The sequence below is a fragment of the Procambarus clarkii genome, chromosome 1 (genome assembly GCF_040958095.1).
Source record: "Procambarus clarkii isolate CNS0578487 chromosome 1, FALCON_Pclarkii_2.0, whole genome shotgun sequence".
Lineage (NCBI taxonomy): Eukaryota > Metazoa > Arthropoda > Malacostraca > Decapoda > Cambaridae > Procambarus > Procambarus clarkii.
Window position 1 is genome coordinate 8,688,273 of NC_091150.1, and position 72,089 is coordinate 8,760,361.

Here is a 72,089-nt window from a genome sequence, read left to right on the forward strand (position 1 = left end):
GAGAGGAGAGAGAGAGAGAGAAGCAGAGGGAGAGAGAAGAAGAATAGAGAGAAGAGAAGAGATAGATGGAAGAGAGAGGAGAGAGAGAGAGAGAAGAAGAGGGAGAGAGAAGAAGAATAGAACATAAGAACATAAGAACAAAGGTAACTGCAGAAGGCCTATTGGCCCATACGAGGCAGCTCCTATTCTATAACCACCCAATCCCACTCATATACTTGTCCAACCCGTGCTTGAAACAATCGAGGGACCCCACCTCCACAATGTTACGCGGCAATTGGTTCCACAAATCAACAACCCTGTTACTGAACCAGTATTTACCCAAGTCTTTCCTAAATCTAAACTTATCCAATTTATATCCATTGTTTCGTGTTCTGTCTTGTGTTGATACTTTTAATACCCTATTAATATCCCCTTTGTTATGTCCATTCACCCACTTGTAAACCTCTATCATGTCACCCCTAACTCTTCGCCTTTCCAGTGAATGCAACTTAAGCTTTGTTAATCTTTCTTCATTTGAAAGATTTCTAATATGGGGAATTAACTTAGTCATCCTACGCTGGACACGTTCAAGTGAATTTATATCCATTCCATAATATGGCGACCAAAACTGAACTGCATAATCTAAATGGGGCCTAACTAGAGCAAGATATTGCTTGAGAACCACACCAGGTGTCTTGTTACTAACGCTGCGATTAATAAATCCAAGTGTCCGATTTGCCTTATTACAAACATTTATGCATTGATCCTTTTGTTTTAAATTCTTACTAATCATAACTCCCAGATCCCTTTCGCAATTCGACTTCGCAATCTCAACACCATCTAGCTCGTATCTTGTAACCCTATCATCATTACCTAACCTCAGAACTTTACATTTATCAGCATTAAACTGCATCTGCCAATCCTTTGACCATTTCAAAACCCTATCTAGATCAACTTGAAGTGATAGTGAGTCCTCCTCCGAATTAATTTCCCTACCGATTTTCGTATCATCGGCAAATTTGCAAATGTTGCTACTCAAACCTGAATCTAAATCATTTATATATATTATAAACAACAGAGGTCCCAGGACAGAGCCTTGAGGCACTCCACTTACAACATTTTCCCACTCTGACTTGATTCCATTTATACTAACTCTCTGTTTCCTTTGGTATAGCCATGCCCTAATCCAGCTTAATATAGCACCCCCAATACCATGAGACTCTATTTTTTTAATCAGTCTTTCATGTGGCACTGTATCAAAAGCTTTGCTAAAGTCAAGGTATACAACATCGCAATCCTTACCACTATCAACTGCCTCAACAATGCTAGAATAAAAAGATAACAAATTTGTTAAACATGAACGGCCATTTATAAAACCATGTTGTGACTCAATTATTAATTTATGTTTTTCAAGATGAAGACGAATTTTATTTGCTATTATAGATTCGAGTAACTTTCCCACAATAGACGTTAGGCTAATTGGTCGATAGTTAGACGCAAGTGATCTATCTCCTTTCTTAAAAACTGGTATCACATTAGCAACTTTCCAAAACTCTGGCACTCTGCCTGACTCTATTGATTTATTAAATATGGTTGACAGTGGGTCACAAAGCTCCTCTTTGCATTCTTTAAGCACCCTAGCAAACACTTCATCCGGCCCTGGGGATTTGTTTGGTTTGAGTTTTACTATTTGTTTAAGAACATCCTCCCTGGTAACTGCTAAACTCGTCAACCTGTCCTCGTCCCCACCCACATAGACTTGTTCGGCTGAAGGCATATTGTTAAGTTCCTCTTTAGTAAATACAGATACAAAATATTTATTAAAAATACTACTCATCTCTTCATCACTATCTGTTATTTGACCTGTCTCAGTTTTTAATGGACCTATCCTTTCCCTAGTCTTAGTACGATATAACTGAAAAAACCCTTTAGGATTTGTCTTTGCTTGCCCTGCTATGCGAACTTCATAGTTTCTTTTTGCTTTCCTTATCTCTTTTTTAACATTTCTAACCAGTTGTACGAATTCCTGTTCTAAAGTGACCTCCCCATTTTTAATCCTTTTGTACCAAGCTCTCTTTTTACCTATAAGGTTCTTCAAATTCTTTGTTATCCACTTTGGGTCATTAGTATACGATCTATTCAATTTGTATGGTATACTACGTTCCTGTGCTTTGTTTAGAATATTCTTAAATAAGTTATATATTGAATCCACATCGAAATCCCCATTTAAGTCACCTATCGCTGGGTTCATGTCTCGCTCCAAGACCGGCCCACACCCCATACCCAAGCCTTTCCAATCAATTTGACCCAAAAAATTTCTTAGGCTATTAAAATCAGCTTTTCGAAAATCTGGCACTTTAACAGAATTTTCTCCTACTGGTCTATTCCATTCTATGCTAAATCTGATTTCTTTGTGATCACTGCTCCCTAGCTCACTCCCTATTTCGATGTCATTAATTTAAGAACATAAGAACATAAGAACAAAGGTAACTGCAGAAGGCCTATTGGCCCATACGAGGCAGCTGCTATTCTATAACCACCCAATCCCACTCATATACTTGTCCAACCCGCGCTTGAAACAATCGAGGGACCCCACCTCCACCACGTTACGCGGCAATTGGTTCCACAAATCTACAACCCTGTTACTGAACCAGTATTTACCCAAGTCTTTCCTAAATCTAAACTTATCCAATTTATACCCATTGTTTCGTGTTCTGTCCTGTGTTGATACTTTTAATACCCTATTAATATCCCCCTTGTTATGTCCATTCACCCACTTGTAAACCTCTATCATGTCGCCCCTAACTCTTCGCCTTTCCAGTGAATGCAACTTAAGCTTTGTTAATCTTTCTTCATATGAAAGATTTCTAATTTGGGGAATTAACTTAGTCATCCTACGCTGGACACGTTCAAGTGAATTTATATCCATTCTATAATATGGCGACCAAAACTGAACTGCATAATCTAAATGGGGCCTAACTAGAGCAAGATATAGCTTGAGAACCACACCAGGTGTCTTGTTACTAACGCTGCGATTAATAAATCCAAGTGTCCGATTTGCCTTATTACGAACATTTATGCATTGATCCTTTTGTTTTAAATTCTTACTAATCATAACTCCCAGATCCCTTTCGCAATCCGACTTCGCAATCACAACACCATCTAGCTCGTATCTTGTAACTCTATCATCATTACCTAACCTCAGAACTTTACATTTATCAGCATTAAACTGCATCTGCCAATCCTTTGACCATTTCAAAACCCTATCTAGATCAACTTGAAGTGATAGTGAGTCCTCCTCCGAATTAATTTCCCTACCGATTTTCGTATCATCGGCAAATTTGCAAATGTTGCTACTCAAACCTGAATCTAAATCATTTATATATATTATAAACAACAGAGGTCCCAGGACAGAGCCTTGAGGCACTCCACTTACAACATTTTCCCACTCTGACTTGATTCCATTTATACTAACTCTCTGTTTCCTTTGGTATAGCCATGCCCTAATCCAGCTTAATATAGCACCCCCAATACCATGAGACTCTATTTTTTTAATCAGTCTTTCATGTGGCACTGTATCAAAAGCTTTGCTAAAGTCAAGGTATACAACATCGCAATCCTTACCACTATCAACTGCCTCAACAATGCTAGAATAAAAAGATAACAAATTTGTTAAACATGAACGGCCATTTATAAAACCATGTTGCGACTCAATTATTAATTTATGTTTTTCAAGATGAAGACGAATTTTATTTGCTATTATAGATTCGAGTAACTTTCCCACAATAGACGTTAGGCTAATTGGTCGATAGTTAGACGCAAGTGATCTATCTCCTTTCTTAAAAACTGGTATCACATTAGCAACTTTCCAAAACTCTGGCACTCTGCCTGACTCTATTGATTTATTAAATATGGTTGACAGTGGGTCACAAAGCTCCTCTTTGCATTCTTTAAGCACCCTAGCAAACACTTCATCCGGCCCTGGGGTTTGTTTGGTTTGAGTTTTACTATTTGTTTAAGAACATCCTCCCTGGTAACTGCTAAACTCGTCAACCTGTCCTCGTCCCCACCCACATAGACTTGTTCGGCTGAAGGCATATTGTTAAGTTCCTCTTTAGTAAATACAGATACAAAATATTTATTAAAAATACTACTCATCTCTTCATCACTATCTGTTATTTGACCTGTCTCAGTTTTTAATGGACCTATCCTTTCCCTAGTCTTAGTACGATATAACTGAAAAAACCCTTTAGGATTTGTCTTTGCTTGCCCTGCTATGCGAACTTCATAGTTTCTTTTTGCTTTCCTTATCTCTTTTTTAACATTTCTAACCAGTTGTACGAATTCCTGTTCTAAAGTGACCTCCCCATTTTTAATCCTTTTGTACCAAGCTCTCTTTTTACCTATAAGGTTCTTCAAATTCTTTGTTATCCACTTTGGGTCATTAGTATACGATCTATTCAATTTGTATGGTATACTACGTTCCTGTGCTTTGTTTAGAATATTATTAAATAAGTTATATATTGAATCCACATCGAAATCCCCATTTAAGTCACCCATCGCCGGGCCCACGTCCCGCTCCAAGACCGGCCCACACCCCACACCCAAGCCCTTCCAATCAATTTGACCCAAAAAATTTCTTAGGCTATTAAAATCAGCTTTTCGAAAATCTGGCACTTTAACAGAATTTTCTCCTACTGGTCTATTCCATTCTATGCTAAATCTGATTTCTTTGTGATCACTGCTCCCTAGCTCACTCCCTATTTCGATGTCATTAATTTGCGTTTCCCTGTTAGTTAACACTAAATCTAAAATATTATTTTCCCGTGTTGGTTCCTTAATGTGTTGCGTAAGAAAGCAATCGTCAATTAATTCTAGAAAATCTTCTGCTTCACTATTCCCTGTTTTGTTCAACCAGTTTATTCCGCTAAAATTAAAGTCACCCATGACATAAATACTGTTAGATCTAGATGCTCTAGATATTTCATCCCATAGATGCTTTGCTTCCATTCTGTCTAAATTTGGTGGCCTATATATTACTCCTATTATAATATTATTAGCTTTTTCGTTTAATTCAATCCAAATAGTTTCTGTGTGTGGCTCTGTTTTGATTCCCTCTTTGAGACTACATTTCAAATTGTCCCTAACATATATGGCTACTCCACCTCCTCGTCTAATATATCTATCTGTGTGAAATAGTTTAAATCCATATATTTGATATTCAGCTAATAGTTCTCTATTTTCTACATTCATCCACGTTTCGGTAAGTGCAATAATATCTATTTTTTCTGTGCAGACAAGAGCATTTAATTCGTTAATTTTATTTCTTAGACTTCTACTGTTAGTGTAATATACCCTAAGTGAATTGTTATTTTGCGGACCTTCTCTTTCCCTGATCGTTTTGCCAATTCCTTTCTCCCACAAACACATACTTTTATTACCTCCTTCCTCCAAATCAATTCCCATACCTCTATCTACTAACAGTTTAAACCCAAACAAACACCTCTAACCACTTCTTCTAGCGAGTTCGCAACAGCAACAACCCCAGCTCTCGATAGATGCACCCCATCACGAGCATACATTTAATTTCTTCCATAGAAGTGTTCCCAGTTGTCTATGAAAGATATTGCATTTGATTTGCAATATCTTTCCAGCCGGCAATTGACACCAAGTGCCCTCGATATCCATTCATTTCCCACTCCCTTTCTTGGAAGAATGCCACATATGATCGGGATTCCTCCCTTGCTCCTAACTAACTCTATGGCTGTTTTATACCTCTGAATCAGTTCCTCACTCCTGACTCGACCAACATCATTTCCTCCCACGCTAATGCAAATAATGGGATTGTTCCCATTACCAGCCATAATATCATTCATGTTGTTTATAATATCACCAATGCCAGCTCCGGGATAGCAAACCCTTAACCTGTTCCCCCTATCTCTAGCACAAAACGTTCTATCCAAATACCTTATCTGGGAATCTCCCACAACTAATGTTTGCTTAGGTACTTCCTTTACTTTCTGAGGGGCCTGCGCTTCCTTTCTCTTCGTTGCTTTCCCTTTTGCGCGATCCACAGTCTCTCCACAGCACTCGTCCTCCAAAACGTCAAATGAATTTGAAGTTGCCATGGCGTTTGAAGGCGGCTTTATCAAAGTCTTCTTAAGGCCCCTGTCTTTCGCAACTCTCCAAGACGAGGTCCCTTTACTGCTGGTCTCCTCCTTCGTTACTTCTCGTTGTTTTTTAAGCTGACGCACCTCCTCCCGCAGAGAGTCCAACTCTGTCCTCAGGGCTCCCACTAGAGTCACCAGGTCCTTCACTTCAACTTCCATATTGCTATGATAATATAACAACACTCAGGAGCTCCGGTTAACACAACCTCTCACTGAGACTTCACCTGACCGACTGTTGATTTGCGTTTCCCTGTTAGTTAACACTAAATCTAAAATATTATTTTCCCGTGTTGGTTCCTTAATGTGTTGCGTAAGAAAGCAATCGTCAATTAATTCTAGAAAATCTTCTGCTTCACTATTCCCTGTTTTGTTCAACCAGTTTATTCCGCTAAAATTAAAGTCACCCATGACATAAATACTGTTAGATCTAGATGCTCTAGATATTTCATCCCATAGATGCTTTGCTTCCATTCTGTCTAAATTTGGTGGCCTATATATTACTCCTATTATAATATTATTAGCTTTTTCGTTTAATTCAATCCAAATAGTTTCTGTGTGTGGCTCTGTTTTGATTCCCTCTTTGAGACTACATTTCAAATTGTCCCTAACATATATGGCTACTCCACCTCCTCGTCTAATATATCTATCTGTGTGAAATAGTTTAAATCCATATATTTGATATTCAGCTAATAGTTCTCTATTTTCTACATTCATCCACGTTTCGGTAAGTGCAATAATATCTATTTTTTCTGTGCAGACAAGAGCATTTAATTCGTTAATTTTATTTCTTAGACTTCTACTGTTAGTGTAATATACCCTAAGTGAATTGTTATTTTGCGGACCTTCTCTTTCCCTGATCGTTTTGCCAATTCCTTTCTCCCACAAACACATACTTTTATTACCTCCTTCCTCCAAATCAATTCCCATACCTCTATCTACTAACAGTTTAAACCCAAACAAACACCTCTAACCACTTCTTCTAGCGAGTTCGCAACAGCAACAACCCCAGCTCTCGATAGATGCACCCCATCACGAGCATACATTTCATTTCTTCCATAGAAGTGTTCCCAGTTGTCTATGAAAGATATTGCATTTGATTTGCAATATCTTTCCAGCCGGCAATTGACACCAAGTGCCCTCGATATCCATTCATTTCCCACTCCCTTTCTTGGAAGAATGCCACATATGATCGGGATTCCTCCCTTGCTCCTAACTAACTCTATGGCTGTTTTATACCTCTGAATCAGTTCCTCACTCCTGACTCGACCAACATCATTTCCTCCCACGCTAATGCAAATAATGGGATTGTTCCCATTACCAGCCATAATATCATTCATGTTGTTTATAATATCACCAATGCCAGCTCCGGGATAGCAAACCCTTAACCTGTTCCCCCTATCTCTAGCACAAAACGTTCTATCCAAATACCTTATCTGGGAATCTCCCACAACTAATGTTTGCTTAGGTACTTCCTTTACTCTCTGAGGGGCCTGCGCTTCCTTTCTCTTCGTTGCTTTCCCTTTTGCGCGATCCACAGTCTCTCCACAGCACTCGTCCTCCAAAACGTCAAATGAATTTGAAGTTGCTATGGCGTTTGAAGGCGGCTTTATCAAAGTCTTCTTAAGGCCCCTGTCTTTCGCAACTCTCCAAGACGAGGTCCCTTTACTGCTGGTCTCCTCCTTCGTTACTTCTCGTTGTTTTTTAAGCTGACGCACCTCCTCCCGCAGAGAGTCCAACTCTGTCCTCAGGGCTCCCACTAGAGTCACCAGGTCCTTCACTACAACTTCCATATTGCTATGATGAAGAAGAAGAGAGATAGAAGAGAGAGGGAAGAAAAAGTGAATGGCCAATGACTTAGTGTTGGGTTTCGACAGTAACCATCCCATGGTTGTGAACGATCCGGTTGAAGAGGTGGTAAGACCTGTAGTAGCAGTGCAAACCTTTATCCTAGACACAGTTGAGATTCAATGACTTATCTGACCCTATACCTACCCCACGGGTTGCTGAGAGCACTCCAGAGAACTCTCTGGACTCTACTCCCGAACCGAAACACTGGACTAACGCGACATGGATAACTGAGGAAGAGAATGAACCTCAAGAGCAAGCACCCACAGATACCCTAGAGTCTGGCACGATGGCAGGTAACCTGTACTTGCGGAATGATAAGCTGCGGTGCTCATGGAACCGACCAAGAACTCCCCAGACTTCAGAGACATGTGCACAGGTTGTAGTGTCCTCAATGTTCCGAGCCACGCTTATGAAAACACCCCATTATGGACATTGCAGGCTTGTAAATGTTATTCCTCGTTTAGCACAATGGTTCTTAGGTGTATTTTATATATTCCTCATGTTTGTAATGAGAGAGGTGACCAAGAACCAGTGGACAGACAAGCAGTTGATAGCACCCATAAGCATGGTGGAGCGGTATCAAGGACAGGACAATCGCCCAACGATTATCGTGGAAGAAGGAAAGGACCATGAAGTAATTGAGGATGTTGGTAGTGAAATAAATGGTGTATCGAGTGGCAGGTCTAGACAGGTTGATGTTACGTGTATTACTAGTGGGTCTAGTGCCAAAATTATACGAAGTGTTGGCAGCCCTGAACATAAGAACAAAGGCAACTGCAGAAGGCCTATTGGCCCATACCAGGCAGCTCATGTTTATAACCACCCAATCCCACTCATATACATGTCCAACCCATGCTTGAAACAATCGAGGGACCCCACCTCCACAATGTTACGCGGCAATTGGTTCCACAAATCAACAACCCTGTTACTGAACCAGTATTTACCCAAGTCTTTCCTAAATCTAAACTTGTCCAATTTATACCCATTGTTTCGTGTTCTGTCTTGTGTTGATACTTTTAATACCCTATTAATATCCCCTTTGTTATGTCCATTCACCCACTTGTAAACCTCTATCATGTCACCCCTAACTCTTCGCCTTTCCAGTGAATGCAACTTAAGCTTTGTTAATCTTTCTTCATTTGAAAGATTTCTAATATGGGGAATTAACTTAGTCATCCTACGCTGGACACGTTCAAGTGAATTTATATCCATTCCATAATATGGCGACCAAAACTGAACTGCATAATCTAAATGGGGCCTAACTAGAGCAAGATATTGCTTGAGAACCACACCAGGTGTCTTGTTACTAACGCTGCGATTAATAAATCCAAGTGTCCGATTTGCCTTATTACAAACATTTATGCATTGATCCTTTTGTTTTAAATTCTTACTAATCATAACTCCCAGATCCCTTTCGCAATTCGACTTCGCAATCTCAACACCATCTAGCTCGTATCTTGTAACCCTATCATCATTACCTAACCTCAGAACTTTACATTTATCAGCATTAAACTGCATCTGCCAATCCTTCGACCATTTCAAAACCCTATCTAGATCAACTTAAAGTGATAGTGAGTCCTCTTCCGAATTAATTTCCTTACCGATTTTCGTATCATCGGCAAATTTGCAAATGTTGCTACTCAAATCTGAATCTAAATCATTTATATATATTATAAACAACAGAGGTCCCAGGACAGAGCCTTGAGGCACCCCACTTACAACGTTTTCCCACTCTGACTTGACTCCATTTATACTAACTCTCTGTTTCCTTTGGTATAGCCATGCCCTAATCCAGCTTAATATAGCACCCCCAATACCATGAGACTCTATCTTTTTAATCAGTCTTTCATGTGGCACTGTATCAAAAGCTTTGCTAAAGTCAAGGTACACAACATCGCAATCCATACCACTATCAACTGCCTAAACAATGCTAGAATAAAAAGATAACAAATTTGTTAAACATGAACGGCCATTTATAAAACCATGTTGCGACTCAATTATTAATTTATGTTTTTCAAGATGAAGACGAATTTTATTTGCTATTATAGATTCGAGTAACTTTCCCACAATAGACGTTAGGCTAATTGGTCGATAGTTAGACGCAAGTGATCTATCTCCTTTCTTAAAAACTGGTATCACATTAGCAACTTTCCAAAACTCTGGCACTCTGCCTGACCCTATTGATTTATTAAATATGGTTGACAGTGGGTCACAAAGCTCCTCTTTGCATTCTTTAAGCACCCTGGCAAACACTTTATCCGGCCCTGGGGATTTGTTTGGTTTGAGTTTTACTATTTGTTTAAGAACATCCTCCCTGGTAACTGCTAAACTCGTCAACCTGTCCTCGTCCCCACCCACATAGACTTGTTTGGCTGAAGGCATATTGTTAAGCAGGCGATGAGTCACAATAACGTGGCTGAAGTATGTTGACCAGACCACACACTAGAAATTGAAGGGACGACGACGTTTCGGTCCGTCCTGGACCATACTCAAGTCGATTGTCGACTTGAGAATGGTCCAGGACGGACCGAAACGTCGTCGTCCCTTCAATTTCTAGTGTGTGGTCTGGTCAGCATATTGTTAAGTTCCTCTTTAGTAAATACAGATACAAAATATTTATTAAAATTACTACTCATCTCTTCATCACTATCTGTTATTTGACCTGTCTCAGTTTTTAATGGACCTATCCTTTCCCTAGTCTTAGTACGATATAACTGAAAAAACCCTTTAGGATTTGCCTTTGCTTGCCCTGCTATGCGAACTTCATAGTTTCTTTTTGCTTTCCTTATCTCTTTTTTAACATTTCTAACCAGTTGTACGAATTCCTGTTCTAAAGTGACCTCCCCATTTATAATCCTTTTGTACCAAGCTCTCTTTTTACCTATAAGGTTCTTCAAATTCTTTGTTATCCACTTTGGGTCATTAGTATTCGATCTATTCAATTTGTATGGTATACTACGTTCCTGTGCTTTGTTTAGAATATTCTTAAATAAGTTATATATTGAATCCACATCGAAATCCCCATTTAAGTCACCTATCGCTGGGTTCATGTCTCACTCCAAGACCGGCCCACACCCCATACCCAAGACTTTCCAATCAATTTGACCCAAAAAATTTCTTAGGCTATTAAAATCAGCTTTTCGAAAATCTGGCACTTTAACAGAATTTCCTCCTACATGTCTATTCCATTCTATGCTAAATCTGATTTCTTTGTGATCACTGTTCCCTAGCTCACTCCCTATTTCGATGTCATTAATTTGTGTTTCCCTGTTAGTTAACACTAAATCTAAAATATTATTTTCCCGTGTTGGTTCCTTAATGTGTTGCGTAAGAAAGGAATCGTCAATTAATGCTAGAAAATCTTCTGCTTCACTATTCCCTGTTTTGTTCAACCAGTTTATTCCACTAAAATTAAAGTCACCCATGACATAAATATTGTTAGATCTAGATGCTCTAGATATTTCATCCCATAGATGCTTTGCTTCCATTCTGTCTAAATTTCGTGGCCTATATATAACTCCTATTATAATATTATTAGCTTTTTCGTTTAATTCTATCCAAATAGTTTCTGTGTGTGGCTCAGTTTTGATTCCCTCTTTGAGACTACATTTCAAATTGTCCCTAACATATATGGCTACTCCACCTCCTCGTCTAATATATCTATCTGTGTGAAATAGTTTAAATCCATTTATTTGATATTCAGCTAATAGTTCCCTATTTTCTACATTCATCCACGTTTCGGTAAGTGCAATAATATCTATATTTTCTGTGCAGACAAGAGCATTTAATTCGTTAATTTTATTTCTTAGACTTCTACTGTTAGTGTAATATACCCTAAGTGAATTGTTATTTTGAGTCCCTTCTCTTTCCCTGATCATTTTGCCAATTCCTTTCTCCTCCAAACACATACTTTTATTATCTTCTTTCTCCAAATCAATTCCCATACCTCTATCTACTAACAGTTTAAACCCAAACAAACACCTCTAACCACTTCTTCCAACGAGTTTGCAACAGCAACAACCCCAGCCCTCAATAGATGCACCCCATCACGAGTATACATTTCATTTCTTCCATAGAAGTGTTCCCAGTTGTCTATGAAAGATATTGCATTTGATTTGCAATATCTTTCCAGCCGGTAATTGACACCAAGTGCCCTCGACATCCATTCATTTCCCACTCCCTTTCTTGGAAGAATGCCACATATGATCGGGATTCCTCCCTTGCTCCTAACTAATTCAATGGCTGTCCTGAATCTCTGTATTAGTTCCTCACTCCTAACTTGCCCAACATCATTACCCCCTGCACTAATACAAATAATAGGTTTGTTTCCATTTCCCGTCATAATATCATTCATGTTTCCAACAATATCACCAATTCCAGCTCCCGGATAGCAAACCCTTAATCTGTTCCCCCTATCTCTGGCACAAAACGTTCTGTCTAAATACCTCACCTGGGAATCTCCCACAACCAAAATTCGCTTCGATTCTCCCTTTTCCTTTCGAGCAGTTTGAGGAACCTGCGCTTCAATGCTCCTCGTTGCTTTGCCTCCTCTTTGAACAACAGGTTCACCACAGCACTCGTCCTCTAATACGTCAAATGCATTAAAAGTCCTTAGGTGTAGGCTATTAGTTGTCGGTTTTGCCAAGGTCTTCTTAAGACCCCTGTCTTTCACAACTTGCCAAGACGAGGTCTTCTTAATAGGTCCCGTCAGTCCTTTTTAATGAGGTCCCGTCAACACTGGCCTCCTCCTTCGTTTCCTCCCGAAGTCTCAGCCGTCGTACCTCCTCCCGCAGGGAATCATTCTCTGCTCTCAAGAGCTCCAACCAGACTCACCAAATCCTTCACTAATCCTTCCATTATTGCAATAATAATGTTATTGGAAATATCTCGGAAAGCACAAGCAGTATGCTTCCCAAATCATTAACGTTTCAAAGGACACTTGGCCACCAGGCGGCGCCTTCGGCTGAGACATCTTATCCAGCAATCTATAAACACACTCCTTCGCCCGCGACACCCAGATAGTGGATGAGCACCACGAGATCGGAAGCACCCAGGCATTCCGATAAGGGTCCAACACCTGTCCATCATGGGCCACGACCCCGGCAGCCAGGACAAGGCTTCCCCCAGACCGGGGCAACAAAGGAGGGGGAACTGCAGGCGCGGCATCGACCCCGCCACTGGGTACAGGAGCCGAGGCCCCCCGGCGAACATCTTTCCATAACACAGGTTGAGGTCCCGATCATCAGGGGACAACCCCCACTGCGGGAATCCAATAGTAGGAGACGCAGGAGGGGGCACAGGTAGCAACTCGGGGCCCCTCACAGCCCCGTCATCTACGGTGGGGGATGCCAGAGCACCATACTCCCCCACCTCCTCCCAAGGCACACCACGAAGGGGAGACACATTCCGAGCCAGCCGCGAACGCTTCGAGACAGGTCACACCACACCACTCCACTCCCACCAGCTCAACTACACCAGGGGCCACAGCAGTTACCAGACGTGTCGCATAGGCCGTAGAACGTGCCTCAACAGGCGGAGCAGCGGACAGGCAATCAGGTGCCTCAGGCACAGTACCCACTCCATCCTCAGTACCGTCCGAATGCAACAGCAATGGAAAATCCACCACACGAAAAATATGCACCCTACCAGTTGTTCTCACGTTGCATGCTGCAGCCAGATGACCCTCGTGACCACACGTATAACTGGTGCGCGGTTGTCCCCAATACAGTCAGCGTAGCGTGTAACCCAACACGGACATCAACAACGGGACACTACACTTCAGCGACATCGTCAGGGGTGCAGAAGCTGTCAAGCATACCAGCAAAGTGCCCAGCAAGGACCTTATTCAAACGAACACTTAACACAGTCCCAAATCGTTCAAAACAGTAGGGTGTAGGGTAAAAATTGTCCTGAAATTCGAAGGGGGCACCATACACCGCCACAGAATCAAGACGACACTAAGATTCACCACCTTAACAGAACCAGCAGTATCAGGGAGAGGGTAAACACGCCCCTCACACCGCTCGAGAAACGCCTGAATGGCAGCCTGAAGGTGGAACTTGACCACAGCACGGTTGCCCTGAAGCAGCTGGACGTCCACTAGGTCCGACAGCTGCACATGCAGCACGTCCACTAGGTCCGACAGCTGCACATGCAGCACGTCCACTAGGTTCGACAGCTGCACATGCAGCACGTCCACTAGGGTGACACCATCCAACAGATGGTACACCGGCACCGTAAATGCCAGACTTGCCGACAATGTCCTCTTCACTGGAGGGCGAGAAGTCCCCATGGCCAAGCCAAACATCACCCTGTTAGTGGCAAACCACCACCAGCAGAGCAAACCAGCAATCGCCCAACGTAAACACTAGCCAGGAGCAGAAACCTCAGGAGCGTCTGACCTGGCCGGTGGTCGCCATTCAACTCCTTGGTGTTCACTGTGGTCAAGACATCTTTATTAATACAGTTCCTAGAGCAGGACATTCTCCTAACATTGGTCAACTATCTGCATAAGTGAGATTGGTTTTATTCAAACATACTAATTTGGTTTATTTTCTTTTTAGAAATCAAACCAAATTCTTTTTGGTGGGGAGGAGTTACGGTATCAACACTGTTGCTGGGGTGTGGAGTGGCGATTTCGGTGCCATCTCTAGAGCTGCATTCCAACTCCCAAGAATTAGATGAGATACAGACAACGCCATCTGTTGGCAGTGGCGTGGTGTCAGTGAAAGGCTCCTGTTTCATACCTCAGTTAGGAGGTGAGGTCGATGATGATGACCTCTGGTGGATGGCGTAACAATATCAACGCCATCTAGGTTGTGGATGTAATTGCAATGTCAGTTTCCCGGTGTTATCTTAAGGTCACCCAGCATACTGACTATCTAGATAATGATGTTTATGTTCACCGAGGTGATGTGAGGAGGCGATTGTGCTGACAGTTCACCTTGGGCAGTCCAGAACTCCTGACTTGGTCCTGTCAGGAGGACCAAGAGAGGACAAAGTTGCCGCCGTTTGAAGTAGCAGTGTGTTAGCTGCTGGATTTAGGCAGTGTTGTATTGACCGACGTACCCGGGATTTGGCCAAGAGGAGATACGAGGCGACCTTAGTGCTTGTCTCTTGAGAAGTGTTGCTAAAGACTTCTGCCAGGTTGTTAGCTACCCCTGTACGTCATTATTTGAGAACCCTGTCAACGTGTTGCTGAAGCCCTCTGCCAGTGTGGTTCTGGAGAGTGGATGTGGGGTAGTGGATCACCGTGACAATACGGTGTTTGGACTGGCCCATGTTGAGGAAGGTAAACTCGTCGGTGATTACCATAGAGCGTGGACGACATATATGTGAAAATAGTTGACTCACCGGGATTTGATGAACACTACAGCAATAATGAGTGTCCTGGGTGAAAGTGACACAGTGTACATAGGAGTAGTTATAATTCAATATATATAACATATTGGTGAGGTATAACTAAAGTTTATAAATATTTTTGAAGATGTAATTGTGTATTCCCCCCCCCCTCCACCCTTTATTCCTTGCACTGTCACTTGCTACTGCCAGTTCTGAGAACTTACCACTGACTTGGGGAAGGATCATAGAAGAAGAAGAGATTATAAGACACGTGAACAGAAAGAGAGAGAACAACAAGAGAGAGAGAGAAGAGAGGCTGAGACAGTGAAGCAGAGGCATGAGGCAGAGAGAGAAAGGAAGAGACAGAGAGGCAGAGATAGAGTGGCAGAGACAGATGGGCAGAGATAGATGGGCAGAGACAGAGAAGCAGAGACAGAGAGGCAGAGAAAGAGGGGCAGAGACAGAAAGGCAGAGACAAAGGAACAGAGACAGAGGCAGAGATAGAGGCAGAGACAGAGAGGCAGAGACAGAGAAGCAGAAACAGAGGGGCAGAGAAGGAGGGGCAGAGACAGAAAGACAGAGACAGAGGAACAGAGACAAAGGCAGAGATAGAAAGAGAGGCAATGACCGTGAGGCAGAGACAGAGTGGCAGACAGAGAGGCAGAAACAGAGGGGCAGAGAAAGAGACAGAGGCAGAGACAGAAAGGCAGAAACAGAGGGGCAGAGAAAGAGACAGAGGCAGAAACAGAAAGGCAGACAGAGAGGCAAAGAAAGAGACAGAGGCAAAGACAAAGTCTGAGGCAGAGACGCAGAGGCAGAGACAGAGAAGCAGAGACAGAGAGGCAAAGACAGAGAGGCAGAGGAAAAGACTGAGAGACAAAGGCAAAGACTGAGAGGTAAAGGCCCAGTGGTAGAGACGGAGAGGCAGATACAGAAAGGGAGAGACAGAGAGGCAGAGTCAGTGTGGCAGAGGGAGAGAGACAGAAACATAGAGGCAGAGGCAGAGAGGTAATGACAGAGAGGCAGAGACAGAGGAACAGAGACAGAGGCAGAGACAGAGGCAGAGATAGAGAGAAAGGCAATGACCGTGAGGCAGAGAGAGAAAGGCAAATACAGAGAAGCAGAGACAGAGAGGCAGACGAAGAGACAGAAAGTTAAAGAAAGAGAGGCAGAGAAAGAGAGGTAAAGACAGATATAAAACCGAGAGGCAAAGACAGAAAGGCAGAGACAGAGAGGCAGAGAAAGTGAGGTAGAGAAAGAGAGGCAGAGACATAGAGGCAGAGACAGAGAAGCAGAGACAGAGACATAGAGGCAGAGACAGAGAGGCAGAGACAGAGACATAGAGGCAGAGACAGAGAGGCAGAGACAGAGACATAGAGGCAGAGACAGAGAGGCAGAGACAGAGACATAGAGGCAGAGACAGAGAGGCAGAGACAGAGACAAAGAGGCAGAGATAGAGATGCAGAGAAAGAGAGGCAGAGAAAGAGAGGTAGAGGTAGAGAGGCAGAGAAAGAGAGGTAGAGGTAGAGAGGCAGAGAAAGAGAGGTAGAGGTAGAGAGGCAGAGAAAGAGAGGTAGAGAGGCAGAAACTGAGAGGCAGAGACAGAGATGCAGAGGATGAGACAGAGAGAAAGAGAGACAGAAAGAGGCACAGACAAAGAGGCCGAGGCAGAAAGACATGGACAGAGAGGCGGAAGCAGAGAGGCAGAGAGTCAGAGGCAGAGAGTCAGAGGCAGAGAGTCAGAGGCAGAGAGTCAGAGGCAGAGACAGAGAAGCAGAGACAGAGTGGCAGAGACAGAGAGGCAGAGGTTGAGAAGCAGAGAAAGAAAGGCAGAGACAGAGAGGCAAAGGCAGAGAGGGAAAGACAGAGAGGAACAGACAGAGAAGCATACAAAGAGGCAGAGGCAGATGAAGAGACGCAGAAATAGTTTGGCAGTGACAGAGAGGCAGAGTCAGATGTACAGAGAAAGAAAGACAGAGACAGTGGCAAGGGCAGAAGCAGAGACAGAGAGACAGAGGAAGAGACAGAGAGGCAGAGACAGATATAGAGGCAGAAAGGTAGAGAGACAGAAAGGTAGAGAGGCAGTGAGGTAGGAGCAGAGGCAATGGCAGAAACAGAAAGTCAGAGGCAAAGACAGAGAGGCAAAGAGACAGAGTGGCATAGACAGAGACAGGGGCAAAGGCAGAGAGGCATGGGCAGAGAGGTAGAGACTAAAAGACAGAAATAGAAAGTCAGATACAAAGAGGTAGAGGTAGAGAGGCAAAGGTGGAGACTGAGATGCATAGAAAGAGAGGCAGAGAAAGAGAGGCAGAGAAAGAGAGGTAGAGGTAGAGAGGCAGAGACAGAGAGGCAGAGAGAGAGAGAGGCAGAAACAGAAAGGCCCATACTGAGAGGCAGAGAAAGAGTTGCAGTGGAAGAGATAGAGAGACAGAGATGCAGAGAGACATTGAAAGGCAGAGGCAGAGAGGCGGAAGCAGAGAGACAGAGACATAAAGTCAGAGACAGAGACAGAAAAGCAGAGGCCGAGAAGCAGAGACAGAGTGGCAGAGAAACAGAGGCAAAGGCAGTTACAGAGAGGCAGAGGAAGAGAGGCAGAAATATAGAAGCAGTGACAGAGAAGCAGAGACAGCGAGGTAGAAAAAGAGAGGCAGACACAGAGAGACAGAGGCAGAGAGGTAGAGACAAAGTTACAAAAACACAGAGGCATAGGCAGAGAGGCAGAGACGGAGAAGCAGAGACAGAGGCAGAGTGGCACAGGCAAAAGCAGGGGCAGAGACAGAGAGAGAGAGGCAGAGAGGTAGAGACAGAGAGGCAAAGACAGAGAGGCATAGGCAGAGAGGCAGAGACAGAGAGGCAGAGACAGAAAGGCACAGACAGAGAGACAGAGAGACAGAGGCAAAAACAGGCAGAGGCATATAGGAAGAGGCACCGACAGAGATAGCGAGGCAGAGGCAGAGGCAGAGAGTCAGAGACCATGAGGCAGAGACAGACAGGACGAGGCAAAGACAGAAAGGCAGAGGCAAAGACTGAAAGGCTGAGGCAAAGACTCAGAGGTAAAGGCTTAGAGACAGAGATAGAGAGGCAGAGACAGAGAGGGAGAGACAAAGAAACGAAGGAAGAGGCAGAGAGGTAATGACAGATAGGAAAAGACACAGAGGCAGAGACACAGAGGCAGAGAGAGAGAGAGACAGAGAAATAGGGACAGAAAGGCAGAGACATAGACAGAGAGGTAGAGGCAGAGAGGCAGAGGCAGAGGCAGAGACAGAGAGGCAGAGAGAGAGAGAGAGAGAGAGAGAGAGAGAGAGAGAGAGAGAGAGAGAGAGAGAGAGAGAGAGAGAGAGAGAGAGAGAGAGAGAGAGAGAGAGAGAGAAAGAGAGAGAGAGAGAGAGAGGCAAATTCAGAGAAATAGAGCCAGAGAGGCAGAGACATTGACAAAGAGGTATAGACAGAGAGAGAGAGGGAGAGAGGCAGATACAAAGAGGCATAGACAGAGAGGTAGAGACAGAGAGGCAGAGGCAGGGAGGTAGAAACAGAGAGGCAGAGGCAGAGACAGAGAGGAAGGGACAGAGATGCAGATGCACAGACGCAGAAGTAAGTAGGCAAAGACAGAGCGGCAGAGTGGCAGACAGGCAGAGGCAAAGGCAGAGACAGAGAGGCAGAGAAAGAGAGGCAGAGAAGGAGAGGCAGAGGCAGTGAGGCAGAGAGAGTGACGCAAGCTGATTCTCATGATGCAAACTAGTCACCATTGTTTACATACTGTGATGGAGAGTTCCCACGACTCAATCCGATGACAATGGTGTTCAGACTGTGATTGTGAAAAGTTCCCAAGAGACTAACTGGTGACCTGACATGTTTGACATGTAGATACACATGTAGAAGAGTTCCCAGGGCACAGCTGGTGATTAAGGTGTACAGATTATGATGTAGGAGAGTCCCCAGTAGATAACTGGTGACAAAATTGTACAGATATATACATTGACAGTTGGATCAAATAATCTTGAAGAAACTCACACAAATAAATCAGTCATAGTCAATGATTAAGCTAGTGATTATCCAAAGCTGCTTACCGAAAAATTACAGTATTTCTTTTATAACAATTAAAGAAAACATTTTGGAACAGAATGAGCCTGTTACCAACTGTGTGCCAGAGCCTTCATGTGATCAGTTGACCTGATCTCCCGTGTATCAACCTGTTGATAATGGTCTACTGGTGACCATGGTGTATAGACTGTGTTGGTGGAGAGTTCCAGCGACGCAAACTGGTGACGATGGTTTATAGACTGTGATAGTTGAAATTTTCAAAGGACGCTAGATGGTGACAAAAGTGTACAGATACATACATTGACAGTTGGATCAAATCCATCATGAAGAAACTCATACAAATAAATCAGTCATAGCCAATGATTAAACAAGTGATAGCTAGTGATTATCCAAAGCTGCTTACCGAAAAATTATTTGTTTTATAAAAAAGTAAAGACAAAAGGAAGCTCTGCAACTCGTTGGCTTGACCTGGAGACCGTCAGGACTCCGCCGATCTTTCCCACAACCTGGCCACGAGTCTTCCTGGTTGTTAATACCCCCATGAGTTATATTTCTCTCTCTCTCTCTCTCTCTCTCTCTCTCTCTCTCTCTCTCTCTCTCTCTCTCTCTCTCTCTCTCTCTCTCTCTCTCTCTCTCTCTCTCTCTCTCTCTCTCTCTCTCTCTCTCTCTCTCTCTCTCTCTCTCTCTCTCTCTCTCTCTCTCTCTCTCTCTCTCTCTCTCTCTCTCTCTCTCTCTCTCTCTCTCTCTCTCTCTCTCTCTCTCTCTCTCTCTCTCTCTCTCTCTCTCTCTCTCTCTCTCTCTCTCTCTCTCTCTCTCTCTCTCTCTCTCTCTCTCTCTCTCTCTCTCTCTCTCTCTCTCTCTCTCTCTCTCTCTCTCTCTCTCTCTCTCTCTCTCTCTCTCTCTCTCTCTCTCTCTCTCTCTCTCTCTCTCTCTCTCTCTCTCTCTCTCTCTCTCTCTCTCTCTCTCTCTCTCTCTCTCTCTCTCTCTCTCTCTCTCTCTCTCTCTCTCTCTCTCTCTCTCTCTCTCTCTCTCTCTCTCTCTCTCTCTCTCTCTCTCTCTCTCTCTCTCTCTCTCTCTCTCTCTCTCTCTCTCTCTCATTCTTTTTGCTTTTGTAATTATAACGTGAGTTCATATTGGCTGTCAAATGACGTACCTATTGAAACTGCAAGCAAGAGCTTTTATCCTACCTCATCTCATATGAAGCCTCCTCCTAGAAACTCATTTGTTTCATTAGAATGCATTTTGAAAGTATCACAGAGGAAACTATCATATAAGGAACCTGGATAAGCTGCAAGAAAACCTATTCCTAGTTGCCTCTTTATTTCATGAGCCTGTCAAATGCATCAGTTGAAATACCGTTAATTCATTACCAACATTAGGTAACAATCATATAAGGAACAGGGCTGAGGCTGTAACCAACTGTGTGCCAGAGCCTTCATGTGATCAGTTGACCTGATCCCCGTGTATCAACCTGGTGAGCGAACAAGTTCCAAATGTGAGTAAGCCTAAGAATGATTCATCGCTCATGATGCTTCCAACATGTAAGTATATAAAATTGATAGCCTAGTGCTACGGGTGGCAACTACTGGTAGTCCACAAAGTTGGGCCAGGTGCGGAACTTTGAGGATGTTGGCCTTGTACATAACAGTAAGACCACAAAACGTCACGACGGTGTTGCAGCCTCTGATGTTCAGACCGTTCCCGCCAGACTTGGTCAAGACTAGAGATGAGCCTTCTTACCCGTCTCTCCACTTTGTCTAACAGTGTTATGAATGATGCGGGGCAGGCGATCCAGGAAAGGGGTGCATACTCTGGATTAGAGCGAACTTTTGCTTCATATAAGGTTTTTCTGCCTTCTTCCATAAGGATGGACACATTCCTCGAGCTAGGCAGAGTTGGAAGAGGCACGTGAGAGGTGGAGCCAACAGGCCAGTGCAGCTGCGTAGTAGTCGTGGACTGACCTTATCTGGTCCCACAGCTTTGCTTGTGTCTAGCGTGTTAAGGAGATGGAGAACTTCAGCCTGCTTAATAACCACTTCAGTCATCCTTGACACAGTGCTTGGGGCAAGATGTGATGGTTGACGTTCAGGATCAGGGACCTGCACCTTGACAGCAGAGTTGTTTGGGTGTAGATCAGCCTTCTACTTATTGCTGGTTGCAAAACCACCATCCACCCGGTTTAGAGGTTGTATTGTGTGCTTAGATGAGAATCTCTGCCTATCTTTCACCAGGGACCACCAGTCCTTGGATCCAACCCTTCCAGAAACTTCCAGATGTTTTCTTCGAGTTTCGGATTCCCATCTGGAAATAGCCCACTTCTGAGCTTATTTCATTATTCGACAAGATTGTCTATAAATGTTTCCGTTATGAGCCGATGGATGCCTTATAAATCTCCCAACCTGTCCTCTTAAAAAAAACGTCGCTTTTGGCCGTTTGCCCGTATGGCCGAATTTGGACGTAATTTGAAAATGAAAAAAAATTGAAAACAAATTTGTGATTTTTTTTTCTACAACAGTAAGTTAAGGGTCCTCTGATAGGTTAGGTGGGCAGGAAATTCTCATAAAGTTTCAAAAGAGTATGAAAAACGTTAATTTAAAGTGTCCTCTTATAACCTCTGCGCATACGCCGGACGACTCAAATAGAAAACGGAACAGAACATCACTTTTGTGAGTCGATTTCATTTCAAATTACGCCCAAATTTAGCCATATCGAGCATACGAGCCAAAAGTGACGTTATTTTTAAGAGGACGGGTTGCCTCCAGACCTTGTTTTCGGCTTCAGCTGCCATCCGGCCGCGATATCCAAACCAAGGCTGATCAGTGAGTTTGGTCACATACTGCCGGTGAGGGATATACCTATTCTGAAGGTCCAGTATACAACAGGTGAAAGCGTTTACTTGTCTGTTCACGTCCCCCCCTGGAGCAAGGCATTCCAATCAGTTGCTTCAAGCTCTGAGCGGAGGGCGGGCCAGTTCCTTCTGTCCCAAAGCCAGGTAGTTCGTACAGGTTCTAAACCTTGATCTCTCGGGATAGCCAGTGTAGTAAAGAGAGCCTGGTGGTCTGAAGACCCAAAATATCACAGAGGTCTGCGGTGAACTGTTCTTGCAGGAAGGTCAGTTACGACAGGATCAAGGGACGAGCATGATATGTGGGTTTGAAAGATCACAAAATTTCAAGGTTTTTGGAAGACTGCTAAGAGTTTATCAAAATCCCTCTGTATGAGATACTGGTTGAAGTCACCAACAATTATAATGTGCTGACAGTTGTCCTGCATTAGCAGGGAGTCTAGGTTATACATCAGGAAGTTGATTGGGGATGCATCCTGCCATTGAGGTCTGTACATTGCACATAAGGTTATTGAGGTACCTGGATTTATGCAAATTTTAAAGAATAGAATTTCAAGATGACAAGGGATGACCACATCAATGGGTTGGGCATGCACAGATTTGCTGATGCACACTGCAACACCCCTCCTGGACCCTGCCTGTCTCGTTGTATCCATGATGTATAACCAGTAATTGTAGCAAAGTTCTCAGGAGTCCTGTCATCTAGAAATGTTTCTAGCACAATAACCACATCAGGACGATGAGTGTTCACAAAGCTGTGTGTGAGATTGCCAACAATGGTAATGGAGCCCCTGATGTTTGCAGACAGTATGCTGATTGATTGACTCCTCGTGACTGCATGTTGCTTGAGAAGGCAGCTGTGTGTGGCGGCAGACCTCGTAGCTGGTGTGCTGGTGGTGTGTAAATCAGTGCTGAGTAAGGCTCAACACCAACTGCATGGCTTGGGAATGGTAGTAAAAATGCTGAAGAGTATAGAGTATGCACCAAGTTTAAGTTTTTCTTAGATTGATCCAAGATAAGGTCTCAAAACATTTGATCCTGTCTATCCAGATCCCTTTTGGTTTGACATGAGTCCTCCTGGTGACCTCTTCAGTGGCAGCTGACGCTGTTCATGCCTTGTTTTGTTCAACACTCACCATACGTTGTTCTTGTGTTGCAACACTCACAACACGTTGTTGCTGTGTTGCAACACTCACAACACGTTGTTGCTGTGTTGCAACACTCACAACACGTTGTTGCTGTGTTGCAACACTCACAACACGTTGTTGCTGTGTTGCAACACTCACAACACGTTGTTGCTGTGTTGCAACACTCACAACACGTTGTTGCTGTGTTGCAACACTCACAACACGTTGTTGCTGTGTTGCAACACTCACAACACGTTGTTGCTGTGTTGCAACACTCACAACACGTTGTTGCTGTGTTGCAACACTCACAACACGTTGTTGCTGTGTTGCAACACTCACAACACGTTGTTCTTGTGTTGCAACACTCACAACACGTTGTTGCTGTGTTGCAACACTCACAACACGTTGTTCCTGTGTTGCAACACTCACAACACGTTGTTCTTGTGTTGTAACACTCACAACACGTTGTTGCTGTGTTGCAACACTCACAACACGGTGTTGCTGTGTTGCAACACTCACAACACGGTGTTGCTGTGTTGCAACACTCACAACACGTTGTTGCTGTGTTGTAACACTCACAACACGTTGTTGCTTGTGTTGCAACACTCACAACACGTTGTTGCTGTGTTGCAACACTCACAACACGTTGTTGCTGTGTTGCAACACTCACAACACGTTGTTGCTGTGTTGCAACACTCACAACACGTTGTTGCTGTGTTGCAACACTCACAACACGTTGTTGCTGTGTTGCAACACTCACAACACGTTGTTGCTGTGTTGCAACACTCACAACACGTTGTTGCTGTGTTGTAACACTCACAACACGGTGTTGCTGTGTTGCAACACTCACAACACGTTGTTGCTGTGTTGCAACACTCACAACACGGTGTTGCTGTGTTGCAACACTCACAACACGTTGTTGCAACACTCACAACACGGTGTTGCTGTGTTGCAACACTCACAACACGGTGTTGCTGTGTTGAAACACTCACAACACATTATTACTATTTCGTAATACTATAATAATAATAGATTATATAATATATAAAAGTTTCTATAAGTAATAAATAAAACGTGATTTAATATTTAATATTTGATTAATTAGATGAAAAATAGTATTGAATTAATATTAAAGTATTTTGTGGCCTATATATGAAAAAAAGGAAGCGCTCACTATACAAAGGGTTCGAACTGGTGACCGCGTGAACACCGGGTCCGACCTCCCTGTCTGACCACGACGCTTCCTACTTAATGAAGAACTCGGCAGTCATACATTCATCCACTTCATCATACATCATCATGTGACATATGAGCCATGATGAGAGAAAATCAGTAGGGGAAAAAATATCTGTGAGGATGCGGTGTAAGGTAAGGTAAGGTAAGGTAAGGTAAGGTAAGGTAAGGTAAGGTAAGGTAAGGTAAGGTGAGGTGAGGTTAGGTAAGATTAGGTAAGGTGAAGTAAGGTAAACTAAGGTAAGGTAAGGTAAGATAAGGTAAGGTAAGGTAAGGTAAGGTGAAGTAAGGTAAGGTAAGGGAATAATGAGGTGAAAGTACTGCTCCAGTATTAATATATAGCACTTGTTCAGGATATTAGGATGAGCTGGGATGTATAAGGACGGATTGAAGAAGCGGTGCCCAACCACTTCGACCATCGGGGATAGAACAAAAATATATTTTATATTCAGCATGGATCTAAAATATATTTAAGCAAAATGAAGTATATAAAGTTATCAAAAATTATTTAAGCTATATCATAGAAGTTTTGAACTTTGTATTTATCCAATTCATAAATTTTGGATTAATTGTTTATAGGTAATTTGTTCACCATATGTGTTCACCTTGTGTATTCACCTAGACGTGTTCATCTAGACGTGTTCACCTAGTGTTCACCTTAATTATCGATATTTCTTCTTGTATATAGCCAGCAGTTTAAAGTCTTTTTTTAATATTACTAAGACCAAAAGTTGATTTTGTACATTTCAAGGTTTTTTTACAACGATAACATGATAAAAATTCAATCAGTATGATTTGTGTATTTAGTAATGAACGAATGAGAGCAAATAAAGACAATATCAGTGTATTTGACGTATAGATCAGATATCGATTTTTCTTATAGTTGGACTCAAGTGTTTTAAGGCAGAAAGACCAGATGGAGGGAGAATTATTTTATAACGTGTTATAATTTGTTTCAGATATTTTCCCTTCATCTTCAATCAAAGAGAAACAATAATACTCAGACATAACACTAATACATTCACATGTTGTGAGTGTTGCAACACACAGGAATAATGTCTTGTAGGTGTTGCAACACAAAAAAGCGTGTTGAGAGTGTTACAACACGGAAATGAGGTGTTTTGAGTGTTGCAACACAGGAATGAGGTGTTGCGAGGTTGATGCTGCAGCACTGGAATAACGTGTTGTGGATGTTGGAACACGTATATGTTTTGTATTTAAAACCAAACAAAATTGGCTCTGTATTGCAACACACACAACACATTATTCGTGCGTTTCAACACTCACAACATAATATTTCTCTGTTGCAACACTCACAACATGATTTTTATGTGTTGAAACACTAACATGGTATTCCTGTGTTGCAAAGTTACAACTCTCACAACTATTATTTTCATGGCGTTTAACGTTGAATAATTTCACGACATAAATATTTCATTGTTAACATGTATATAAAAAATATTGATTCATAGGTCGTAATGAAAATGAATAAAACAAATAAAACGTAATATAATAAATAAATCAAAAGCTGTTGAATAATTAATACAAGGTGATTAAACAGATAAATATTCGTGATTACATATCTAGAAAAGGGTGATTTGAATTTATAAATAAAATGTGATTGAATATTTAAAATTTGATTAAATGGATAAAAAAATAGTACTAGATTAAAACTAAAGTATTATATGTTATTACATGGAAAAAAGGAAGCTTAAATCTATAACTAAGAATTATAACTGGTGACCGGGTGAACACCGGGTCCGACCTCCCAGTCTGACCACCACCCTTACTACTGAATGAAGAACTCAACAGTCATATATTCATCCACTTCATCATACATCATTAATTGACATTTGAGTCATAAGAAGAAAAAATCAGGAGAAAAAGAATCTCTGTAAGGAAACGAGGTAAGGTTATGTAAGGTATATATGAAGAGAACCTTCTTGGTCATTATGATTATGTAGCTCTAGGATTGGCTATTAAGCTCATCTGGCATATATAGAGACGAAATGAAGGAACGGAAAAATACCACTTACACCATCGGGGATCGAACGTGGACTCTGCAAGAAGCAAGAGGACGGGGTGGAGTAACGCTGCCCGAGAACCATCGGGGATCGAACACAAACGTATTTTATAAGTAGCACAGATCTAATAAATTTAAGCAAACTGAAGTGTACACAGTTATTCTCACCAGTTCTTTAAGGTATATAATTTTGTTATTGAACTTGTTATTTATCTAATAAATTTATAATTTTTGCACAGGTTTATATGCATAAATGTTCACCAAGATGTGCTCACCTAATTGTGCTCACCTAAATTTGTTCACTTAAATGTGTTCACCTTTATGTGTTCACCTGGATGTGCTTACCTTTATGTTCTCACTCTAATAATCAGTCTTTCATCATGTTTAAACTTAAGCATTACTGGCTCCTGAAGCTGATTTGGTACAATTCATGTTTGTTCATGTTTTCATGATTGCCTGGCAGGAATCCCAGTTGATTTTTAGAAAAAAAGGGATTCATCAGTATATTTGACGTATAGATCAGATTAAGATTTTTCTTGTAGTTGTTCACAAGTGTTTAAAACCCAGAAAAAACAGATCAATGGAACATGATTTTATAGTGTGTTTATACCAACCTATCTTCCTGTTTGGGTAGTACTGGTAGTACCGATGAGGACATTAGTACATATACCGACTTGCAACGCAATTAGAAAGTTGAAATCGGTACTATTGAAACTGGACAAACAGGAAATGGTTTCTTATATATGTTGCAAAGACAAATTAAACTAACGTAACCTAACCTTCATAGGCCTAATACACGATTTCTGCATGAGGCCTTATATAGTACATATGTGTGCTATACTAGGCCTTGGAATACTTGTTTTGTTTACTTGTCTCACTCATCTGATTGCTTACTACGTCAATCTATGTACTATGGTACACAGTGTTATAAGAACTACTGTCTAAACAGGAGGATGACTTGAACAAACTTACAAGTTTTAAATTCTTGCACTAAACTTTGTCAATGATTTTTTTGAAGTTCTCTCACTACACTGAAGACTTCAGTAAATAGATTCTCAATGGCATACAAATTACGTATTTTCACTAAATTATGTAATATTATAACAACAGTTAAGGTTATTATGGTAATAGTATAGTTCTAGTTTTAGTTAAGGTAATTATGGTAAATTCCTTTTAACATGTTAGAGAGGAATGCTAGAGAGAAAAGAATCCTGAATGGCAACCTTGCTGTAAATGAAAGTCCATATATAGAGAACGAAAAATACACAAATAAATAACAGGAATGCATATGTGAGTGTTGCAACGTAAAGGAATACCGTGTTGTGAGTCTTACATCACGGACAAAAATATGTTGAAACTATTACTCACTGCCGAGTTGTTATGTGTTGTGATTTGTTATTCCTGACAGGTACTACACTTACAACACGTTATTTATGTGTTGCAACGCCTACCGCAACACGTACGGACTTGCCATACGTTTTTTCTGTGTTGTAACTATGACAATGCATTATTTTCTGTGTTGGAAACTAAAAACACTTTACCTCTGCATATGAACAATCCCCATAGATCGATGGTATTATCTCTTTGTATTATATCAATGCAACAGATTATTTATGGGTTGCAACACTCACAGTATGTAATTTCTTTGTTGCAACACACTCAACACGTTATTACTGTTTTGTAATACTATAGTAACAATAAACAATTTAATGCATAAGAGTTACTAAAATTGGTAAATAAAACGTGATTGAATATTTAAAATATGACTAAATAGATGAAAAATAGTAAAGAATTAAAACTAAAGTATTTTGTGGCCAATATATGGAGAAAAGGAAGCCTGGAGGGAGGTGGTCGAACTGGTGACCGAGTGAATACCGGGTCCAACCTCCCAGTCTGGCCACGACGCCTCCTGCTTAATGATGAACTCATTCACTTCACCATACATCATCAAGTGACATATGAGGCATGATGAGACAAAATCAGTAATGATAAAACATCACTGTGAAGACGGGATGTAAGGTAAGGTAATAATGAGGTGAAAGTACTGCTGTAGTATTATTATATAACATTTGTTAAGGATGTTAGGATGAGCTGGGATATATAAAGACGGATTGAAGGAGCAGTTGTTGGAAATTTCCAACACTAATACAATACTATTGTATTATTATAAACTAGTATTAAAATATACTAATTACTGTAGTTACTAAAATTTACTAACAGTACTGTTCACATGAACTATTATATCTGTATAAGGATGCTGGAATTCTTACGAAACCAAGCCCAGTATTGCGGCAGATTATACCTAGTTAAACACATTTATATCCAGTGTGTTCGAGAATTGAATGTGATTCTCTAAAATCATCAGTATTCCGTGTGAAAATTATTTACGGATAACATAACTCCCAAATAATTATAAATCGAGAGTTTTTAGTTACAATTGTTATCAAGTAATAATTTTACCGTCACGCATGAATGCCATGGAGAAAACTAAAATCTTCTCCATTTCTTGTTTACTACCATAAGACAAGAAAGTAATAATATTTAACTCCCTAGAATTACAACCCAGACTTTATTAAAGCATTTCAGCCACAATTACGCGAAATAATATTATTCGTGATAAATAATTTCTGTGGCGAATGCGGGACGCTAGTGGGAGAGGGAGGAGAAGCCATTGTTGTTGTTGGTGGACGAGACGCCTGAGTGCGGCGTGAAGTCTCGTATTGCGGAATTGAGCAACAAGGTCTTGGTGTCAGAGTCTGAGACACGTGACGTTGAAGTTATCAGCAAGAATTACACTGGTACTCAACATAGAACTAGTTAATATTGTTCTACGTGATCTGCAGTGACCGGCCAACTAATAACTCGTCGACATTCAAGCCAAACTATCAACCACGTGTACGCCATTGCGAGAGTTGGAGCTTGGGACGCGGTTTCGGCAAGCTTCAACATAATCTGTACCCCTTAGCTAAGTATATAAATCCCTTTTGATGCATCATTAGAGATTGTATATGTCAGGGCAGCTTGCCGTTAGATCGAGCGACCTTAACAAAACCCATGTTAGTACCATAACTAATCTGTTTTCCCATTTTCATGAATATAGATATTTCAGTAGCCTAGTTCAATGCTATGTAATATCCCTTAAATTACAGCTCGCATGTGAGGAGTCCACGAGCTGTTACCTTACTCCGTGTTATTCATCTCCCAGTGTTTCTACGAGGAATTCCGGAGATCCCGAGGATGAGTCGTAAATGATGTCATTGAAATCGTCTTAAAGCTAAGACCTTTCGTATTCACTTATTTACTTTAAAATTCATTACTTCTATATCCTATTATTTTATTGGATGCTGATCATGTACACTGGAGATAATACGTGTTTATTAGAATGATTAATTTCTGATGTTAATGATCTTTATAATTACTGGTGATAATCTTCTATAGATTTCTTTAATTTGGTCATAAGATTAGTTATTACACAATGAACTGGGGCACGAACCACACTAGTTCCTAGACGTATATGAAGTTCTAGCAATAACCCCCCAATGTAGGTGTTTGAGGCTTTGATTCTAGTTAATTATCTATACAGCCCATTAATTAGTTAAGTGATTATACTTCCTAATATTTAACCATAGACACTGGTTCTTCCTGGAGTTTCTAATGATCACTTTTTATTAGTTTCCCTCTTTTCTTACAAGCGGGTGGTCCTTCGTAATTGCTTTCATTAATTTAATAATTAAATAAATAGAGTCAAGCCCCAAATATCCCACATTATGGTCCTTCGAACCGGATAAAGATAAACATGAAATATAAATATTGTTACGGTGCCCTCTCCTATTTCTTTCGTTTGCCGGCTTAAAGAGTCATATCAGCTCTCCCTACTGATTCTCTGAGGTTCAGGGAATCTAATGATATATGTGGCGACCAGACCGGCTGCCAGTTAATGGAAGGAGGTTAAATTATAAGTTGTAAATAAAGGAAAATTGGCGCCCTGTTTTAAAATGAAACAGTATCTCCTACGGCAGATATGACCTTTTGGAAGGGAGACAAGCCGATCGCGGATTGGCCGACGTAGGTCGCGGGCGACAAATCAGGGCCCGCCATGACGTCACCGAGTGCCCCGGGCGGCGCCAACGTCAGAGTTGTACTGACCGTGGAAGCGACAGGACGCGCCTCGGTCTGCTCTCAAGGATTGGAGGCTCTGCAAGCCTTGTTCAGTGGATTGAGCTGGCCTTCGCTGCCCATCACAGTTATTGGAGACCCTGCGCTTCTGGGAAGCCAAAGAGGAACCAAGTTCAGTGAGCAGAGAAGTGCCAAACTTGGAAAATAGTCAGCGACGACGCTGGGCGGCGCCGCTGGCTGGACGTAGAGGTCTGGAAGGTGGGGCGAGCAAGCCCAGCTGTGACTGGGGTCACATCCACTGAGAATCTTGGAAGGACGACACCGTGCCTAGGACAAGGAGCGACGCCCTGTGGGAGAGGCGAGTGTGGGGAAAAATAGTGATTAGCTCAGCGCCCATCGATGAACCAGGATTGGGGCAGCTGAATCTCAGGGATTGGAACGGCGACGACGCGAAGGCTTCACGACACCTGAGGACCTGTGGAACGTCCTGGATCGTCGAGGATCGACCCAAGGAAGCGTGGGAACCTCACACCATCGAGGGACAGGCGTCGTGAGCCAGGAGTGTAAGGTAGATCATTTTTCCCTCCCATTACCCCTTGTATGAGTAGGCTAGTTAGGCCACAATATTTGCTTGTGTATGTGGCAGCAAGACTTTATTACTTTAATAGTAGAATAGGCTGCAAAGCAGCTTGTGTCCAGGACTGTCAGAGAGGGCAGTGTGTATGGATGGCAGGACAGTGAAGAAGAGGTGCCGACGTGGTGAAGAGGCCCTCCTGTGAGAGTGTGAGACTCCTGTCTTCCTGCCCAGTTGAAGGTGTTGGATGGTCGTGGAAGAAGAGGCTGACGATCTCCAGGCTCATTATCCATATTCCATATTCATGTATTACTTGTGATTGTGTGTGTGTGTTCATGTAATTTGCATCAGTAAATCCACACATTTTATTGCTGTGTTTGAGTGTGCCTCCATTTATGATAATTCTCTATGAGCATACATTTCTGGCTACAAACAATATATAATACACCCACTGAACTGCATTGCTGGGGTGCAGATATAATAACCCAGCTGGCGACCTTGCTAAGAGGAAGATAGAGAAGACAGGCGGGAAAGGAGTTCCTGCAACCTTTTTTTGTCTGGCAGGCAAGACTCAGGGAGGTTATGGTTATAGGTAAGCCTGAGTCTTCCTTTACTCCCCCACGGGTCTAGGCCGGAACTGTTAACAACAGTTTCCCCGTGTTTGACTGAAGGGCTTCCAGGGTGAATCAGTGGCACCCCTTTGTGGTGGAAGCAAAGACCTGTGGAGGTGGGCATTGTTGGTCCTCTCTTGTGTGACCAAGGAGACTCCGGTGAATCCAGGGAGTCGGAGGGGCTGAGTATTTGGGCTTTTGAGCCCCTAGCAGTTAAGTGTTAGCAGAGCCCCGGACCGCCCACCCCCACGTGACAAGAGAACTGGCGACCTCGCCAGGATTCGAACCCCAGTAGCCAAGAACTGGGAACCTCGCCAAGAAGCGTGGATCAAGCTACAGTGTGGACCAAATTTCAAGACAAGTGTTGCCAGGGTACTAATACAGTGTGGCCAGTGAATTCGGTGGTACTGTTACTCAGCCAGCTAAGGGACTGAAACGGTGAAATTAGTGCCTACTAACTTGTCTGTGTTGTCGTGTATGCTCAATGATATAGAGATGGAGGAAGACAAAGTAAAGAAATTTATTGACACAGGGGACGAGAGAATTTTGGAAGAGTGTACCAAGGCCCAGCTCCAACAAGTGGCAAACCACTTTGGGATCAGGTTGAGGACGACTAAGGTAGCGGAGCGAAGGATAGAGATCATGGCACAACTCACAGCTCGAGAGGAAGCGACGGGAGAGGAGCCGTCTCAAGAGGAGCCGTCCCGAGGAGAGCCGTCGCAAGGTGAACCGTCCCGACTAGGGCCTCCCCAAGCGCCTACCAGTGTGGAGAGAATTCACAGTGAACATGGGAGCAGTGGAAGGTCCAGCTGTAGTAAGAGGAGCCTGCAACTGGAAATAATGAAGATGCAACTGGAAGCCCAGCTGCGACGAGAGGAGAGAGAAACGCAAATGCAGCGAGAGGAACGTGCGGCTGAGCTGCAGCGAGAGGAGCGAGAAGCTCGGCTGCAGCGGGAAGAAGGAGAGAGACAACTGCGACTGGAGGAGATAAGGGCAAAGAAAGAAGTCGAATTGCGTCGCGTTGAACGTGGTCGGCCCTCACTACCTGCACGGCGGGATGACCTCAAGGTAAGGGAACGTGACTTACCTACGTTCGAACCACAAGAAGCTGAGGCGTTCTTCGAACACTTTGAACGGATAGCAACTCTGAAGGAGTGGCCGGAAGATGATTGGGCTGCTCTGGTCCAGGGCAGGTTGACTGGTGAGGCCCGGGAAGCCTATAACATGCTGGACCTAGAGGAGTGTACTAGTTATGACGCGATTAAGAATGCGGTTTTCCACTCATTCCGGCTGACTCCGGAGATGTACCGGAAGCGGTTCAGAGAGTGTACAAGAGCGTCGGGAAAGACTTACGCCGAGACCGCCAGGGATATGGAACGGAAATTCCTACGATGGTTGAAGGCGGAGGAAGCGGAGTCGGTGGATGATATCAAACGACTGATAGTGATGGAGAAGTTTATGTCAGTGCTCCATCCTGAGTTGCGAGTAAGGTTGAGAGAAGTAGGTATTAAGGACCTGAAGGCTGCAGCGGATCGAGCCGACATGCTGGAGGAGACACTACATATCAGGAGGGAGGGGCCGCCCAGACACTCGCCTTACCCCAGGTCGGGAGGGAACCTTAGGAGTTCAGGAGGAGCGAGGGCGGGTGGGGACTCTCCCAAGAGTAGTGTGCCCGATGAAGTAACGTGGTTCAAAAGCTCAAGAGACGCGGGGAGGAAGCCCCAAGCGGTGAGCAGTGGACCTAACTCGGGAGCAAGTGCTGCAGTCCCGGATACGACGACAGGGAGTCCAAGGAGGACCCAGGGGACGTCTGCAAGTGGTACCGCCAGAGTGACTGGCGAGTGGCCGCCCAGGGGAGGCAGCCGATGCTACAACTGTGGCGTGAGAGGACATTATGCCCGCGAGTGTGAGGAGCACCAAAGGAATGTAGGATTAATGTTGGAAGAGGAGAGAGTGTTTGTTCACACCCCATATTATAGTGGACCCAACGTGAATGGTTGGGAAATGAAGTTGGGTGAACATCCCTTCGTTTTCGAGGCCAACGTGAAGTTTGGAAAGTCAGACCCAGTGGAGGTTGCCGTGCTTCGAGATACGGGTGCTGACATAAGTATGGTGACCAGGAGTATTCTCCCCAAGGAATTTAATGATTCACCTGTGGGAGTGGTGAGGATACGCAGTGTGGGGGAAGAATACAGGTTGCCACTTCTCGAAGTACAGCTGATTGCCGACTGCGGAGTCGAGAAAGCTATAGTAGCTGTAGTCCCTAAGTTACCCCTAGAGCATGTACAGATGGTGCAGGGTAATGACCTCGGAGGAGGCAGGATACAACCCGATTGGGCCAGGAGTGCCTATGTTGCAAGCAGCGGTACAACCCTGCCGGGTGAGGTATCGGTCGTTCCAGATGATAGAGAGGAAGCCGACTTCGCCAGGGGAAACGTCGCCAGAGACGACGACAACGAGGGCGAGAGTGCAGAGAGGTCGTCGGAGGTAGTGGAAAACCCCGACGAAGCCCTCCGACTAAGCCTGATGATGCGTGTGGAGGAGTGGCGAGGAGCAGCTGTACAAACGCCTGGGGCGGTGAAGAGGCTGCAGACCGCACTCCCTCCATACAGAAACGTGAATAAAGTAAGCTCAGTGGATGAGCGAACGGCAGTGAGGGGCAGAGTGGAGGAGCCACGACGCAGTGCACCCTATGCCGGCCAGATGAATAGTGGTAGGTGCAAGATGAACCACCGTAGTGAGGTGAGCCACAGGGAGGTGGATGAGCCCAACCACGAACCGAAGAAGACGTCTGCAGGGAAGAGAATCTCATGGAGGAGTGAAGATTTTCGTCGGGAACGAAGGAGCGAGTGGTATAGGAAAGGCAATACGAAGAAAGCAGGGAATAGGTACACCCAGGGTAGGCGCCAGCCTAACCAGAGGGGCATTGGGCCATCGCAAAAGCCTAGTGTGGAAGAGAGGAAGCTGCTGGATGGAGTACAGGTTACAAGTGCCACTGTGAGGAGACAACGCACCTACGGGAGAAGAGGAACCGAGAAGAGAGAAGATTGGCGAAGAGGAGATCATGAGAGGAAACATGGAGTACCTGTAGGACGCAGTGTAAATGCAAGACTATCTCGGAGTGCACGACGCGGTGGAGGCGCTGCATGCACTGAATCTTACAGTGGTAACGAGCCGTGGGAGTACACCCGTAGCCACGGAGAGGGGATTTCTTGTAGGTGTTCAGGGAACACCCATCACACCCGGTACTATGCGAGGTGGAGATACAATGAGGCAAGTGACTGGCAAGGTGGAACAAGCCACATCGCCAACTGGAGGAGTGACACTTCAGGAACGGAGGGAGCAAGAGCATAGATGGCCCTCTTGAGTGCTGCTCTTCCGATATGACTCTTATTTTAAGGGGAGGGGTATGTTACGGTGCCCTCTCCTATTTCTTTCGTTTGCCGGCTTAAAGAGTCATATCAGCTCTCCCTACTGATTCTCTGAGGTTCAGGGAATCTAATGATATATGTGGCGACCAGACCGGCTGCCAGTTAATGGAAGGAGGTTAAATTATAAGTTGTAAATAAAGGAAAATTGGCGCCCTGTTTTAAAATGAAACAGTATCCCCTACGGCAGATATGACCTTTTGGAAGGGAGACAAGCCGATCGCGGATTGGCCGACGTAGGTCGCGGGCGACAAATCAGGGCCCGCCATGACGTCACCGAGTGCCCCGGGCGGCGCCAACGTCAGAGTTGTACTGACCGTGGAAGCGACAGGACGCGCCTCGGTCTGCTCTCAAGGATTGGAGGCTCTGCAAGCCTTGTTCAGTGGATTGAGCTGGCCTTCGCTGCCCATCACAGTTATTGGAGACCCTGCGCTTCTGGGAAGCCAAAGAGGAACCAAGTTCAGTGAGCAGAGAAGTGCCAAACTTGGAAAATAGTCGGCGACGATGCTGGGCGGCGCCGCTGGCTGGACGTAGAGGTCTGGAAGGTGGGGCGAGCAAGCCCAGCTGTGACTGGGGTCACATCCACTGAGAATCTTGGAAGGACGACACCGTGCCTAGGACAAGGAGCGACGCCCTGTGGGAGAGGCGAGTGTGGGGAAAAATAGTGATTAGCTCAGCGCCCATCGATGAACCAGGATTGGGGCAGCTGAATCTCAGGGATTGGAACGGCGACGACGCAAAGGCTTCACGACACCTGAGGACCTGTGGAACGTCCTGGATCGTCGAGGATCGACCCAAGGAAGCGTGGGAACCTCACACCATCGAGGGACAGGCGTCGTGAGCCAGGAGTGTAAGGTAGATCATTTTTCCCTCCCATTACCCCTTGTATGAGTAGGCTAGTTAGGCCACAATATTTGCTTGTGTATGTGGCAGCAAGACTTTATTACTTTAATAGTAGAATAGGCTGCAAAGCAGCTTGTGTCCAGGACTGTCAGAGAGGGCAGTGTGTATGGATGGCAGGACAGTGAAGAAGAGGTGCCGACGTGGTGAAGAGGCCCTCCTGTGAGAGTGTGAGACTCCTGTCTTCCTGCCCAGTTGAAGGAGTGTTGGATGGTCGTGGAAGAAGAGGCTGACGATCTCCAGGCTCATTATCCATATTCCATATTCATGTATTACTTGTGATTGTGTGTGTGTGTTCATGTAATTTGCATCAGTAAATCCACACATTTTATTGCTGTGTTTGAGTGTGCCTCCATTTATGATAATTCTCTATGAGCATACATTTCTGGCTACAAACAATATATAATACACCCAATGAACTGCATTGCTGGGGTGCAGATATAATAACCCAGCTGGCGACCTTGCTAAGAGGAAGATAGAGAAGACAGGCGGGAAAGGAGTTCCTGCAACCTTTTTTTGTCTGGCAGGCAAGACTCAGGGAGGTTATGGTTATAGGTAAGCCTGAGTCTTCCTTTACTCCCCCACGGGTCTAGGCCGGAACTGTTAACAACAGTTTCCCCGTGTTTGACTGAAGGGCTTCCAGGGTGAATCAGTGGCACCCCTTTGTGGTGGAAGCAAAGACCTGCGGAGGTGGGCATTGTTGGTCCTCTCTTGTGTGACCAAGGAGACTCCGGTGAATCCAGGGAGTCGGAGGGGCTGAGTATTTGGGCTTTTGAGCCCCTAGCAGTTAAGTGTTAGCAGAGCCCCGGACCGCCCACCCCCACGTGACAATATACATACTAATTAGTAATAACTAATCACCGTGTGAAGTAGTCTAGACTAACCAATTTAATTAATTGTTTCTACCGACAGCATAACACATAGGTTAGCCTAAGTCACACCAAGTCATTGCTACTTACACCTCATGTATAAGGTAGCACTCGTGGGACACAGTTAATTGCCCACAACACTTAGGCCTACACTTCATACTGAAGTAAGAATCTTTAGGTCACCAGGAGCAACAGCTCATAACTTGTATATTAATTCCTCACTAACACCAATTATGTGTTAACTATTTGGGCTATACAAATATTTCAATATACGGCTGTCAGCAGACTGTCCATTATAGCCTGAATTCATTCCATAATTACTGATTCACTCAAGTCAGTGGATCATTAACATTTTAGGATCCAGTATACAAATACAAATTGCTGATCTCATACTAATTAATCATTACTAACCCTGATAACATTTTATTCCACAATTAGGAGTACATTCAGGATTTAAATATTACTCACGGCAGTAGAATACTTGCCAAACACAATTAATTCTCTTGTGTTCATTTAATTTCTTATACACATAATTTCTACCAGTGTATATATTATATAAACTATAAAAACCAAAAAACCCAAAAATACAGCACAACTATTTGCACATTACTGCACCACAATATAAACCTTGCCAACCTTTATTAGGTAGGAATTTAGGCTGTGATTGTGCTGAATTTGGCACAAACACAGACTAAATAAATTTGTAGTTTCTTAGGTAGAAATTCTCACAACTAGGCTTGAGCTAGTTAGTGGTATATATTATTCATTCTTGTGCTGACCTAATCAAGGGTGGGATTAACCATTTATTGTGTAATTATATTTATTACATATTTCTATGTACATCTTTGAGTGTTACTGTAAGTTCACTACCCATCCAAGGCTGATTTTGAAGAGCTAAGCTGAGGAACACCTGTAGTGAGACCAAGGTACCACTCAAATCTTAGTTGCTTATTGTTAGGTAGGTAGCTAACCTCTAAATGAGGTAAATTACAATCAGCCTCAAGGAAATATCAGGCTGTCAATAATTATACCTGCTCTACATAAAAGAGCAAGTACCATAGCTGTACAAGTAGCTATATAAGCCCTATAAGGCTCAAATTTACCACAAGAATGGCTACTCCAGAAAGGACTGCAAGATTCTTGAGAAGTCTTCAAGTTCACCTATCAAAACTACTTGTCAAATGTGACAACTGTATAGAAACTAACCCAGTTGACATCTTCAAGCTAGTAAGTTCCACAAGGGTAGCTAACCAAAAATATGACCATATAATGGTTGTAATCGAGTCTTATAGGAACTTACTCCATGTCAGTAATACTGACTCAGACAAATTACGTCTGACAGAATCTGATCTTGATTATGAATGTATCATTCAAGACAAGTTAGACCGATATAAAAAGGTGCTTCCAACCCTAGATGTTCCGGAGTGGATAGGACAGTTCTTTAGTAGACCTACACCCGAGCAAGCACACAGCTCAGATGAAATACTTGAGCTACCTCAAGATGAGGAGAATCCTCTAATCAATACTGATCACTATACAGGATCAGCAACTGAAGTTCAACCTTCATTTTCTAACCTCTCATCTAATTCAACTTCACGTAATAATTTGTTTACAGAGTCTAATCAATTTTCAGACAGCTCTTCTCAATATTCCCTGGATTCTATAAATTCAATACATGAGGCTACTGAATTATCTAGCTCCTCACAAGAACCCAGAGAAACAAGTGAAGCTGCAGATGAAACTCTTAGTGAAATTGCAATAATCAGTGAATCTGAACCAGAAAATGATAAAGCTAATGTTGCAGCAGCAGCCGAAGCTGTAATTAAAGCTGAGGCTAAGCAAGAAGCCTTAAGCAATACAAGTAATGGTCACAATTGCTCACACCAGCCTTCTAAATTCTAAAGTAAGTGCTAACAATGAGAAGACTGTTATAAACCTTGTACACCAATTACTAGATTTATCTCCACCAGAACAACCAGTTGACTCTTTACAATCCTTTAGTTTTCGGCTTGAGTCACTGTTAAATTCCTTCAGTAAAGAGGTGGATCACCCAACTGCTGAGTGGATGACAAAAATTATCATCCAAAGAAAATTGTCTGGTGACACACTCAATAAATTATATGTATACCAGAATGGTAATGTCCTGTCAAGACAGGATATCTTTACAGGTTTGCGCAATATGAGCAATCATACAGCAAACCAGGCACTTAATGCTTCATCTGAATGCACCGAAACTGTACCCACATCAGTTTCCTTACCTGAAACTCCTAAAGTGACACTGTCACTAGGTAACAAAGGTACTAATAATCAATGTAATAACAATAAGTCAAACACTGATTCATCAGTAAGGCCTAAGTGCCCCACAGGTGCTCCTAAGAGACCTAATAGTCCAGAGAGCACTCCCTATAACTCGACAGGTGCTCCTAAGAGACCCAATAGTCCAATGAGCACTCCCAATAACTCCACAGGTGCTCCTAAGAGACCTAATAGTCCAAAGAGCACTCCCAAGAGCCCAGTAATGGCTCCCCAGAGTACACCAAGTACTCACAAGAGAATAAAAAACAAGCAAATGCAAGCAGCAAAACCATCTCACCCTGCAGGTACTGTTTTACCTAAACCGGTAAACCCTAAACGAGCTGTAGGATGGGGAATGTGCTTGTTTTGCAATCAAAAACATTCTCTGTACAAATGTACTAATTACCCTAATAGAGACACAAGACCCAGACGACTCAAACAGTTACACATATGTACTAGGTGTCTCAAATCACATATTGTTAATAGCTGTGACACCCCACTGAACACCTGCAATAGGTGTAGAAGGGGCAAGCATCATGCTGCACTGTGCCAATTAGTCAGGACAAATTATGTCAATCCTAGAATAGGAGGTAGAGAATCTACACCAGTACAGTGCTGCAAGGTGCGAGATGTGTACAGCGTAATTTCACAAGCATCTCAAGTTAATGCTGCTTTGCCTACTGCCCAACTTCAAGTAAAGAACAAAGGAGCAAAGATCACCACTCGTGGACTATTTGTTCAAGGTTCCCAGAGAACTTTCATAACTCAGAACGCGGCTGAGGCACTCAATTTACAACCAATCAGACAGGTACAATTAAACTTATCAGGGTTCATGATAAATCGAGGAACCCATGAATACTCAGTAGTTCAACCGCTTGTACGACTAGGTAGTCATGCCAAGGCTGTCCAAGCCATTGTTGTAGATCAAATACCTTTTGACTTAAATATTAAGGGTCTGGGGTACACAGCCCACTTCCTACAGGAACGTGAAATTAATTTGGCTGACAACAAGTTAACGTCTGACCGCCTTAACAATGTAAATGTACTAATAGGAGCAGACTACTATTACCAGTTCATAACTGGACATGTTAACGATTGGGCATGAATATGCTCCAATCTGCAGGTGGCTACTTACTTACTGGTAAAGTTCTGAATGTGAACAAGCCTAAGCCTGCCAACAATAATAAATTAGTCAGCAGTAAATCAATTCTCCAGCAACAAGCTAAAAGGAGTTACACAGCTGAGTAATAAACTCAGATTGAATGTAGTGCAATTAGTATTCGCCGAGATGTTTCATAGCTCTCAGTGGAAAACCAGTGGTCCGTACTCAAACAAGTATAAGTCACAGCGACCAAACCATTGAATCCACTGCACACCTAGAATTATTCTCGACAAGTAATAGTTGACCACACTCAGTCTCCCTAGGTGACTGATAATATTAGGCTAGAGAATCTAGTACTCCCTAGGTAATTAATAATGTTAGGCTAGAGAATCTAGCACTCAATGCCACTGGCATTTCCTGAATTTAATAATACTATGAAGTCATCAAGCAACTTCTGTAATTATAAATTCACTAGGACCACTGGTCCACAATACTTGCGCTTGAGGTTTGCCAAGAAAACCTTCTTAATACAATGTTTTCTGCACTAAGAGTTAGTGTTAAATACTTGCATCAATTTTGTTTGAGTTGTTTTTCTTTCGTTTCTGCTTAATTATTGTAGGAGCGCAGCACGAACAAACTTGCAAACTTACCAATACGTAAGTGAGTCTACAGAGAACTAATAACCCGTGAAACGTTTAGATTGGGAAAATGTTACAAATTATCTTGAATAGGATTAATCGTATCAGTAATTTAATTTCCAGCAATCTTAGGTTTCCCTTTGTTTAATGCATTGTCGTTAAACATTAGCATTGTTAATTAACATGCTTCATGAGCTCAATATAGCTCACCTTAGAATTAACGTAACAATTGAACGCTTTAACTTTCCCCATGTCACGAGCACTGCTCGCCATGATAATTGAACAATACAATACTCCACCTCGTTAATTCGAGTTCAATATAACTCACCCTGTTAACGCTGTTAACGAGTTCAATATAACTCACCCTGTTGACATGATTAATGAGCTCAATATAGCTCCCCATGTTAACGAGCTCAATATAGCTCACCCTGTTAACTCTGTTAACGAGTTCAATATAACTCACCCTGTTGACATGATTAATGAGCTCAATATAGCTCCCCATGTTAACGAGCTCAATATAGCTCACCCTGTTAACGAGTTCAATATAACTCACCCTGTTGACATGCTTAATGAGCTCAATATAGCTCCCCATGTTAACGAGCTCAATATAGCTCCCCATGTTAACGAGCTCAATATAGCTCCCCATGTTAACGAGCTCAATATAGCTCCCCATGTTAACGAGCTCAATACAGCTCACCCTGTTTACTCTGTTAACGAGTTCAATATAGCTCACCATGTTCACGAGATCAATATAGCTCGTCCTGTTAACGAGCTCAATATAGCTCACTCTGTTAACTGTTAATGAGCTCAATATAGCTCAACCTGTTAATGAGCTCAATACAGCTTCCAATGTTAATTCGAGTACATTTTTGCTCACAATTAGCTTAGTCCCTTACTTAGGTAGGTTAGAATTTTAAACCATTTATTTAGTTAGCAAATTAGTCGTACCATCAGTCAGGATAACTACTGCACGGCAGTGCACATTAAATTAAATTTCATCATTTGATTTTGGGGTGATCATGATGCTCCGTGATGTTCTTGTCTAGTAATTCAATAGTTACAAGTCACAGCGACCCTAGACAGTGACCTTACTGTAGTGTCATAGTCTCCTTGATCTTAAATGTCCCAATAATACTTTACTGTATAATAATGTAGAATACAACTTATACAATAATGTTATCAGTTCTTTGGAACTTTTTCTGAGTTTGCCTACGATTCAGCAACTACGTAATACACCATTACATGTCACTGCGACCCTAGTTGTTGAGTTTATTGTAAGCTTTAGGGAGTTCCTGATTACCGATAACTTAATCATTTAATGTTTCAATATTTAATACATGTTTCCACTAGAGCAGTTGTTCAACAATGCAAACGGAAACTACAAGCCTATTATAGCTCTGACCAAGAGCAAATAATTTCCCATCCAATTTAAGTAATCATGATGATACTGTGTTGTGATGTCAAGTAACGAATCGTTACAAGTCACAATGACCCAGAACATTCTCATCACAGTAGATTCTCAGTTATTTTAAATTGTGTGATTTAATTCTTAATTTATTGTATAGGCTATTAATAATAACATGTTCCATTCAACATGAATTTCTTTGCAAGACTTAAGTTTCTTGTATGTCCTTGACAATTACGGGACATCCGTTATGTTTGTACTAACATACTAACATATTAACATTAATACTAACTTCGGGATGGGTATGTCAGCACTCAACATTACACTGCGACCCGATAAATCTCCCAACAGAGTTATGTTGGAAATTTCCAACACTAACACAATACTATTGTATTATTATAAACTAGTATTAAAATATAGTAATTACTGTAGTTACTAAAATTTACTAACAGTACTGTTCACATGAACTAACTATTATATCTGAATAAGGATGCTGGAATTCTTACGAAACCAAGCCCAGTATTGCGTCAGATTATACCTAGTTAAACACATTTATATCCAGTGTGTTCGAGAATTGAATGTGATTCTCTAAAATCATCAGTATTCCGTGTGAAAATTATTTACGAATAACATAACTCCCAAATAATTCTAAATCGAGAGTTTTTAGTTACAATTGTTATCAAGTAATAATTTTACCGTCACGCGTGAATGCCATGGAGAAAACTAAAATCTTCTCCATTTCTTGTTTACTACCATAAGACGAGAAAGTAATAATATTTAACTCCCTAGAATTACAACCCAGTCATTATTAAAGCATTTCAGCCACAATTACGCGAAATAATATTATTCGTGATAAATAATTTCTGTGGCGAATGCGGGACGCTAGTGGGCGAGGAAGGAGAAGCCATTGTCGTTGGTGGTGGACGAGACGCCTGAGTGCGGCGTGAAGTCTCGTGTTGCGGAATTGAGCAACAAGGTCTTGGTGTCAGAGTCTGAGACACGTGACGTTGAAGTTATCAGCAAGAATTACACTGGTACTCAACATAGAACTAGTTAATATTGTTCTACGTGATCTGCAGTGACCGGCCAACTAATAACTCGTCGACATTCAAGCCAAGCTATCAACCACGTGTACGCCATTGTGCCATTGGAGCTTGGGACGCAGTTTCGGCAAGCTTCAACATAATCTGTACCCCTTAGCTAAGTATATAATTCCCTTTTGATGCATCATTAGAGATTGTATATGTAGGGGCAGCTTGTCGTTAGATCGAGCGACCTTAATAAAACCCATGTTAGTACCATAACTAATCTGTTTTCCCATTTTCATGAATATAGATATTTCAGTAGCCTAGTTCAATGCTACGTAATATCCCTTAAATTACAGATCGCATGTGAGGAGTCCACGAGCTGTTACCTTACGCTGTGTTATTCATCTCCCAGTGTTTCTACGAGGAATTCCGGAGATCCCGAGGATGAGTCGTAAATGATGTCATTGAAATCGTCTTAAAGCTAAAACCTTTCGTATTCACTTATTTACTTTAAAATTCATTACTTCTATATCCTATTATTTAATTGGATGCTGATCATGTACACTGGAGATAATACGTGTTTATTAGAATGATTAATTTCTGATGTTAATGATTTTTATAATTACTGGTGATAATCTATAGATTTCTTTAATTTGGTCATAAGATTAGTTATTACACAATGAACTGGTGCACGAACCACACTAGTTCCTAGACGTATATGAAGTTCTAGCAATAACCCCCCAATGTAGGTGTTTGAGGCTTTGATTCAAGTTAATTATCTATACAGCCCATTAATTAGTTAAGTGATTATACTTCCTAATATTTAACCATAGACACTGGTTCTTCCTGGAGTTTCTAATGATCACTTTTTATTAGTTTCCCTCTTTTCTTAAAAGCGGGTGGTCCTTCGTAATTGCTTTCATTAATTTAATAATTAAATAAATAGAGTCAAGCCCCAAATATCCCACAGCAGTGCCCAACCACTTCGACCATCGAGAATCAAACAAAAATTTATTTTGTTAACAGCATAGATCTACATAGATAAATTTAAGCAAATTGAAGTGTATAAAGTTCTCACCAATTCTTTAATGTATATCAACGCGGGTTTGAACGTTGCATTTATCTAATAAATTGAAAAAAAATTATGTTGTTAGCATGACGCTGAATGAAGAATTCATCAATCATACATTTATCCACTTCACCATACATGATGAAGTGGATGAGATGAGTTTGCCAATCTGAGGTGAGACCTCAGATTAGCGTGAAGTCTCAAGCGGTGTCCCACAGGGCATTGTACTCGGTCCTATCGTGTTTCTGATATAAGTAAATGATCATCCAGGGGGTATAGACTCATTCCTCTCTTTGTTTACTGATGATGTCAAAATTATGAGAAGGATTAAGACAGATGAGAACAGCACGATGCTTCAAGAAGACCTTGACAAACTGATAGAATGGTCCAACAAATGGTTATTAGAGTTTAACCTGAGAAAATGTAATGTAATGAGGATAGGTGTAGGGAGCAGGTCGCCAGATGCAAGGTATCATTTGGGAGATGAAATTCTTCTAGAATCATAGAGAGGGAATGACCTGGGGGTTGATATCACGCCAGACCTGTCCTCCGAAGCCCATATTGTTGGAAATTTCCAACACTGATACATCTCTATTGTATCACAAAACACTATTGTTGTATATTAACCACAATATCAATTAACCTTACTAATTGTAATAAAAACATAAATTTATATTTCTTTATCTGCACATGAATTGTTGAAATTCTCACGTCATAGAGAGGCAGGATTGCGTCAGATAATGTCTATCTAGACATATTTATTACCAATATGTTAGAGAATTTAATTTGGTTTTCTACTTTAATTAGTATACTGTGTAATAATTAGTTACTGATAATATAACTCCTAATGATCCAATAACCGAGAGTTATTAACTAAGTTTATCACTAAATAACAAATTTATCTGTTACATACGAACGCCATGAAAATATTTCCCATTTCTCGTTAATAAGGAAACGGTGCTTAATCAACACTATTTAGCGAGAATATAAACAATATAGTTCCCTACAATTGCAACCCTATTCTTTTAAAGCATTACTTCATTACTTACATGGAAAAGAATTCTCCGTGATTACTAAATTCTATTGTGAATGCGCGGAGGGGGGTTGAGGGAGACTCGAGCGGTGAGCCGCCATTATTCCTTACGTATTCGACTAGCGATCAGGAAGGGAAGACGCGCGGTGGTGTGACTGAAGAGTTTCCAACATTAATTACGTTGCAACTCCACCAATAGTCACCAATTACCTTCCCACGTGTTCTACAGTGCCCTACCAGTTAATAACGCGTCAAAAATTCAAGTCTCGGCCCGTAATTATGCATATACAGCAGTGGACGCCTGGGACTGGCAGACGCAGTTTCAGCAGACTTTAGTATTTGATACGCTCATGTTAAGTATACCTTTCTAGTCTGATGCATCACTCCAGATTGTATATTTTTTGGAAGTCTGTCGTTACAATGCAAAACCAATAACAACACAATGTTAGTCGATTTTCTTCATTTATTTCAATTTCAATGAATATTGAAATAATTTTATAGCCTAATACATTGCTACTTAATTTTCCCTGATTGCAGCGTGTAGACGAGAAGTTAACAAGTTGTCTCTCATCACTCACGATAATTTCCGTGGGTTTCTTCCTTATTGGGAGCATGTGGTCACGAGGACAAGTAACGAAACGGAATTACAGAAGTCGTCTTACAGCTAAGACACCCGCTTTCGTATAACTTTAGCTAAGATTATTAGTAGTTTCTATATAAATTCACATAAAAGATTTTCACTGTGAATGATTTAATGTCAGAATTTATGGCTTAGTGTTTAAGGTGATTTGCTCCTACTATTGCTCAATATTGCATAATCTTTTAATATATTCATTATTTGAGGTATCATATCTTTGAATCTATCTTAGTTCAGATTTGCTATGTTACTAACTCAACAATGAACTGGTGACCAACCACACTGGTTCCTAGATATATATGAACTTCTAGAATTACCCCTCCAATGTTGATATTTGAGGCTTTGACTTTAATTAATTAATAATACAGTCTATTCATTATTTTAAAGTGATTGTTAAGTTAATTATAGTACATAGGCACTGGTTCTATAGTGTCAATCTAATAATCACCTTTGGTTGTTTTCCCTCTTTTCTCAAAAGTGGGTGGTCCTTCGATTTATGTTCCCGGACCTCATGACTACGAATTTCAGGCTGTCCACTCAGCTGTCTGGCGCACATACTAAGCCAATATGATTATACAACACTTGGAAGGAATGGTAAGATCATCTGGGATATATATGGCCGAAGTGAAAGAATGGAAAGCTACCATTTGGACCATCGGGGATCGAGCACTGACTCTGCATGAAGTGAGAGGACTGAGTGGAGTAACGGTGCCCAAATACTTGGACCATCGGGGATCGAACACAAACGAATTTTATAAGCAGCACAGATTTAATAACTTTAAGGAAACTGAAGTGTACACAGTTGTTCTCACCAGTTCTTTAAAGTATTTAAATTAGTTATTGAACTTGTAACTTATCTAATAAAATATTGTTTTTTGCACAAGCTGTTTAGAGGCATAGATGTTAACCTAGATGTACTCACCTAGACGTGATCACATAGATGTGCTCCCTAAGATGTTCTCACTGTAATAATCAGTCTTTCATCTTGTTTAAAGATCAAGTATTACTGACACCTTAAGTTGATTTTGTAGTGTTCATGTTTATTTTATTAATGATGGCGATGTAGGAATCGCAGTTGAATGATTACAGAAAAAAGGGATATATTAGTATAATTGACTAACAGATTTGATTAAGATTTTTCTTTTAGTTGTCCACAGGTGTTTAAAACCCAGAACAAAAACAGATCCATGGAACATGATTTTACAATGTGATTCAACTTATAAGTTTCAAATTTTTGCCCTAAACTTTGTCAAAAGATTTTCTTTAAGTTATCTTTCTACATTGAAGACTTAGGGAATTGATTCTCAATGACATTGAAATTACGTGTATTCACTAAATTGTGTATTATATCAATAGTTAAGGAAATTATGGTAAATTCATTTAAACTTTTTTTGTGTTATAATTCTTTATGGATTCTATAGAGAAAATAATTTTGGATTAAAAACTTTCTGTATATAATAGTCTACATACAGAGGAACAAAAATACACAGACATAACATGAATGCATACACATATGTTGTGAGTTTTGCAACGTATAGGAATAGCGTGTTGTGAGTGTTTCAACACAGGACGGAGGTGTTGTGAGTGTTATTTTGCAGGATTGATGTGTTATCGTGAGGTTATTTTAAGATGATTTCGGGGCTTAGCGTCCGTGCGGCCCGGTCCTCTATCATTCCTCCTTTTTGTTACACACCCCCAGGAAGGAGCCCGTAGCATCTGTCTAACTCCCAGGTACCTATTTACTGCTATCTTGAGGTGTTTTCGGGGTTAAGCGTCCCCGCGGCCTCGATCATTGACCAGGCGTGGGCAACAGATGCATCAGAGTGAAAGAAAATCTGCCTATTTGTTTCTGCCTCCTCCGGGGCTCGAACCTGGAACCTCTAGGACTACTAATCCGAACCGCTGTCCTCACAGCTGGTAGGCCCCTGTACTTCGTGCCCAAGTACTTGGACCATCGAGGTTTGAACACAAACGTATTTTATAAGCTGCACAGATCTAATAAATTTAAGCAAACTGAAGAGTAAGTTAGATATTTGATCAGAGTCATTTAAGATAATCATTATGATCAATACCTTTCAAGAAGTTACGGCATTGAACACTTTTCATTAAATTTCTTTATTGAAACTAGAGAGGAAAGAATCCTGATTGACAGCCTTGATGGAAATGAAAGTCTACATATAGAGAAACAAAAATACACCGACATCAGACGAATACACACATGTTGCGAGTGTTGCAACACAGGAATAGCGTGTTGCGAGTGTTGCAGCACAGGACTAGCGTGTTGCGAGTGTTGGAGCACAGGAATGAGATGCTGTGAGTATTGACAAAAACCTAGTTGTGTGTAGCAACACTCACAACACGTTATTTCGAGGTTACAACTCTCATGAAAGGTTCTTTATGTATTGCAACTTTCATAACATTTTATGTATTCGTTGCAACACTAACCACACGTTAATATTGTGTTGCAAAACTTACAACACATCAATACTTAACATTCGCATACTTAAGTGTTGCAATACTTTGAAACTTTATTACTTAATAATTGCATACTTGTCTACTATATACTTTGTATTTGAATGCAGTTAGGTAGACATAATTACTTTCATGGAAAGTAATTATAAAGCAAAATAAACATGATATAATAAATAAATCCAATGTCATTGAATAGTTTATAAGGTGAATAAGTATCTAAGAAATTTGAATGAATTAATAAATACATGATGATTTAGGAAATAATTTAAATAGATAAATATATATATATATATATTTATATATATATTTAAATATATATATATATATATATATATATATATATATATATATATATATATATATATATATATTAGTATATTTTGGTAGCAGTCTTTCCTGTAGACATATATTATTAAATATGACCGAAAAAGTAAGATTAATAATTCTAACACGAATTTTCTCAATCTTTCGTACATTACGCTTCACTGTTGGAGGTAAATCAAAAATCAATTCTCCAAAATTCATTTTTATTTCTAGTCTGACGCGACACGGGCGCGTTTCGTAAAACTTATTACACTTTCAAAGACTTTAGTTCACAAATACACAACTGAATAGAACTTACGTATGTCCGATTTTATATCTACATTTGAGTGAGGTGGAAGGGGTGATGTGGCATTAACACAAGACAGAACAAAATGTGGTATATTAATACCACATTTATAGATACCACAATGTGGTATAATATACCACATTGTGGTATATTAATACCTCCAATATAGAAGCATCAAGAAATATGGACCAATAGGCTTTCTACAAACACTTCTATTCAATATCCATTGTTTCGTGTTCTGTCTTGTGTTGATGAAATTAATACCCTATTAATACTCTTGTTCTGTCTTGTGTTGATGAAATTAATACCCTATTAATACCACATTTTGTTCTGTCTTGTGTTAATGCCACATCACCCCTTCCACCTCACTCAAATGTAGATATAAAATCGGAGATATGTAAGTTCTATTCAGTTGTGTATTTGTGAACTAAAGTCTTTGAAAATGTAATAAGTTTTACGAAACGTGCCCGTGTCGCATCAGACTAGAAATAAAAATGAATTTTGGAGAATTGATTTTTGATTTACCTCCAACAGTGAAGCGTAATGTACGAAAGATTGAGAAAATTCGTGTTAGAATTATTAATCTTACTTTTTCGGTCATATTTAATAATATATATATATATATATATATGTGTATATATATATATATATATATATATATATATATATATATATATATATATATATATATATATATATATATATATATATATATATATATATATATATATATATATATATATAACTTTTTAGACACTCAACCCACCCGGGGCCTCGAACACTGGCCAACAAGGTGGCAGTTGCATGCTGTATCCACTACACCATACTTCAAAGCCATTAAAGAGAGGTAAGAGTTCTGGGGTATTTAACCAACCAGAACTCCAATCCACTCCCAGGCAATGAGATAGTGTGGGACCTCTGATGCTCGTTCATCGGTTCCTGTTATATGGGAAAACTCAGTGCCAAATGCTTAATGCACAGACTACCCTATTCCAGTAGCTGAAGTTTATAACATTTTAGACACTCAACCCACCAGGGGACTCGAACACTGGCCAACAAGGTGGCAGTTGCATGCTGCCCCCAGTGGAACTGTTTTGGCTGGCCTGTGGCCAGGGTAGACTCAAGATTCTCGAAGGATTCGTCGTGAGACCACAAGAGCACCAAGAGCTCAGCATCGTGAGGATCCAGAGTCTTCAGAAGAAGACAACAGTGTATATAATAGTGTTTATACCCCCCCCCCCAGTGTAATCTTCATATATATATTTATTGGTGATGGTAATAATTATAGTATTAAGTTTTGACTTTATTTCCTTTCCCCTTTTAATTTACTTGCGTTACGGATCACATCCCTTGAAAGCCACTACTGGCTTGGGGCCGGATACCCTTCCTCTAACAACATCAGAGTACGAACCCAGTTGCGACCCGAGAGGGCCGTAACAGTTGCACAACTCTCAGAACAAGATTTCTTGGTTGGCGCAGCACAGTGGTTAAGGAGTGAATTTTATAATTGATAAACCTTCCATAAGATACAAGTTTAAGCAAGTAATTATGACATTGAGCTAAGGCCGCTGATCTCACACTGCGGTGACATTTGATACATCTAGAAATTCACTTCAAGTGAGATTGTACCTCTGAAATCCTCTGCAAGTCACCACCGCTGATTTGTAGTGGATTATCCTATTGATGTATATGTCACGTTAGTGTGATTTCTGTGTGTATCTGAAGTTGGGGCGTACAGTACAGGACCACTTTGACCTTCCACCCGAGTGCTTATGGGTCATACATAAGAACTTGGACTGGCATGAGCAGGGGCCTCTAGACTTCCTGTGGTTTCAGTGGAAATCTTGTTGTATGACTTTCACAAGACCTCGGTAGTACAGTGGTAGAGTATGCATCTGGCAATGCCTTGGTCGCAGGTTTGCATTGTCTCACAACCTCAAAGGATTTTCTTATTGATATATATCACGTTATTGTGATTTCTGTGTGTATGTAATAGGGTATATATTAAGGGGCAGGGTGCACAAGTTCTCAACCTTCCTCAAACACTTTTAAATTTTGGGGGCATAATCTACATGGTAAATGATCCAACCTTTCCTAATGGATCAATACCATAACTTGAATAGGAAATAACGACAATTCGTTTTTCAACTTAAAATCGAAAATTTCAAAATTTCAAATTCCTAAAAAAATTCAATATTTATCCAATTTCGACTTTATCCATTATGGGCTCATAATAGCAAATAACGTTCATTTTCCTCCATTACAATTATAGTAACAGGGAGTATAGTTTACTGTAAAAAAAGTCAATGTGGCCTTCAAAATATGCTCAAAATTTAGATGCAAAAAATTTATAACTCGAAAAGGTATTGGTTTATGAATAATCTATTTGAGGGAAACCTTAGAACTAAAAACTTTGCACACAATATGTAAAAAATGGTGAGAATCGCTTGAAAGCTGAATTTGGAGTAGGGTCTCAAAGTTGAAATTCTTGTTCATACATTAAAAATTAAGGTAAACTTCTCGACAATAAATAAAGTAGTTCGAACTGATGTCATATCTTGTAAGTTTTAATAAATATTTCTTGGCATTCCTACTCGAATTCGTGAAAGTTGGAGGTCAATATGTATTGAAATGAAGTCATGAAAAAAATAACCCCCCAAAAGCAAAATATAGGGATAATTATTATAGGTTAGAGGATATATAAATATACTTTATGTATATGTTAAAGCCCTCAACTGGTCCCCATTCAGCAAAACACAAGCTAAAGAGACAAAGAAAATAGAATTTGAAATCTGTTAATAACTTGGCAAAAAAAAAAAAAAATAGTTAACGTTACAGGTTCTGCCACCTTTGGCTGAATTACATGTTGACCAAATTGGTTCTAACGTCACATATTTAGTGACGGATTTGAGTTCTCCAGGATGGAGAGGCAAAAATAAAATCAGATTATATACAAAGTATACAAATACAAAAATAAATAATATAAAAATGACCTCCTCCAGCCAAAAAAAATAGTTTTTGGACATTAATGGAACTAGCAGATATTAGCACTGGGCAATGTATTTACATGATATATATTAAAATAATGCAACATAATGTACTTACTCCTTATTACTTGTGTTAAATTTTCCCTCTCCAGGTAGCAAGCAGCAATCTTAGGAAGGCACCAGCTGCATATCTACTTTGTAGACCCTCCTTACTACTACTCTTCTCCTTTGTGCGCCAGACAGGTGCTTGCTTCTCTTAATCATTCCATTATTCATGAGTTCCACTAAGTAGGTGTTATTCTTATCATCAGTACTGGTTGTGCACTTTTTTTTAGAAATTCGTATAAAATCCATTTCTTAACACATTGGGATGAAATTTTCACGACGCTGATGACAAATAACGTGAGATTTGTTTAACAGTTGTCACTTTATTTCATACTAGCAGTACCCGCCATACGTTGCTGCGGCTCAGTCTAGTTAAATGGAAAAGAAAGAAAAGAGATAGTGCATGTTTTTAATGTTTAATTTCACAATGCTTGTGGGTATACAATATTTTGTTGTTGTTTCATTGTTCGTGGTGATATAGAGATTGTCTGGTGTGCCGACTCTAGAACACGCAACATATAGTTGTTCTTATGAGAAGCATTCCGTGTCTAGATATAAACTGCACAATTCTAAAGATTGGGCCTGAGAATTGTTGATGGTGATTGCAAACGTCAATCGACTTGGAAATAACAATATTTTAAATTGAAATGGAATATCTGTTGGAATCACATGAATGCGAGGAATGAGGACATCTTCACTTTTGAAAGGTCCTGTCAAGATTGTTGCTGCTACGACGTTGCTGATTAATTTTTTTACTGCAAGGTGCGTGGCGTTGCAGAGCTTTAGCTGATTGATATTTCGCAACATGATAATTGGCACGCAGATTTTCAATTGCCGTACGTGTGATGGTATCCCTGGCAGATCGAGTGAATTAAAAAATTCTGTTGGATAACTAACTGCTTCATCCACTTCCTCAACAGTATCGAAGGACTTGTATCGAGGAATTACAGGTAATGTTTGCCTGAAATCTCTTGCTTGCAATATTAATGCGTTCCCAAATGGTCTGATGTTTCCACGCAAATCTTGCAATGATCGATTAAGAGCCTCGAGCGATTTTGTGTGGGCCATTGTGCATTCATTCCAAACAATAAGTTTACATTTCTTAAATACTTTTCCCATGCCGGATGCTTTGGAAATGTTGCATTTAGGAGTTTTAATGAATTGCATGTTCAATGGCAATTTCAAAGCCGAAGTAGCAGTTCTTTCACCTTTTAACAATGTCGTAGCTATTCCGGACGATGCAAGAGCTAATGTTATGCCATTTTGGGATCGAAAGGCTGCCAGAATCAATCTAATTAGGAAGGTTTTACAATTGCTTTTTGAGCATCTAAGAAAATTTCTCCAACCCCGTTTTTGACAGTTTGAATTATTTGATTGTAAATGAATTTTCACTCAAGCGTTAGCTTAGGAAAATTTGATTGCACATACAACAACAGATCACCCATGTTGTAATTTGTTTCACAACGCAATTCTACATAGAACAAAGCCGCAGTAGGTCGATTCGGCAATGGCATTTCTAATTGATTTAGAACTTTGCGATTTCTAAGCACAAACCTTGAATCATTATCAACGCTTCGTTATAGATTTCTGCTGTGAAATCCATGTTCATATTTGAATTTTCCTTGCGTATTCGACGGATAATATCTTCAGCCATGTGCGATTTATATTTCTCCCATAACTCAGTTGGAGATGAAGGAGAGTAGGCAATCAACATAATTGCACATAATGCACGAATTTGATTTGTTTGTGACGTGTTGGACGTCACTAATGCATACATCCCAGTGTCGTTCGTTCTCCAATAAATTCAGAGCTTGACATGCACTACAGAAAGTGGCATGTGTGACGCCGTTGACAAATCTCAATAGCTGAAAAGACGTTGGACCGGACACATTTACCGACAGCGTGCAAAGAAAGAAACATTCATCTTGAATGGGATGCACGGTGTACAGTCTGACAATTGTAGTTTGAATATGCCAGGTTGTCCGTCGACTCGCTCTCCTTGTTTGCGTCGTTCAAAGTGTTTTCTACTGGCATTCCATGTGTAATACGTAGGCACTTCCGAATACAGCAGTGTTTTTGCAAACGCGTCATTTTGACATAATGTGAAGAAAGCTGTTAACTTTGTAGCTAGTGGATTCATAGATGATTGTTGCACATTTGCAACTGTGAAATAAACGTGTAGTCCATTTTCTAGTTTAAAAAAAAAATAATAAGGAAATATTTATATTCAAATGCAGATCAATCGACTCAGCTAAAGTTCACCGCCAATTGCACTGACAAATAAGAACAGTTAAAAATAAAACGAGAAAAAAGCTATACCCACGAAATGAACGAAATGGTAAAAAACACAGCTCAATTCAAATGCAACGTCACACAAAATAATTAAATTAAAATGAAAACAAATCAAAATTTATGAAAATTAAATTTATCAATGCAATCAGAAACATTGAAATGGAATCGTAACATATTTTGTATATCGTATGTTGCTCTTACGTGCAACAGATGGCACTGTTTTTCATAAACGCATGTTCTTACCTGTCACAGGTGTGGCATCTATATAGTAGGTATATAAAAACATGCAAGTATTCGAATGGATCGTTGTGTCAAAATTTCAAAGAAATTGGTGAAGAACTTTGGGAAATTACAGTGAGTGTTGCTCTCACGTCCAACAGATAGCGAAGTTTAAAAAAAAAAAAGCATGTTTTCCTATCACAGGTGAGGCATGTATATAGTAGATATATAAAAAGACACGCCTATTCGAATGCAACGTTGTGTCAAAATGTGTCATATGTGTCAAAATGAAACCTCTTTTCCGTTGTGTCATCGGTAAAGAGGGTGCGAAGATTTCTCTCAAATGAAAAACACAGTTTTTTTTAGAAAAGCATGTTTTTTTTTACCTTTACAGACGTGATATGTATATAATACGTATAAAAACTTGGCCGGATTCGAATGGAACATTGTGTGAAAATTTCAAAGCAATTGATGAAGAACTTTCGGAGATTAGCGATTTTGAACAAACGAACATTTCCATATTAAACAAGGGATATATTTATATCTTATTTAGGAAAGACATGGACAAATACAAGGGTGAGAACATTGTGCCATTTCTTTGCTGCTTATGTATATGCCTTTTGGAGTTGATTTCGTGTCTAAGTGGCAGTTAATGATTGATTCATCATAGGTCAAAATAAATAGGAGATACTGTTTGTCTCAATAAGCCTTCTGCAATTTCATTCATATGTTTAATATAAAAAAAAAATTAACTGACAGTTTGGTAGAATTAATAAATCTTTGAAAATAGGATTTATTTATAAATCATTGAAAATGGGATTAAATTTGCAATCACTGAAAACGGAATCGCCGCAGTAACTAGAATTAGGGATGACAGTAGAAAGCTGTTTAATCACTACGGAAAAATTTACTAAGATGGAAGGGTGCTGTCAATAATATTGTTACAAATGAGGACTTCCTCTGTAGGGTCAATGTTTAAGGTAAGGGAGTACCAATTAATGGGGTTAGGTAAGGCTCGGTCCCGAGTGAAAACAATTCTCCGCAAAGAATAAATAATAATCGTCTATCGTCTAGAAACAGATAACCTACCCATAATCAAAATGGATAATGGAAACTCCAGCTTTAGAATACCTATATATATATAATTTGTTACACACTGAAATCACACTAACGTGATACATCAAATGAACAAATCCAAAAGGGCCGTGACGAGGATTCGAACCTGCGTCCAGGAGCATCCCAGACACTGCTTTAATCGTCTGAGCTACGACAGGGTAAAAGGGTTGAAACCGAAGTTCTACTGAATCTTACTGGATCCCGTAGATCCCGAAGTTCAGTAGAACTTCGGTTTCAACCCTTTTACCCTGTCGTAGCTCAGTCGATTAAGGCAGTGTCTGGGATGCTCCCAGACACAGGTTCGAATCCTCGTCACGGCCCTTGTGGATTTGTTCATATAATTTGTTAACCGTAATCCCGCCAAATACAACAAATACATTACCATCTCGATGTTACATTACCTCACTGAATCTACATAGATAGGAAGCGAGAGTGCATACAGCAACACTAGAGGTAAGGTCTACTTTCTTTAAGGACAGAATTAAACACATAATAATTTTAATATGCAACACTGTTCACTAGGCCACCCCAAAAAGTAAACACCTGGGGACGAAACACTGGCCTAGGGAACACAAATCAAATACATTTCGAATACTTACCGGCAGGTTACAATAATGGTATAGTACTTAACCTGATATCACAAAGATTAAGGAGATAAGAGGACACAAGGAAGAAGGTAAAAGGGAGAGAGAGATCCCACAGCACGAACTCCAGACCGCTTGGTGTTTTGTTAGTGAAGAAAGCTCTCTCACCACGTGGCTGTTGCCTGAATCCTTAAACTGATCGTACAGTAACATTTACTAATCCTCCAATACAATATTTACTTGTCACTAGTTAGTTCTAAACATAACTAACATCCTAGCTTTACACTACACTAACATTAATTGTCGCAGATTAATACAACTCTGTGAGCATCAAGGTGTTCCTACGCCTGGCAGGGAAACGGGACTACTATTTACCAGGCTGAGGTTACAAGTCCTCTTGAATATAAGACTGCCAGATATTTTACTCCCTCCCAAACCCAACCTATCTATTAATTGTCTATATAATTATCTAGTCAATGTCCCACAAATCAGTCCAAATCTCAGTCAGTCAGGTTAAGGAGGCCACTGGATGGATGACCATGTGGCCAGCCAACACCCTTGGCTAGGGTGACCTATCTCCCTCTGGAGAGTTGTTTGAACCTATCTCCCACTATAGGAGTAATATGGCCTATATCCCCAGTAGCGTTATTATGTTCTATCATCCTTTGCAGGGTTATTATAGCCTATTACCCTCTGAAGGGTTATTATAGCCTGTCACACGCTGGAGGGTTATTATTGCATTTAACCCTCTGGAGAGTTATCATGGCCTATCAACCTATTAGGGTTATTAATGCTTATCACTCTCTGGAAGGCAATTAAGGCCTATCACCCTTTGGAGGGTTATCATTGACCTTTAGGAGGACTGTCACTGTCTATCATCCTCTGGAAAATGTTGTAGCCTATATCCCTCTGGAGGGTTATTATGGCCTATCACCAACTGGAGGTCTATTAAGGAAAATCACCATAAGAAGGGTTATTGTGCCCTGTCACTCACTGGAGGTTATTATAACCTATCATCCGCTGGAGGATTATTACAGCTTGGCTTTGGAGGCATATTATGGTCTATCACCTTTTGGAGAGTTATTTAAGTCAATAACTCTCTAGAAGGCTATTATTAATAACCCTCCAGAGGGAGGTAGGTCATAATAACCCTCTGGAGGGTTATTATGACCTATCATCCTCTGGAGGGCTATTATGGCCTATCATCCTCTGGAGGGTTATTATAACCTATCATCCTCTGGAGGGCTATTATGGCCTATCATCCTCTGGAGGGTTATTATAACCTATCACCCTCTGGAGGGTTATTATGACCTATCACCCTCTGGAGGGTTATTATGACCTATCACCCTCTGGAGGGTTATTATAACCTATCACCCTCTGGAGGGTTATTATAACCTACCACCCTCTGGAGGGTTATTATAACCTATCACCCTCTGGAGGGTTATTATGACCTATCACCCTCTGGAGGGTTATTATAACCTATCACCCTCTGGAGGGTTATTATGGCCTATCACCCTCTGGAGGGTTATTATAACCTATCACCCTCTGGAGGGTTATTATAACCTATCACCCTCTGGAGGGTTATTATGACCTATCACCCTCTGGAGGGTTATTATAACCTATCACCCTCTGGAGGGTTATTATAACCTACCACCCTCTGGAGGGTTATTATAACCTATCACCCTCTGGAGGGTAATTATGACCTATCACCCTCTGGAGGGTTATTATGGCCTATCACCCTCTGGAGGGTTATTATAACCTACCACCCTCTGGAGGGTTATTATGACCTATCACCCTCTGGAGGGTTATTATGGCCTATCACCCTCTGGAGGGTTATTATAACCTACCACCCTCTGGAGGGTTATTATAACCTATCACCCTCTGGAGGGTTATTATAACCTACCACCCTCTGGAGGGTTATTATAACCTATCACCCTCTGGAGGGTTATTATAACCTACCACCCTCTGGAGGGTTATTATAACCTATCACCCTCTAGAGAGTAATTATGACCTATCAACCTCTGGAGGGTTATTATGACCTACCAGCCTCTGGAGGGTTATTATGACCTACCAGCCTCTGGAGGGTTATTATGACCTATCACCCTCTGGAGGGTTATTATGACCTATCAACCTCTGGTGGGTTAATATTATGACCTATCAACCTCTGGAGGGTTAATATTATAACCTATCAACCTCTGGAGGGTTAATATTATAACCTATCAACATCTGGAGGGTTAATATTATAACCTATCAACCTCTGAAGGGTTAATATTATGACCAATCAACCTCTGAAGGGTTAATATTATGACCTATCAACCTCTGAAGGGTTAATATTATGACCAATCAACCTCTGAAGGGTTAATATTATGACCTATCAACCTCTGTAGGGTTATCATTGACATTCGCCTCTGGGGGATTGTTAGGCATATATAACTTTGAACATAATTAAGGTCTATCTCCCTCTGGAGGGTTATTATTGCCTATCACTCTCTGGATGGATATTTTGGCCTATTTCCTTCCGGAGGGTTATTATGGTCAATTACCTTCTCGGGGCTATGAAGGCATATCACCCACTAGAAGGTTGCAAAAGCCAATCACCCACTTGGGCTTATTAGAACCCATCACCTTCTGGAGGGTAATGAAGGCCTATGAGCTTTGGAGGATTATTAAGGCCTATTAACCTGTGGACGGTTACCATGATCTCTCACCCTCTGGCGTATTATTAGGACCTACCTCACTCTGGAGGTTAATATTATGATCTATCAACCAGTGGAGGGATATTAAGGTCAACATAAAAACTTACTGACTAACAACGGTGTATTTGTACAAACAGCGGAGGGGGAGTACACTACCTCTTCTGAACCAGCCTCCATGGTGTAGTGGTAAAACACTCGCCTGGCGTTCCGCGAGCGCTTTGTCATGGGTTCATATCCTGGCCGGGTTGGATTTACTGGGCACAAATCCTTAACTGTAGCCTCTGTTTAACTCAACAGTAAAATGAGTACTTGGTTGTAACAACGATTCTTCGCGGGGATCGTATTCCAGGGACCTGCCCGAAACGCTACGCGTACTAGTGGCTGGACAAGAATATAACAACTCTTGTATATATCTCAAAAAAATTAGTATTATCACATTAAACACAACTAATGTGCGTCAAAAATATATAGTATAGGAAACAATTTCATAAATAATTGCAACATTTAAAAATCAATCCAGTACAATATATACATTAACCAGTAATTTATATTTTACCACTCACTGATAATTATATAAATATTCTAAAGAAATTTAAAATTTTGGAAACTTTTTTCCAATTCTAATACAGTTTTATTTACGATCTTATAATAATATATAAAAAAATCATTTATTTAAGTTTATCTTACTTTTATTAAGGACACTAATTTTAATATTTCAACATTTTTCCATTTCTTTAATATTTGGGGTGACATTTTTGTTTGTTATAAAATGCTTTGTTGTAATAAATTAGGGGGGGAACGTATATATTTATGAAGGAATATTATTTGAGAAAATCAGTGGGTATAAACTGGGCGTGAACTTGTAACGTAGATAACTGTTGTAGATAGCATAATTAGTTTAGTAAAGAGCCGCTCAGTAAACATTAAAAGAAAACCTGACGTTCAAGCACGAAAGTCTAAGTTAAAATAAGGCGCTCAGTTTTCTGCATTTAGTTATTTATTTTTATTGGGACTTGAGAAACATTTTTGTATGTGAAGAAAAAGCGATCACTCCTGAATTTACCTGAGAGCCACTATGTATTTTGTGGCCGCGATGGGGGCAGGTAGCCGGCGGATTGGCGAAGATTCATCCGGATTCTTCCTCTCTGTAACACTATTATATGTTCTGTTTATTTTTTTTTTGAAATGTTGTTTGAGTGTGGCACTGAGCCTTCCACAGTAACACCCTATTATGCACCGTACTCTGATCAGTAGACAGTGAAGAACAGTCATGCAAAGTTCCATGGAAAGCCCACAATGAAGCCTTATCCCGCACAGTACCAAGGATACGGTGCAGAATTAAGAGGATCCGCAAACTAGAAGGCCAGAGTTAGGAGGATCCATAGACCAGAGCTAAGAGGATCCGTAGACCAGAGCTAGGAGGATCCGTAGACCAGAGCTAGGAGGATCCATAGACCAGAGCTAGGAGGATCCGTAGACCAGAGCTAAGAGGATCCATAGACCAGAGCTAGGAGGATCCGTAGACCAGAGCTAAGAGGATCCATAGACCAGAGCTAGGAGGATCCATAGACCAGAGCTAAGAGGATCCGTAAACCAGAGCTAGGAGGATCCGTAGACCAGAGTTAGGAGGATCCATAGACCAGAGCTAGGAGGATCCATAGACCAGAGCTAAGAGGATCCGTAGACCAGAGCTAGGAGGATCCATAGACCAGAGCTAGGAGGATCCGTAGACCAGAGCTAGGAGGATCCATAGACCAGAGCTAAGAGGATCCATAGACCAGAGCTAGGAGGATTCATAGACCAGAGCTAGGAGGATCCATAGACCAGAGCTAGGAGGATCCGTAGACCAGAGCTAGGAGGATCCACAGACCAGAGCTAGGAGGATCCGTAGACCAGAGCTAGGAGGATCCGTAGACCAGAGCTAGGAGGATCCATAGACCAGAGCTAGGAGGATCCGTAGACCAGAGCTAGGAGGATCCATAGACCAGAGCTAAGAGGATCCATAGACCAGAGCTAGGAGGATTCATAGACCAGAGCTAGGAGGATCCCTAGACCAGAGCTAGGAGGATCCGTAAGCCAGAGCTAGGAGGATCCGTAAGCCAGAGCTAGGAGGATCCATAGACCAGAGCTAAGAGGATCCATAGACCAGAGCTAGGAGGATCCATAGACCAGAGCTAAGAGGATCCATAGACCAGAGCTAGGAGGATCCATAGACCAGAGCTAAGAGGATCCATAGACCAGAGCTAAGAGGATCCATAGACAAGAGCTAAGAGGATCCATAGACCAGAGCTAGGAGGATCCGTAAGCCAGAGCTATGAGGATCCATACGCCAGAGTTAGTTGGATCAGTAGGCCAGAGCTAGGAGGATCCGTAGGCCAGAGCTAGGAGGATCCGTACGCCAGAGTTAGTTGGATCAGTAGGCCAGAGCTAGGAGGATCCGTAGACCAGAGCTAGAAGGATCCACAAGGCAGATCTAGAAGGATCCACAGGGCAGATCTAGGAGGATCCACAGGGCAAAGCCAGGATGACTTTTACTCCAGAGCCAGCAGATACACACAAATTCACAAAATCTCAATCTTGCTCCAAAAAATCAGCTAACCTGTTTCCAAATCAACATTCACACATACACGCATACATACATACATACATACATACGGAGACCTACGAGATATATGGAAGACGGCAAATGTAGTCCCCATATTCAAAGAGGGTAACAGACAAGAGGCACTGAACTACAGGCCAGTGTCCTTAACTTGTATACCATGCAAGGTGATGGAGAAGATTGTGAGAAAAAACCTAGTAACACATCTGGAGAGAAGAGACTTCGTGACAACCCATCAACATGGGTTCAGGGAGGGTAAATCTTGCCTTACAGGCATAATAGAATTCTACGATCAGGTGACAAAGATTAAGCAAGAAAGAGAAGGATGGGCAGACTGCATTTTTTTGACTGTCGGAAAGCCTTTGACACAGTACCCCATAAAAGGCTGATGCATAAGCTGGAGAAACGGGCAGAAGTAACTGGTAGGGCGCTCCAGTGGATAAGGGAGTACCTAAGTAATAGGAGGCAGAGTTACAGTGAGGGGTGAGACCTCAGATTGGCGTGAAGTCACCAGTGGAGTCCCACAGGGTTCTGTACTCGGACCTATCCTGTTTCTGATATACGTAAATATCCCAGAGGGTATAGACTCATTCCTTTCAATGTTTGCTGAAGACGCCAAAATTATAAAAAAGATTAAGACAGAGGAGGACAGCTTGAGGCTTCAAGAAGACTTAGACAAGTTGTAGGAATGGTCGAACAAATAATTGATAGAGTTTAACCCCAAGCAAATGTAATGTAATGAAGATAGGGGTAGGGAGCAGGAGACCAGATACAAGGTATCATTTGGGAGATGAAATACTTCAAGAGTCAGAGAGAGAGAGAAAGACCTGGGAGTTGATATCACGCCAGACCTGTACCCTGAAGCTCATATCAAGAGGATAACATCAGCGGCATATGCCAGGTTGGCTAACATAAGAACGGCCTTTAGAAACTTGTGTAAGGAATCTTTCAGAACATTATATACCACATATGTCAGTTCAATCCTAGAGTATGCGGCTCCAGCATAGAGTCCATATCTAGTCAAGGATAAGACTAAACTGGAAAAGGTTCAAAGGTTTGCCACCAGACTAGTACCCGAGCTGAGAGGTGTGAGCTATGAGGAGAGACTACGGGAATTAAACCTCACTTCGTTGGAAGACAGAAGAGTTAGGGGGGACAAAATCACCACATTCAAGATTTTCAAGGGAATCGATATGGTAGATAAAGACAGGCTATTTACCACAAGTGGCACATGCACAAGGGGACACAGGTGGAAATTGAGTGCCCAAATGAGCCACAGAGATATTAGAAAGAACTTTTTTATTGTCAGAGTGGTTGACAAATGGAATGCATTAGGCAGTGATGTGGTGGAGGCTGACTCCATACACAGTTTCAAGTGTAGATATGATAGAGACCAATAGGCTCAGGAACCTGTACACCTGTTGATTGACGGTTGAGAGGCGGGACCAAAGAGCCAGAGCTCAACCCCCGCAAGCACAATTAGGTGAGTACGTACATACATACATGCATACATACATACATACATACATACATACATACATACATACATACATACATACATACATACATACATACATACATACATACATACATACATACATACATACATACATACGTACATACGTACATACATACATACATACATACATACATACATACATACATACATACATACATACATACATACATACATACATACATACATACATACATACATACATACATACATACATACATAGGGCCTGAGGGCTGAGTGAGGGGGCCTGACGGCAGAATGGACTGCACTCGGGATTCATAGTCCTAGGGTCCAGGGATCAATCCCCTGGCGGAGGCGGAAACAAAGTGGGCTAAGTTTCTTTCACCCCAGATGTGTCTGTTCACCTAGCAAAAAATAGGTACCTACAACACAGAAGTCACGTAGGCCAGATCACATGTGACCTACTAGCCAAAACAGATCTGAAAGTCAGCAAAATATAACGCCTTGAGACATCATTTCTCCTTTTTAGTTAAAAAATTAATCATGGCAAAATTACACTTAATGGTCTTTATATCACTATTTATTTATTCCTACAAGCTATTTTTATCTCAGAATAATAGTTTACAACTGTAAGAAATAGTCTGAAATACATCCTCCAGTAACCTCAGCGAGGAGGAGGATGGAAGACCCCACGCCTCACTCACTCACTCTCTCAGTGAAGACTATCTACTGAGTGTTCTTGTATCGTGTTATAGACTGTGACATCAGCTTTAACCACCACAGAAACAATATAAATCAGTGAATAACATACACTTATCTCAGGGTAGAACATTATCTAGGCAGTACAAGTGTCTAAGATGTTTACTCGTTCCTAACGCTTAAGCGACTACAGAATGTAGACACGAGCAACGACGCGTCAGTGTACCTGTGTACCCAGAACACAAAGTGCCTGTGCACCTTTGTACCTGAGTACAGTGTATCCAGAACTCACACCACTGTGTTATCAAGAACAATCCCTGCAAAGCAGATATCTCAAATGTACACTTCAAAATATCGTGCCACAATCTAATTCAGTTTAGGATAAGTTTAATACGCACTTTTGTCTTGATTGGCGAATTATACCTTATCGAGTCATTAACAATTACTTTATTCAAAGCTGAAAGGTCGTAGAAACGTAGGGAAAGACGCAATTAAAGAATAATAGATTATTAACTTTATATTAATAAATACCTAATTACTAAATATTAATAAATAGTTATATTAATAAATAACTCATTTATCAATAACCAATAAAATCTCTTGCATAGTTATCATTCATGTAACAATATTTATTTTAATATAACTAGTTCATCTTCACCAATATCAGGCTAATAATGCTGATGATATATAACTAGCAATTATCATTGCTGCAGTTAATTCATGTTTATCATACATATATTTTACAATAACTTTTAGGAGAGCTAGGCAAGAGATGTTCAACAAAATCAAGTAGATTTATTGATCCAGACCATTTACAGTAATAATTGTCATTATTGCTTTTATCATTCAAACCATTGACGTGTGGAAACACCAACAGGTACTTGAAGTTTCTTCCACCTGATCACCAACATAACATTTGATCTCCCAGGACATCAAGAGTGATCTTTGACTGGACAACAGTGACAGTTCAGGCACTCTCTTTTTTGTAGTGCATGCTAATAGCTGTTCTGCCCTGAGGTGGTTGGGGGCTACTGGGACTCAAACCTCCAAAAGAGAACTCTGGCTGTTGCACCAGACTTTTATTTGCGTACTGGCAGACAACGTCCCCAACCATTCTCTGATGGAACAAACAGCTGACCTCGGCAGCCACACTACTGCTACCGTCGGTCGACCAGCAATGGACACTGGAGTGCTTGTAATTACGCTAGGAGACCACCCTGTATGACTCTTGATCTTGGAGAGGGGTTCAGCATCACATATTTAGGGGTGCGGCTCCATCACTGGCCTCGATGTCAAGTGTACACTCCCTACTTGAGCTGCCGTGACTCCCCACTCTCTCCTTGTTTGGAATGATCTCCAACATCCCCTTGCGTGAATTAGTATCTTCTGCCACCATGTTCAGAACCGTGACCCCCCATAGCTGGGAGCCGGTCGGCCGAGCGGACAGCACGCTGGACTTGTGATCCTGTGGTTCTGGGTTCGATCCTAGGCGCCGGCGAGAAACAATGGGCAGAGTTTCTTTCACCCTATGCCCCTGTTACCTAACAGTAAAATAGGTCCCCGGGTGTTAGTCAGCTGTCACGGGCTGCTTCCTGGGGGTGGAGGCCTGGTCGAGGACCGGGCCGCGGGGACACTAAAAAAGCCCCGAAATCATCTCAAGATAACCTCAAGATAACCACCCCCTCTCTCTCTCTCACTTTTTTTGCCAGAAATAGGATGCACTTGAACCACACTGTTCGGTGTCAAAATTAAGCTTGTTTTGCAAGATTATTAGAACCAACCTTGTTCTCATATTGTTTGATATTACAATTAAGCTTGTTCTCTTGCTGATCGCTGTCACAGACAAGTTTGGTCGCATACTATTCGTTGCTACAAACTAGTTCTTCTCACATTTCTCAATGGCAAAAGTAAGCTTGTTTTAATAACTTTTGTCATTTTCAGAGCTCAGTTGGTTCTCATGCGTTTCATTGTCAAAAGTGAAGCAAGTGACAGGGGAGATTTTTCCAAATATGAAAAATAGGGAAAAATTTTAAACACCTGTCGGCAAGCAACTGTCCGACGCACGAAGAAGAAAAGTAAGGCGGGTCTACAACGTGGATATGCAGCTGGTGCCACCTGGAGGGCCAGATTTCACACATAATAATGAGTTAGTATGTTATTATGTTGTAATTTATGATACATCATATAAATACATTTCCCAATGGCAATATGTCTTATGTTCCCTTGTACCAAAAGCTGACAACCACTTTATTTTATTTATTTTTTATTTTTCCCCTCCTTTGTTTTTATGCGGATTTTATTATGCCTTCTCCATCTTGGTGAATGCATATCTGGCCCTAAGCATGTGAAGTTGGACCGAAATTGGTCATTATGTTAATCAGCCACAGGTGGCAGAAGTTGTGACTTTTATTTTTTTTTGTTATTCGGTTTAGTTATAGATTTCTATTCTTTTAACAATTGGTTACATATTTATATTTTGACATCGAATTTGAAATTGTGATTTTTTTTCGATTTTTTTTTTACATTTTTCTGTTCATAGTATGATGTTGATCCATTAGGATAAATTGGAACATTTACCACGAAGATATTACTAAAAATAATTGTGTTTGAGAAAATTTCGGTGCATCGTCACCTGGGCCCCTTAAGCTTATACTCATACTGTTAGTTGTCACAACTACCTGTCTGTTCTAATACTGTTAGTTGTCACAACTACCTGCCTGTTCTAATACTGTTAGTTGTCACAACTAAGTCTGTTCTCATACTGTTAGTTGTTACAACTACCTGCCTGTTCTCATACTGTTAGCTGTCACAACTAAGTCTGTTCTCATACTGTTAGTTGTCACAACTAAGTCTGTTCTCATACTGTTAGTTGTTACAACTACCTGCCTGTTCTCATACTGTTAGCTGTCACAACTAAGTCTGTTCTCATACTGTTAGTTGTCACAACTAAGTCTGTTCTCATACTGTTAGTTGTCACAACTAAGTCTGTTCTCATACTGTTAGTTGTCACAACTAAGTCTGTTGTCATACTGTTAGTTGTCACAACTAAGTCTGTTCTCATACTGTTAGTTGTCACAACTAAGTCTGTTCTCATACTGTTAGTTGTCACAACTAAGTCTGTTCTCATACTGTTAGTTGTCACAACTAAGTCTGTTCTCATACTGTTAGTTGTCACAACTAAGTCTGTTCTCATACTGTTAGCTGTCACAACTAAGTCTGTTCTCATACTGTTAGTTGTCACAACTAAGTTTGTTCTCATACTGTTAGTTGCCACAACTAAGCTTGTTCCCATGCTGTTCAGTGCAACAAGTAAGCTTATTTATTGAGTTTTTGTAGTACAGTTGGTTCGTTCTCGACTCAAAATCGGGAATACCGGGTTCGAATCTTGTGCATGTAAGAAATGGTTTTGCACATTTCCATCACCGATTGCCTCTGTTATCTAGCGGTAAGTAGGTACCCAGTTGTTAGTTAGCTAAATGAGAGGTTGAATACCGGGAGAGGCATGTGACTAGCAGTTTATATCCCTGGAAATTCAAACCGAGACTGGCTCTATTTTCAGCTTGTTACAACTTGTAATAAAGTTGTTACATCTTGGCTTAACGTGTTTATGACGTATTAGAACGTGGTTACAACTTTCTATATTGGTTGTTATAACTGGTTAGGAGGTGTCAAAACTTGCTCGAACGTTGTACCAACGTCGTAGTTTCGGTGTGTGTTTGGCGGGTATGACTGGGGCGTGGATCACCTAATACCTCAATACACAAGTATCACCCTAGGGGAGGCTTAGGGTCTCAGTTGGACACCAGTTGGGTGTCTCAGAGATCCTCTGCTGTGGGTGTTCCGTAGTTTTTCATAAAACTATTGTCTTCTGCTTGTGTGGTCCAGTACACTGGCTGTCGGAATAGCCAGCAAAGTGAAGGCAGAAGAATTGACATTTCTCAGAGTTCTGCAATTAAATATCCTCAAAATGTAGATAAGTTTTATTCAGGTCAAGGAAAAAACATGTAACAAGAGTTGGGAGGGTGACCAAAGTTTTGTTGGTAGATAAATACTAAGATTTCATTAGAATCCCTCTGTGTGATATACTAGATGAGGTCGCCCACATGTTTAATGTGCTGACAGTTTTGTTACAATAGTGGGGAGTTAAGATTAACCACCAGGAAGTGGTTTTGGGAAGAACCCAAACACTAAGGTCTGTACGTTCCATATTCCGTTACTGAGGTTTCGGGATTTATGCATATTATAAAGAACATAATTTACAGCTAAATAACGATGACCACATCCATTGGTTCGGCATGTGCAGATGTACTGAAATACGTTGCAAGCCTGCATCCCTGGTTACGACTGTCTATAAGCAACCAAGAGGTATAAAGGGCAATCCTAGCACATTCCTCAGGAATACTGTTATATAGAAATGTTTCCAACACAACAGCCACATCGGTACCACGATGAGTCATCCTGAAAACTTGTTTGAGTACACCAAAATTGGCAATAAAGCTCCTGATGTTGGCAGACATCATACTAATGGATTGGTTGTTCATGTTCACACGTTCTTAAGGTAGATATGTTTAACAGCACTAATGTCGTTAGCGCAAATAAACAGTTGTTACAAGAAAGCGATAACGCAGCACTGTTATAAATAATGATCATTCGAGGCGACGATCACAAAGTAATTACAGGAGATAAAACTACGCCACACGTCACTACTGTGGTACACGCAGGTCATTAATGTTTGCAGTACGTGTCGATATTGTTAACGCATTTCTTAAGCGTCTGTGTCTAATGTCAACAATGGTGTAAAGACCCTAAATGGAACTGTTTCATGAGGCATGAACTTTTAACTCAGGTGGGAACGATCTAAGGCACATGGTTTAAAAACTGATGCAGCTGGTGTGTGTTAAGTTTGTTGTATTTTTGCTGGCATTTTAGTATTATGTTTTTAGGACGTGTCTCTGCGACTTTATCTGAGACTATGAGGTCTCCGCCGGACGGGTTCCAGGTTCACTTCCAACCTAGAGAAGTAAGTCTTTCGTATTAGCCATTAGTAACTGCCTCATGGGTACCTTCCAGCCACCAGGGAGTGGAGTACCTCATGTTAGCGTTGTAGCAGTAGTAGGCATCCGTCAGTCTCGGGAGACTATGGAGTTGCGCCCTGGTTGTCAATCCTGGTGCAGCGTCTGGTGTGACTGATGAGGCGAATCCGAGAGTGGCAGTCCATCCCACACCGAGCACAAACGAAGCCCGATTCTGGTTTGTCTTCCTGGCTACCGGCTTTCCTTCTCTGTCTCTTTGCCTCCGATTCCTTGGCAAGTGACTCCTCGAACTTGGAGAGATCTCTTTGAACAGACTGCCCCCAGGCAGAACTGTCTGCGGCCAGTGTCTCCCACATAGCAAGATCGACGTCCAAGACTTTCAGGTCCTTCTTGCATACGTCTTTGTACCGTAGCTGGGGCTTGCCCGTTGGACGCTTTCCCTGCATCAGCTCTCCGTACAGGAGATCCTTGGGGATCCTGCCGTCGCCCATTCGCACAACATGCCAAAGCCAGCGCATTCCTCTCTGTTTCAGCATTGTGTACATGCTGGTGATTCTTGCTCTCCCCAAGACGTTGTTGTTTGTCACCTTATCCTGCCAGGTGATGTCCAAGATGTGTCGAAGGCAGCGCATGTGGTAGGCATTCAGCTATCTTTCCTGATGGGCGCGGAGTGTCCTAGACTCACTGCCATAAAGGAGAGTGCTCAGGACACAGGCTCTGTAAACCTGAATCTTAGTATACTCAGTAAGCCTATTGTTGGCCCACACTCTCTTTGTCAGTCTGGACATGGTCGTATATGCCTTACCAATGCGTTTGTTTAGCTCCGGATCAAGAGAGAGGGAGTCAGAGATTGTGTAGCCCAGGTACACGAAGTCGTGAACGACTTCCAGTTTGGAATCGGAGATGCCGATGTCAGGTGGGAAGTCCACTCCTTGTCCCATGACTTGTGTTTTCTTCAGGTTGATGGTGAGTCCAAATGCCTGAGAGGCCTCGCTGAAGCGGGTCATGAGCCGTTTGAGGTATTCAGCTGAGTGCTGCGTCGTCGGCAAAAAGGAAGTCGCGCAGACACCTCAGCCGAACCTTCGTCTTGGCTCTCAGCCTGGTGAGGTTAAACAGGTTTCCATCCGACCTGGTCCGGAGGTAAATGCCTTCCGTGACAGATCCGAAAGCATGTTGCAGCATAACTGCGAAGAAAATCCCGAATAGGGTTGGAGCCAGTACGCAGCCCTGCTTTACTCCACTTCGGATGTCAAAGGCGTCTGATGTTAGGCCATCAAAGACCACGGTGCCCCTCATGTTCTCATGGAAAGACCTGATGATGCTGAGGAGCCTGGGTGGGCATCCGATCTTGGGGAGAATCTTGAACAGGCCATCCCTGCTGACGAGGTCGAAGGCCTTCGTCAGATCTATGAAGGCTACGAAGAGTGGCTGCTTCTGTTCCCTGCATTTCTCCTGCAGTTGTGTGAGGGAAAAGACCATGTCGATGGTGGACCTGTCAGCTCTGAATCCGCATTGTGATTCTGGATAGACTCTCTCTGCAAGTACTTGGAGCCTCTTCAATGCGACTCGAGCAATCAGCTTTCCGACAATACTGAGGAGGGAGATTCCACGGTAGTTGTTACAGTCGCCCCTGTCACCTTTATTCTTACACAGCGTAACGATGTTGGCATCCCTCATGTCTTGTGGCACCTCTCCTTCTTCCCAGCAGAGGCAGAGAATTTTATGCAGCTCCCTGAGCAGGCTACCTCTGCAGCACTTCAAGGTCTCAGCAGGAATGCCATCTTTGCCAGGAGCTTTACCAGAAGCAAGGGAGTCTAGGGCATCGCTGAGTTCTTCGATGGTCGGTTAGCTGTCGAGCTCCATTAACACAGGCAGGCACTCAATGGCTCTCAGGGCGTCTTCGGTGACCACATTTTCCCTGGCGTATAGCTCAGAGTAGTGCTCGGCCCAGCGCTTCAGCTGCAGTGTCTGGTCCTGAATCACCTCGCCGGTGGCAGATTTCAGAGGAGCGGTGTTCCTCTGGATTGGGCCGAGGGCCTGCTTGATGCCGTCATACATTCCCCTTACATTGCCTGTATCCGCTGCAGTCTGTATCTGGGAGCAGAGCTGGAGCCAATAGTTGTTGTTGGCACAATAGATGTTGTTGGCAATAGGCGATGTTGGCACACCGCCTGGCGCTCTGCTGCACTTTGCAGCGGACGGCCCGAAGGATCTGTAAGTTGCGCCGACTTGGGCAGGCTTTGTAGGCTACCAAGGCGTTTCTCTTCTCTTCGATGACAGGTGTCATCTCTTCCGAGTTAGCCTCGAACCAGTCTGTCGACCTGCTGGTCTTCTTGCCAAAGGTGGAAAAGGCAGCGTTGAACACAGCGTCTATGAAGTGCTCCCATCTTTTACAGGCAGTGACCCCGGCTGGGCCAGGGAGAGCTTCCTCGAGCACACGTGCAAAATCTTCCACCTTGTCCTGGTTGTGGGTCTTGATGGTGTCGATGTGATGTCTGCCAGCCTCTTTCGAGTGATGAATCTTCTTTGGTTGCCTCTTGACCCTGCTACATACCAGGGAGTGGTCGGTGTCACAGACCGCACTCTGGTAGCTGATTACACTCTGACGTGTAATCTTGACGCTGGGTAGACTTGCACGCCTGGTAAGAATCAGGTCAAGCTGGTGCCAGTGCTTGGATCTGGGGTGTCTCCAAGATACTCGGTGTTGAGGCTTTGTGCCGAAGAACGTGTTGGTGACACAGAGACCATGAAGGCAGCAGAGTTCTAGCAGACGTTGTCCGTTCTCATTCATCCTCCCTATGCCGAATTGACCCAGACAAGTGGGCCAAATGTTGTGCTCGGCACCCACTCTGGCGTTGAAGTCGCCGAGGATGAACAGTGACTCC